The sequence below is a fragment of the Elephas maximus genome, chromosome 11 (genome assembly GCF_024166365.1).
Source record: "Elephas maximus indicus isolate mEleMax1 chromosome 11, mEleMax1 primary haplotype, whole genome shotgun sequence".
NCBI classification, from domain to species: Eukaryota; Metazoa; Chordata; class Mammalia; order Proboscidea; family Elephantidae; genus Elephas; species Elephas maximus.
Window position 1 is genome coordinate 105,772,595 of NC_064829.1, and position 72,089 is coordinate 105,844,683.

At 40.4% G+C, this 72,089-nt stretch overlaps 1 pseudogene; it reads left to right on the top strand.

Annotated features, from left to right (window-relative positions):
- Positions 1–43,780: 43,780 nt before the first annotated feature.
- On the top strand, positions 43,781–44,646 carry LOC126086273 (vomeronasal type-1 receptor 4-like; annotated as a pseudogene).
- Positions 44,647–72,089: the final 27,443 nt, after the last annotated feature.

The following is a 72,089-nucleotide window of genomic DNA, read 5'->3' on the forward strand; positions in this document are numbered from 1 at the left end:
TGGAGGGAGAAATAGTTCAGAAGCAGCCAGGAGTTGCCAGACCTGACCCAGAGGGAACCAGCACTCCACAGGCTGATTCTGCCACCTCCGTGAGCAGGGTGAGGCAAGCAGAGGCATTCGGGATGTGTTTTCCACATTGGGGGAGGCTGAATGGTGGACAGTCTGCTTAACCCTCCAGAACAAGCGAGAAGTGACCCACAATCACCAAATGATAAGTACTTACATTTATCCTACCGATATCCAAAAATACCCATTCGGGAGAAACCTCTCACCCACTTACCTGCTCCCTTCCCAGTCTGCACTGGGTCCCAGCTGGTTGCATTCCCTGGGCTGGTAGAAGGACCCTGCACTCACCTGAGCCATTCTCCTGTCCTTGGAGAGGGAACAAATTAACAAAAAGGGAAAAAATAATCTGCCAGCTCCCCTAAGCCTGAAACTCAGGGCAGGAACAGCTCCTCTGCCTAGGCACAGACATATGGGGTCCATGGATTCTGAGTCCCCTTCACCCCCGTATAGGCCTGTGTGGGCCCATTTCAACAGCTAAGGCCCTCATTATCACAGTACAAAAAATCAGCTACATGGTGGAGAGGTAAGTTCATGTCATTTGACACCACTTTGCCTATTAAGTAGGGCCCTTACCTAACCACTTCAAGGGCCTGAGGACTGGTGGCTCGACCCACATCATCTAGCCACCCACAACAGGGGTCCAAGAATAAGTGGTGCCTCCCACTCCTTACAGCCAACAGTATTGGGTGCCCATAGCCTGGAGGCAAAGCCCACCCACTTACACACTCTATGGGAACAGGGACATGCTTTCCTCACAGCAACTCAGGGGCAGTTGTCAGGCCCTGCCTTGCTAAGTGCATAAGCCCCTACTACACCCAGATACCTGTGCTTTTTCTAATCTCCCCCTGCTCATCTAGGACTGCAGGTGAGAGAATGCACCACACACTTGTTGACTGACTATGTGGACACCTGAGCTGAATCCATACAAGAAAAGTGAACTGAATCCTGAGCTCGCATACCTAGTAACACTCTAATCACTTGGTGACAGGGTGTTAGAGCGTCAAGGCGCCATTAATCAAACTAGCTCAATTGAGCAGCCTATTTGGGCATATCAAAACAAAACAAGAAGCTGAGACACAGTAAGCAAACATAAAAAAATACAATAACTTATTGATGGTTGAGAGACAACAGTCAATCAATATCAAATCACATAAAAAGAGAGAACATGATGGCTTCAACAAGCTCCCAAAACAAAGAATCAAGAAATCTTCCTGATGAAGATAACTCTTTGGAATTACCAGAGGTAGAATACAAAAAATTAGCATAGAGAACTCTTCAAAAGATCAGGAAGGAGATCAGGCAAAACGAAGGACAAGCCAAGGAACACACAGACAAAGCATTAGAGGAACTGAAGCAGATTAGACAAGAGCATAATGACAACTTTAATAGGCAGCAAGAATCCATAGAGAGAAAGCAAAGAGAAATTCAGAAGATTAACAATAAAATTTCAGCATTAGACAATTCATTCGGAAGTCAAAGAGCAGAACTGAGGCAATGGAAGTCAGAATTAGTGAGACTGAAAATAAAGCACTGGGCACCAACATATTAGAGGAAAAATCAGAGAAAAGAATTTTAAAAAATGAAGACACCCTAAGAATTAACCTATGAGTGTTTGAAGTACCAGAAAGGTGGGGATAGCAGAAAATACAAAGAGAATTGTTGAAGATTTGCTGCCAGAAAACTTCCCAGATACTGTGAAATATGAGAAGATAGCTTCCCAGGATGCTCATCAAACCCTACACAAGGTAGATCCCAAAAGAAAAAGTCACCAAGACATATTATAATCAAACTTGCAAAAACCAAAGATAAAGAAAGAATTTTAAGAGTGGCTAGAGATTTTCCTAAAAAAAAAAAATATATATATATATATTTTTTTAGGGATAAACAAAAAGTCACCTACAAAGGAGAGCCAATAAGACTAAGCTCAGATTATTCAGCAGACACCACACTGGCAAGAAATCAATGGGATGACACATGCAGAGCCTTGGAGGAAAAAAAATTGTCAGCTAAGAATTATATATCCAGCAAAACTGTCTCACAAATATGATGGTGTAATTAGGACATTTCCAGACAAACAGAAGTTTAGGAAATTTGCAAAAACAAAACCAAAATTACAAGAAATACTAAAGGGAGCCCTCCAGCAAGACTTTAAAATTAAATCCACCACAAAGGATAAGGAAGAACAATATATAATGATTAAAGGATCAATACACCAGGAGGACGTAACCATAACAAATATTTATCCACCCAACAACAGAGCTTCAAGATATATAAAACAAGCTCTAACAGCATTGAAAAGAGAGATAGACAACTCCACAATAACAGTAGGAGTCTTCAACATAGCACTTTGGGTAAAGAACAGAACATTCAGGAAGAAGCTCAATAAAACATGGAAGATCTAAATGCCACAATCAACCAACATGTCCTCATAGACGTAGACAGAACACTCCACCCAACAGCAGCCAAGGACACTTTCTTTGCCAACACACATGGAACACTCTACAGAATAGACCACTTATTAAGCCATAAAGCAAGCCTTAACAGCATCCAAAACATCGAAATATTAGAAAGCATCTTTTCTGACCATAATGCCATAAAAGTAGAAATCAATAACAGAAAAAGCAGGGCAAAAAAATCAAACACCTGGAAACTAAATGCCCTGCTCAAAAACAACTGGGTTACAGAAGACATTAAGGGTGGAACAAAGAAACTTGTAGAATCCAGTGAGAACGATAACACCTACTATCAGAACCTTTGGGACACAGCTAAAGCAGTGCTCAGAGGTCAGTTTATATCAAAAAAAATGCACACGTCCAAAAAACAAGACAGGGTCAAAATCAAAGAATTATCCCCACATCTTGAAAAAATAAAAAGACAGCAACAAAAGAAACCATCAGGCACCAGAAGAAAGCAAATAATAAAAATTAGAGCAAAATTACATGAAATAGAGAACAGAAAAACAATTGAAAGAGTTAACAAGACCAAAAGCTGGTTCTTTGAAAAATTAACATAACTGACAAACCATTGGACAAACCGAAAAAAGGAGAATACGAGAGGAAGCAAATAACCTGAATAAGAAATGAGATGGGCAATATCACAACAGACCCAAGTGAAATTAAAAGAATCATATCAGATTACTATGAAAAATTGTACTGTAACAAATTTGAAAACCTAGAAGAAATGGATGAATTTCTAGAAACACACTACCTACCTAAACTAACACAAACAGAGGTAGAACAAGTAAATAAATCCATAACAAAAGAAGAGATTGAAAAGGTAATTTTAAAACTCCCAACAACAAAAAGCTTGGCCCTGATGACTTCCCTGGAGAGTTCTACCAAACTTTCAGAGATGAGTTAACACCACTACTACTAAAGGTATTTCAGAGCATAGAAAAGGATGGAATACTTCCAAACTCACCTAGGAAGCCAGCATACCCCTAATACCAAAACCAGGTAAAGATACCACAAAAAAAAAAAAGAAAGAAAATTATAGACCTATATCCCTCATGAACTTCGATACGAATATCCTCAACAAAACTCTAGCCAAGAGAATTCAACAACATATCAAAAAAATAATTCACCATGGCCAAGTGAGATTCAAACCATATCATGCAGGGATGCTCCAACATTAGAAAAACAATGTCACCTACCACATAAATAAAACAAAAGACAAGAACCACACGATCTTATCGATTGATGCAGAAAAGCCATTTGACAAAGTCCAACACTCATTCATGAAAAAAACTCTCAGCAAAATAGGAATAGAAGGGAAATTCCTCAGGGTAATAAAAGGCATTTATACAAAGCCAACAGCCAACATCTTCCTAAATGGAGAGAGTCTGAAAGCATTCCCCTTGAAAATGGGAACCAGAAAAGGTGCCCTTTATCACCACTGTTATTTAACATTGTGCTGGAGGTCCTAGCCAGAGTAATTAGGCTAGGAAAAAAAAAGGGAGGGTTATCCAAATTGGTAAGGAAGAAGTAAAAGTATCTCTATTTGCAGATGACATGATCTTATACACAGAAACCCCTAAAGAGTTCACAAGAAAACTATCAGAACTAATAGAAGAGTTCAGAAAAGTTTCAGGATACTAGACAAAAATCAGTTGAATTCCTTTACACGAACAAAAAGAACATTGAACAGGAAATCACCAAATCAATACCATTTACAATAGAACCCAAGAAGATAAAATACATAGGAATAAATCTAACCAGAGACGTAAAAGACCTATACAAAGAAAACTACAAGACACTACTGCAAGAAACCAAAAGAGACCTACATACGTGGAAAAACATACCTTGCTCATGGATAGGAAGACTCAACATTGTAAAAATGTCTATTCTGTGAAAAGCGATCTACATATACAATGCAATCTCGGTCCAAATTCTAATGATACTTTTTCATGAGATGGAGAAAAAAATTACCATCTTCACGTGGAAAAGGAAGAGCTCCCTGGATAAGTAAAGCATTACCGAAAAAGAATAAAGTGGGAGGCCTCACACTACCTGATTTTAGAACCTATTATACCACCACAGTAATCGAAACAGCCTGGCACTGGTAGAACAACAGACACATAGACTAATGGAACAGAATTGAGAATCTGGACATAAATCCATCCACATACGAGCAGCTGATATTTGACATATGCCTAAAGTCTGTTAAATGGGGGAAAGACAGTCCCTTTAACAAATGGTGCTGGCATAACTGGATATCTATCTGCAAAAAAATGAAACAAGATTCATACCTCACACCATGCACAAAAACTAACTCAAAATGAGTCACAGGCTGAAATATAAAATCTAAAACAATAAAGATCATGGAAGAAAAAGTAGGGACAATGCCAGCAGCCCTAATACAGGGCATAAACAGTATACGAAGCATTACTATCAATGCACAAACACCAGAAGAGAAAATAGATAACTGGGAGCTCCTAAAAATCAAACACCTATGCTCATCCAAAGACTTCACCAAAAGAGTAAAAAGACAACCTACAGACTGGGAAAAAAAATTTAGCTATGACAAATCTGATCAGCATCTAATCTCTAAAATCTAAAAGATACTGGAAAACCTCAACAACTAAAAGACAAATAACGCCATTAAAAAATGGGCAAAGAATATGGACAGGCACTTCACCAAAGAAGACATTCAGACAGCTAACACATAAATGAGGAAACGTTCATGATCACTAGCCATTAACCAGTTGCTGTCAAATCGATTCCAACTTATAGCGACCCTGTAAGAGAGAGCAGAACTGCCCCATGGAGTTTCCAAGGAGTGCCCGGTAGACTCAAACCGCTGACCTTTTGGTTAGCAGCTGTAACTTTTAACCACTGTGCCACCAGCGTTTCCCATTAGCCATTAACCCAAAGAACCAAACCCAGTGCCGTCGAGTCCATTCCGACTCATAGCAACCCTATAGGACAAAGTAGAACTGCCTCATAGAGTTTCCAAGGAGCGCCTGGAGGTTTCGAACTGCCAACCCTTTGGTTAGCAGCCGTAGCACTTAACCACTACGACACCAGGGTTTTTAGAGAAATGTAAATCAAAACTACAATGAGATACCATCTTACCACAACAAGGCTGACATTAATCCAAAAAACACAAAATAATAAATGCTGGAGAAGTTGTAGAGAGTCTGAAACACTGATACACTACTGGTGGGCATGTAAAATGGTACAACCTTTTTGAAAATCAATTTGGCACTTCCTTAGAAAGCTAGAAATAGAACTATGATCCAGCAATACCACTCCTTGGAATATATCCTAGACAAAGAAGAGCCTCCACACGAATAGATACTTTCACACCCATGTTCATTGCAGCATTGTTTACAATAGCAAAAAGATGGAAGCAGCCAAGGTGCCCATCAAAGAATCACTGGATAAAAAAACTATGGTATATTCACACAATGGAATGCTATACCACCAATGTCCCTTGGAACCATTAAACCCAAAGAACCATTATTAGCTCCATTTTATAGATGAGGAAACTGAGACCCAGAAAGAATAAGGGTACCACAAAGTCACGTAAGTAGTCAATGGTAGGCAAGAATCCTACCACTGAAGCTATCAGCTATTATAGTAAACCTACAAAAGCCAGAGCCTGTGTAAGGCAGAAACCTATCAGAGGAGGAAAACTGGAATATTTTCCACTAACAGAAGGCAATAGAAAACTGTTAAGACTATAACCTGACGATGTGGAAATATCGTGAGACCCAGAAAAACAAGGCGATCCTATCAAGTTCCGGCTCACAATTTTCACTGTTAATATCTCCCATTTTACTCCACAGGAAACTGAGATCTAGAAAGAAGAAATAATTTGTTCAAGTTCACAGAGCCAGGAGGTAAAGAGGCCATAGTTTGAGCCCACGTCTTTCTGATTGCACGGCCTGCTCCATTCCCTTTACCCTGGGTCAGCCCCTTAAGCCTCTGACTTGCTACTCTCTCATCTATTCCATGGGGGACAGGAGACCACAGTAGATCCTCCATTCAGGAGAGGTGCAAGATTAACCTTAGAGCTCAACCATTTGCGCCACCCAGGGACTCCTAGAACTACTATGCTGTTGTAGTTGTTGGGTGCCGTTGAATCATTTTCAACTCATGGTGATCCCATGTGACAGAGTAGAACTGCCCCATAGGGCTAATAGGCTGTAATATTTACAGAAGCAGATTGCCAGGTTTTTCACTTGAGGAGCCTCTGGGTGTGTTTGAACTGCCAACTTTTAGGTTAGCAGCCAAATGCTTAACGTTTGTGCCACTCCTTAGAACTACCATATGACTCAGCAGTTCTACTCCTAGGTATATAACCTAAAGTATTAAGAAGCAGTGACTGAGACAGACACATGGTCACCCCTGTTCACTGCAGCACTTTACACAATAGCCAAAAGGTGTAAACAACTGAAGTGTCCATCACTGGACAAACGGATAAACACAATGTGGTCTATCCATACAGTGGAATATTATTCAGCTGTAAAGAGAAATGAAGTCCTGATACACGCTACCACATGGAGGAACTTTGAAAACATCATGCAGAGCGAAATAAGCCAGACACAAAAGGACAATATTGTATGATTCCACTTATATGAAATATCTAGAATAGGTAAATGCCTAAAGACAATAGATTAGTGCTTATGAGGGCTTAGGGGAAGGGAGAAAGGGGGGAAATGATCATAGCATCCACTTCAAATTGGTGAGTTGTATTTTATGTGAATTAGTCCTCAATGACTTTATTCAATTTATTATTTTTTAAGTACTCATCTCTACACAGTGAGATTATGGGTGACTTACATAGTCTTCAATATCCTGTAATCTTTTTATGTATTTTCCAATTTTATTATATATATTTATAATAATAAAATAATATTTATTACATATCATAATATATAATTAAGTCAAATATTATATATAATAATATGTATAAACATGTTGTGGTCCAGGAGATTCTGACTCATGGTGACCCCACGTGACAGTTTAGAAATGCCCTATAGTGTTACCTAGGATATTACCTTTACAGAAGCAGCTCACCAGCTCTTTCTCCTGTCAAGCTGCTGGGTGGTTTCGAACCGCAGACCTTTTGGTTAGCAGCTGAGCGTTCAACCACTATGCCACCAGAACACTTTATATGTACAATCGTGTGCTCAAAATGGCTGTTCAGGCAATGTCCTATGGCATGTAAGTCTGTGGTCCCATAAATTCAGAAATCCAGGTCAGAGAATGGAAGTTTCAGAGGTAATGGGGGAAGGGAATACAAGAGCTCCCCGCACACTACAAGGCATTCTCATGTCTCTTGTATATAAAGCAGTTGCACTCCCGTGTGCCCATTCCTCATTATGAACCACTGTATACACCTCATCTTTTTAATATAATAGGCTTTACAGGGCTTAGTCGGTAACTACGGATTGTACTTAAGTTGAGCAACCTGTGGACTGAGTGTACATAATATGGTGTGCCCAGAACGTCCAAATCACAGAATATCCTATTTCACAGAATGTACAATGAATGTTAAGGGATGCATGACTGCGATATAAAATTTTAATATATTAATAATAGAATATAATAGTATAATATATAATTATAAATATTATCTATAACATTATAAGTAATTTATTATATATATTTAAAATATTAATACTATATGTGTAATATATAATATATGTGAAGTAATATACAATATATTACATATATTAATAATAAACCAAAAAAAACAAACCCAGTGCTGTCGAGTCGATTCTGACCCATAGCGACCCTAGAGGACAGAGTAGAACTACCCCATAGAGTTTCCAAGGAGCGCCTGGCAGATTTGAACTGCTGACCCTTTGGATAGCAGCCGTAGCACTTAACTGCTACACCACCAGGGTTTCCATATTAATAATATATAATATTATATTAATTACATACATGAAATCTTACATATACATATATAGGGTCGCTATGAGTCAGAATTAAATCAAGAGCAATGGGTTTGGTTTGTTTTTTTAATACATATATAATATATATACCTGTACATATTATATAAATATAAAATAACATATATTACATATGTAATAATTGTAACATATTATTACATAATATATTACAAAATATTATTACATTATATATAATACATAACATCATTATATATATATATACATATATAATATTTTCATGATCCGAAACAGGCAGTAAAACTGTTTATAAATGAGCACTGAAACCAAGTCAGCCACCCTGGAGGCAGGGAAATGACGAATCACGTTTGCAGACGCTCACAGGTAACTTTCTGATTCCAGTTTAGCGTCTCCCTGGCAGAAACTGAGCCACGAGCTCTGGGGCTCATTAAAACCCGCTGGAAGAGCCCTCTGCCAGACTCTGATAGCAGATGGCACCTGCATGCTCATCTCCCCTAGCACCTCTGTAATTAGCACCAATTACTCCACCATCTCGGGGCAGTCCAGAAGATCAGCTTCTCCTCTGGGGAAATGACACCAGAGAGAAAAAGTACATCAGGCCATGGGGGAGAGAAGTCTGAGGAATCATGAATTTTGAATATATTAGAGGGAATTAAAACTTCGCCACGGCAAGAGAGAGTTAGAATGGGGCTGCGATGAGGCAGCCCTCACCTGTGAATGACGGGTTGCTTTGTTTTGTTTGAGGAAGTAATGGCAGGAGTTGTTGGAGTGGTTTCTTATTCTTAGTAGCCCTGGGAAACCTCTCACCTTGCCCAGGCTGCCCTTCTACCCCTGTCAATTCATCATTTCCCTTATCCCCTCCCCTTGTTCTCATCTCTCTTGTCCACACTCAAGGTCAGTATGTACAATCTTTCAGTTGTAGATCAGATACAAATTTGTGTATTTTTCACTCTCTAAATATTGACTAAAAAGTTCTTTCTCAGTTTGATAGGAAATTTACGGGACAGTGAGCTTTTGTTACTGGGGGAGGGAAACCTCAGAAAACGGGAATGAGTAGGTTGCACAACTTGAAGAATGTAACCGATGTCACCGACTTGTCCTTGTAGAAACTATTGGATAGGTTATGTTTTGCTGTATATATTCTCAACAACAACAATAAAATTAACAATAATACAAAGCCCTGGGGATCAACAGAACAACCAGAACAGAAATATTGAGAATATTCATGCACTGTAGAGAACGTCACCAATGTCACTGAAAAATTTGTTTAGAAATCGTAAAATGGGAACCTGAAGTGCTGTGTAAACATTCACCAAAAACACAATGAAATAAAATTAAAAAAAAAAAAAAAGCTCTTTCTCAGCATAGCACTCTTGTAAAGAAACATCTATGTGAGCTTAAACCGACAAGAGCTAATCTAAAGCACAAATGAGAACTTTAAGGGGCAGAGAGCCTCAATTAATGGTGGTGAAACAGTATGGGTGGAGACAGTGAGAATGGGGACGCAATGTGAAGACTGTAACCAGTGTTATTGAACTGTTGTGTAGAAATCGTGGATGGGTGTATGTTTCATTGTATATATTGCCACCAAAACTAAGTAATTAAAAAAAACCTCTAAGGCCTCTTGGATCATTTTTGTGCTTTCAGATTTTTGCTCTTGTTTGACTATTTCAAAAGAAAACTCTTCATACATACTAATGGTTGGATTTGTCTGAAAACCTTGTTAGGACAGAAGTTCCCCAGGCCCCTTCCCTGGAGGTTGTGTATGGCATCAGCATGAGTCGGGGCCCCGGTCCACAGCAGCTCACAACAACTGTGAGTCGAGCACTGTTATGAGTGCTTTTAATCTATTAACTCAGTGATTCCTTACCATGAAGTTGGAAGTAAGCATTGTTATCATGTTGTATATGAAGACACGGAGGCACAGAGAGGGGAATTAACTGCAGAGGGTCACACAGCAAATGAAGTAAAAAGCTGGTAGTTCTAATCCAGGTGATTAGCCCTGGGTTCCCCTCCCTTCGCCACTATTCTACACTGCCTCCCACAACAGGGCACGGAGGATGTGTTATGTTTAGTCTCCCAGCTATTCCTGCTGAGCATCAACTAGATACGTATAGATCCGGAAAAAAAAAAAAACCATCGCCATCCAGTGGATTCTGACTCAGCAATCGTGTAAAACAGAGTAGAACGGCCCCACAGGGTTGTGGTTGTTTTTTCTTTTTAGCTGTAATCTTTATGGAAGCGGATCAGCAGATCTGTCTTCTGCAGGGTCGCTGAGTGGGTTCAGACTGCCGACATTTTGTTTAGCCGCCAGTTGCTTAACCATTGAGCAACCAGGGGTCCTTACCCGACACTGAAAGCACTTGTAGAATCTACCTGTTTAACCACCTGATCCTGGGGCTATTATCTGAGGGCTCATAAACACTGTTTTGTTGGTTACTGTTCTCTGTAGACCTCCTAACACTGCTGGAGGAGTCAATAGTGGTAAAACACATTTTCTTACAAAATGTCCATTTCACCGGCATTGACTTCTATGAGTGAGTACAGTGATTTCTCCTGTAAATTATCGGCATCGTGTTCTTCTTTTGGCTGTCTTTAAATATACTTAAGTGTTGTGTCTGATTTTATTTTCCTTTCATAATTTACATGATGGTGCAGCTCATGGGTTGAAAATGAGAAAAGATTTGGGGTAGGTGAACTTCTCAGGGGAGCAGAGAATCCAGAGAGGCTCATGTCCCCGACGTGTCAGCCTTCAGCATTTCCTGCTCCCTCCGTGGGAGACCCTGTCTGTCTCCGGGATCCAGGACAAGAAGGAGCCTCTCACAAACATTTCTGTGGTCTCTCTGGAAATACTTACCAGAAACTTTGAATTGGTTTTGGTAATTAACACCTGGGGAAACATTTTTCAGAGATGTTGTCAGCTCCCCAAGCCTGCGTTGTCATTGTCACTGGAGGTGAAATGACAATTTTAGTTTTACTGGGAGGAGAGGACACAGAATCAAATACCAGGACCTCAGAGTCTGGCTGCCCTCCTCGGAAACTTGCCCTGGATGTCATGACTGTCGCACTGAGCCCACTGTTAGGGCTGCAGGAAGGAGCCAGGTGAGTATTTTCTGTTTCAGTTTGAGAGGCAGAGTCTGTAAAGGAAGGAGCTGTATCAGGGTGTGGGTAAGCGATCATATTGCAATAAGGAATTTCTCTGTGTTCAAAACTGGTCCAGTGTCACAGAGGGAGCAGGACTAAGTCTGGCCTTGATCTGAATGAGAACAGAGAGATGGGGCCATGGACCTTACCTCAATACCTGATGGCTCCTAGTGTCATCTCAAGAAAAGTGATTTTTGGTGTTTAATTCTAGTCTTCATGAAACCTGATTTTGAAGGTGCTTAAAGGCTGTGGGTCGGAATCAATCTGTTGTTCCGTCTGTTGTACAGGAACCATAAGTCGATTCTGACTCACGTGACCCTGTAGGACGAGCAGAGCTGCTCCATAGGGCTTCCAGGGAGCGACTGGTGGATTCAAACTGCCAGCCTTTTGGTTAGCACCCGTACTCTTTACCACTGCGCCACCAGGCCCCGGGAAAGCGTAAATAAACTCTGCTTATTTAGCTGAGAAGACATAATGCCTAGGAGCTTTCTGGGGAACTTCTTAAGGTTGTTAAAACAACACATTTATCTATGGGCTCTAATTTATTTTAACAACTCAGTGAAGCTTTTTCTAATGCCAGTTGCGGGAACACTCTTAACATAAATACAACTGAGCTTTGTTCTTCAAACAGAGACTTTAACAGAAGCCTGATGGTTATCATGAGTGTAGAAGTAAAATCCTCAGTTTAATTTCTGAATGGAGTGCTTAATTTTAGTTCTGAAATCTCCCCAGCTAGACCTTCCGGAAAATTAAAATTTAAAAGTTCTCCGCACAGTTGATTATGCTGTTGTTGTTGTTGTTTTTGTAACGTGCCGTCGAGTCGGTTCCAACTCATACCGACCCTATGCACAACAGAACGAAACACTGCCTGGTCCTGTGCCATCCTTACAATCGTTGTTAAGCTTGAGTTCACTGTTGCAGCCACTGTGTCAATCCACCTTGCTGACGGTCTTCCTCTTTTCCGCTGACCCTGTACTCTGCCAAGCGTGATGTCCTTCTCCAGGGACTGATCCCCCCTGACAACATCTCCAAAGTATGTAAGACGCAGTCTCACCATCCTTCCTTCTAAGGAGCATTCTCGTTGTACTTCTTCTAAGACTGATTTGTTCATTCTTTTGGCAGTCCGTGGTATAGTCAATATTCTTCGCCAACACCACAATTCAAAGGCGTCAACTCTTCTTCGGTCTTCCTTATTCATTGTCCAGCTTTCACATGCATATGATGCGATTGAAAATACCATGGCTTGGGTCAGGTGCACCTTAGTCTTCAGGGTGACATCTTTGCTCTTCAACACTTTGAAGAGGTCCTTTGCAGCACATTTACCCAATGCAATGTGTCTTTTGATTTCTTGACTGCTGCTTCCATGGCTGTTGATTGTGGATCCAAGTCAAATGAAATCCTTGACAACTTCAATCTTTTCTCCATTTATCATGATGTTGCTCATTGGTCCAGTTGTGAGGATTTATGTTTTCTTTATGTTGAGGTATAATCCAAACTGAAGGCTTGGTCTTTGATCTTCATTAATAAGTGCTTCAAGTCCTCTTCACTTTCAGCAAGCAAGGTTGTGTCATCTGCATAACACAGGTTTTTAATGAGTCTTCCTCCATTCCTGATCCCCCATTCTGCTTCATATAGTACAGCTCCTCAGATTATTTGCTCAGTATACAGATTGAACAGGTATGGTGAAAGAATACAACTCTGACGCACAACTTCCCTGACTTTAAACCAATCTGTATCCCCTTGTTCTGTCCGAACAACCACCTCTTGATCTATGTAAAGGTTCCTCATGAGAACAATTTAGTGTTCTGGAATTCCCATTCTCCTCAATGCTATCCATAATTTGTTATGATCCACACAGTCGAATGCCTTTGCATAGCAGTAAATCACAGGTAAACATCCTTCTGGTATTCTGTGCTTTCAGCCAGGATCCATCTGACATCAGCAATGATATCCCTGGTTCCACATCCTCTTCTGAAACCGGCCTGAATTTCTGGCAGTTCCCTGTCGAAATACTGCTGCAGCCGTTTTTGAATGATCTTCACCAAATTTGCTTGCGTATGATATTGTTCTATAATTTCCACATTCAGTTGGATCACCTTTCTTGGGAATAGGCATAAATATGGATCTCTTCCAGTCAGTTGGCCAGGAAGCTGTCTTCCATATATCTTGGCATAGATGAGTGAGCACTCCAGCGCTGCATTTGTTTGTTGAAACATCTCAATTGATATTCCATCACTTCCTGGAGCCTTGTTTTTCTCCAGTGCCTTCAGAGCAGCTTGGACTTCTTCCTTTAGTGCCATCAGTTCCTGATCATATGCCACCTCTTGAAATGGTTCAACATCATCTAACTCTTTTTGGTATAATGACTCTGTATATTCCTTCCATCTTCTTTTGATGCTTCCTGTGTCGTTTAATATTTTCCCCATAGAATCCTTCACTCTTGCAACTCGATGTTTGAATTTTTTCTTCAGTTCTTTCAGCTTGAAAAACGTCGAGCATTTTCTACCCTTTTGGTTTTCCATCTCCAGCTCTTTGTACGTGTCATTATAATACTTTACTTTGTCTTCTCGAGGCGCCCTTTGAAATCTTCTGTTCAGTTTTTTTTTACTTCATCAATTCTTCCTTTTGCTTTAGCTACTCGATGTTCGAGAGCAAGTTTCAGAGTCTCCTCTGACATCTATCCTGGTCTTTTCTTTCTTTTCAGTGACCTCTTGCTTTCTTCATATATGATGTCATTGATGTCATTCCACAGCTTATCTGGCCTTGGGTCACTATTGTTCAATTCGTCAAATCTATTCTTCAGATGGTCTCTAAATTCAGGTGGGATATACTCAAGGTCATATTTTGTCTCTCGTGGACTTGCTCTGATTTTCTTCAGTTACATCTTCAACTTGCTTATGAGCAGTTGATGGTCTGTTCCATAGTCAGCCCCTAGTCTTGTTTCGACTGATGATATTGAGCTTTTCCATCATCTCTTTCCACAGATGTGGTCAATTTGATTTCTGTGTATTCCATCTGGCGAGGTCCATGTGTACAGTCGCCACTGATGTTGGTGAAAGAAAGCATTTGCAATGAAGAAGTCATTGGTCTTGCAAAACTCTGTCATTGGATCTCCGGGGTTGTTTCTATCACCAAGGCCATATTTTCCAACTGCTGATCCTTGTTCTTTGTTTCCAACTTTTGCATTCTAATCGCTAGTAATTACCAATGCATCCTGATTGCATGTTCAATCAATTTCAGACTGCAGCAGCTGATAAAATTCTTTTATTTCTTCATCTTTGGCCCTAGTGGTTGGTGCGTAAATTTGAATAATAGCCGTATTAACTGGTCTTCCTTGTAGGCATATGGATATTATCCTATCACTGACAGCATTGTACTTCAGGATAGATCTTGAAATGTTCTTTTTGACGATGAATGCGACACCATTCCTCTTCAAGTTGTCATTCCCAGCATAGTAGACTATATGATTGTCTGATTCAAAATGGCCAATACCAGTCCATTTCAGCTCACTAATGCCTAGGATATTGATGTTTATGCATTCCATTTCATTTTTGACGATTTCCAATTTTCCTAGATTCATACTTCATATATTCCAGGTTCCAATTATTAATGGAAGTTTGCAGCTATTTCTTCTCATTTTGAGTCATGCCACATCAGCAGATGAAGGTCCCAAAAGCTTTACTCCATCCATGTCATTAAGGTTGACTCTACTTTGAGGAGGCAGCTCTTCCCCAGTCATCTATTGAGTGTCTTCCAACCTGGGGGGCTCATCTTCCAGCACTATATCAGACAGTGTTCTGCTGCTATTCATAAGGTTTTCACTGGCTAATGCTTTTCAGGAGTAGACTGCTGGGTCCTTGTTCCTAGTCTGTCTTGGTCTGGAAGCTCAGCTGAAACCTGTCCTCCATAGGTGACCCTGCTAGTATCTGAATACCAGTGGCATAGCTTCCAGCATCACAGCAACATGCAAGCCCCCACAGTACGACAAACTGACAGACACGTGGGGGATATATTGGATAGAAATATATATAGCATATAAAGCCAAACAAAAGCAAACCCATTGTCATCAAATTGATTCCGACTCATAGAGACACGATAGGACAGAGAAGAACTGCCTCATAGGGTTTCCAAGGCTGTAAATCTTTAGAGAAGCCGACTACCACATCTTTCTCCTGAGGAACAGCTGGTGGGTTCAAACTATTGACCTTTCATTTAGAAGCTGAGAACTTTAACCACTGTGTCACCACAGCTCCCTATCTATCTGTCTGTCTGCCTATCTATCTATCTATCTATCTATCTATCTATCTATCTATCTATCTATCTATCTATCTATCTATCTATCTATCTATCTATCTATCTATCTATCTATCTATCTATCTATCTATCTATCTATCTATCTATCCCAAGAGGGTGCAAACAGTTACCTTCAACTATTAACCTAAAGGTTGGCTATTCAAACCCACCCAGTGGCATCTCAGAAGAAAGACCTGGTGGTCTGTTTCTGAATATATCACAGCTAAGAAACTTCCATGAGTTTACCATGTGTCACAATCAACTAGACAGTAACAGGTTGATTTTTTTTTTTTTTTGGAGGAGAGACACATAATTAGATATATATATATTTGCCTTTGAGTCAGTTCCAAATCACAGTGACCCTACACACAATAGAACGAAACACTGCCAGTCCTACGTCATTCTCACAATTGTTGCTATGCTTGAGCCCATTGTTGCAGCCACCGTGTCATTCCATCTCGTTGAGGGTCTTCCTCTTTTTTGCTGATCCTCCACTTTACCAAACACAATGTGCTTCTCCAGGGACTGATCCCTCCTGATAACATGTCCAAACTATGTAAGACATAGTCTCGTCATCCTTGTTTCTACGGAGCATTCTGCTTGTACCTCTTCCAAGACAGGTTTGTTTGTTCTTCTAGCAGTCCATGGTATATTCAATATTCCTCGCCAACACCACAATTCAAAGGCATCAATTCTTCTTTGGTCTTCCTTGTTCATTGTCCATCTTTTGCATGCATACGAGGCTATTGAAAATACCATGGCTTGGGTCAGGCCCACCTTAGTCCTCAAGGTGATGTCTTTGCTTTTCAACAATTCAAAGAGGTCTTTTGCAGGCAATTTGCCAATGCAATCCGTCCTTTGAATTCCTGACTGCTGCTTCCATGGCTGTTGATTGTGGATCCAAGAAAAATAAAATCCTTGACAACCTCTATCTTTTCTCAATTTATCATGCTGTGGCTTATTGTTCAGTTGTGAGGATTTTTGTTTTCTTCATGTTGAGGTGTAATCCATACTGAAGGCTGTGGTCTTTGATTTTCATCAATAAATGCTTCAATTCTTCTTCACTTTCAGCAAGCAAGTTTGTGTCATCTGCATAACACAGGTTGTTAATGAGTCTTCTTCCAATCCTGATGCCCTGTTCTTCTTCATATAGTCCAGCTTCTCATTGCTGAGCATAGAGATTGAATAGGTATGGTGAAAGGATACAACAATGACGCACATCTTTCCTGATTTTAACCATGAAATCTCCCCCTTGTTCTTTTTGAATGACTGCCTCTTAATCCACGTACAGATACCTCATGAGCACAATTACGTTTTCCAGAATTCCCGTTGTCTGCAATATTATCCACAGCTTGTTATGATACACACAAACGCCTTTGCAGAGTCAGTAAAACACAGATAAACATCTTTCTGGTATTCACTGCTTTCAGTCAGGATTCACCTGACATCAGCAATGATGTCCCTGGTTCCAGGTCCTCTTCTAAATCTGAATTGAATTTCGGGCAGTTTCCTGCCCCTATACTGCTGCAGCCGCTTTTGAATGATCTTCAGCAAAATTTTGCTTGCTTGTGATGTTAATGATATTGTTCAATAATTTCTGCATTTGGTTATATCACATTTCTTGGGAATAGGCATAAATAAGGACCTCTTCTAGTCGGTTGGCCAGGTCGCTGTCTTCCAAATTTCCTGGCATAGAGGAACAAGCACTTCAAGTGCTGCATCCGTTTGTTGAAACATTTCAATTGGTATTCTGTCAATTCCTGGAGCCTTGTTTTCCACCAATGCCTTCAGTGCAGCTTAGACTTCTTCCTTAAGTGCCATCAGTTTCTGATCATATGTTACCTCTTAAAATGGTTAAACATTGACCAATTCTTATTGGTATAGTGACTCCATGTATTCCTTCTGTCTTCTTTTGATGCTTCTTCAATTATTTAATATGTTTCCTGACGAATCTTTCAGTCTTGCAACACAAGGCTTAATTTTTTTCTTCAGTTCTTTCAGCTTGAGAAATGCTGGCCTGTTCTTCCCTTCTAGTTTTCTACACCCAGGTCTTTGCACATGTCATCATACTACTTTGTCTTCTCGAATCATCCTTTGAAATCTTCTGTTCAGCTCTTTTGCTTCATCATTTTTTCCTTTTGCTTTACCTAGTCAACGTTCAAGAGCAAGTTTCAGAATCTCTTCTGACATCCACTTAGGTCTTTTCTTTCTCTCCTGTCTTTTTAATGACCTCTTGCTTTCTTCATGTGTGATGTACTTGATGTCATTTCATAACTCGCCTGTTTTCTGGTCATTAGTATTCAACAGGTGTAATCTATTCTTGAGATGGTCACTAAATTCAGGTGGGATATGCCCAAGGTCATACTTTGGCTCTTGTGGATTTGTTCTAATTTTCTTCAGTTTCAACTTGGACTTGCGTATGAGTAATTGATGGTCTGATCCACAGTGGGCCCCAGACCTTGTTCTGACTGATGATATTGAGCTTTTCTATCATCTCTTTCCACAGATTATGGATTTGATACCTGTATATTCCATCTGGAGAGGTCCACGTGTATAGTCACCATTCATGTTGGTGAAAAAAGATATTTGCAGTAAAGATGTCCTTGGCCTTTCAAAATTCTATCATGGGATTGCTGGCATCATTTCCATCATCAGGGCCATCTTTTCCAACTACCTATCCTTCTTGTTTCCAACTTTCTCATTCCAATCACCTGTAATTATCAGGGCATCCTGATTGCATGTTTGATCAGTTTCAGACTGCAGAAGTTGGTAAAAATGTTCAAATTCTTCATACTTGGCCTTAGTGGTTGGTGTGTAAATATGAATAATAGTTGTATTAACCGGTCTTCCTTGTAAGGGTGTGGATATTATCCTGTCACTGACAATGTTATTCTTCAAGATAGACCTTGAAATGCTCTTTTTGACCATGAATGCAACACCATTCCTCTACAAGTTGTCATTCCAGGCACAGTAGACCATATGATTGTCTGATTCAAAATGCCAGTACCAGTCCATTTCAGCTCACTAATGCCTTGGATATCAATGTTTATGTGTTCCATTTCATTTTTGATGATTTCTAATTTTCCCAGATTCATACTTCATACATGCCATGTTCTGATTATTAATGGGTGTTTGCAGGTGTTTCTTCTCATTTTGAGTCAAGCCACATCAGCAAATGAAGGTCCCAAAGGCTTGGCTCCAACCAAGTCATTAAGGCCGACTCAACTTTGAGGAGGCAGCCCTTCCCCATATTTCTTTTCAGTGTCTTCTAACCAGAGGGGCTCATCTTCCAGCACTATATCAGACAATGTTCCGCTGCTATTCATAAGGTTTTCACTGGCCAATTCTTTTCAGAAGTAGACTGCCAGGTCCTTCCTCCTAGTCTGTCTTAGTCTAGAAGTTCACCTGAAACCTGTCTGCCATGGATGATCCTGCTGGTATTTGAATACTGGTGGCACAGCTTCTAGCAACACACAAACACCCACAGTGTAACAAACTGACAGACAAGTGGGTGATATAAATGTATATATATATATTTTTCTTGTTCAGATTATGCTAAAGGAAGGCCCACCGACTTTCCAAATCAGGGGGGGTTTAGATGTGCAGGCGAGGCATAAACTTGGAGAGCAAATCGAACAGCATAAAAATGGGAAAGAATGTGTAATGTTGTAGCAGGGAGGGGACCTGGGAGAGAGCAGAGAGTGACAGGTTGGGGGGAACTGCCTGCATCAGAGAAGGGGGAAGAGCTGACACCCCTTGTGGACAGAGCAGCCTAGAAGGGGCTTTGGGAGAAGAACATTACCGTATAAGCTTATTATTTTTTGTGGGTATCCTACCATCTCTCTCCTGTGTCATCTTATGGTGTCTGTAACAAAGGCTACATTTGTTTTTTATTTCTTAAACTGGATTCTTTGGGAGATAAGGAAGGGAAGACTGAGCGCTGTGATTGGGTTGGTATTGGGCAGAGCCAGATTTTTCAGGGAAGTCAAAATTGAGTAAAATGGAGTCCTGAGAGTGTCAATCCCTGGGAATTAGAAGAAAACCCTGGGAAAATTCAAACTTCCAAGGCCTTGGAAATTATGAGGTCAGAACCGAGGTTCCTAAGGAGGTAAAGATGGAAACAGCTGATATTTGGGTTTTGTGTGGAATAACACACCAGGAAAAACTAGTATGTTTAAGATGGAATGAGAGGATGGCATCATGTTCTCCCTTTACTTGTGTCTCTTTAAGAATCCTTAGGTATTTTGTCTCATTCGATTTTTCCATTCACAACTTAAATGATGGTGCAGCTCATGGGCTGAAGATGGAAAAGATGTGGGGTAGAGAACTTCTCAGGGGAGCAGAGAATCCAGACAAACACATGTCTCCACCCATGATACTTCAGCATATCTTCCTGCCTCCATGGGAGACCCTATCTGTCTCCAGATCCTGGAGAAGAAAGAACCTCTAACAAACACTTCCATGGTATCTTTGGAGATACTTACTAGAAACTTGTAATTGGTTTTGGGAATTAACAACTGGGGAAACATTTTTCAGAGATGTTGTCAGCTCTCCGAGCCTGCTCTGCCAATGCCACTGGAGGCGAAATGATACTTTCAGATCTACGGGGAGGAGAGGACACAGAATCAAATACCAGGACCTCAGGGTCAGGCTGCCTCCCTCAGACACATGCCCTGGATGTCATGACCGTCATGTTGAGCCCACTGTCCTGGCAGCGGGAAGGAGCTGGGTATTTTCTATTTCAGTCTCAGAGGCAGAATCTGTAAGGGAAGGAGGTGTGTCTAGGTGTAGGTAAGCAATCATATCGGAATAAGGAAATCCTCTGAGTTCAAAATTGGCCCAGCGTCATAGAGAAAGCAGGACTAAGCTCTGACATTGATCTGAATGAGAACAGAGAAATGGGGCCATGGGCCCTACCCCAATCCCTGATGGCTCCTAGTGTCATTTAGCGTTGTCCTCAAGAATAGTGATTTTTGGTGCTTAATCCTAGTGATCATGAAACCTGATTCTGAAGGTGCTTGAATGCTGTAGTTCTGAGTCAATCTGCTGTTCAGCCTACTATACAGGAGCCATAAGCATTGTCAGGATTACTAGAGGTGTGTCTGTAACACCTTCAAACTTGTAATACAGATCAGGGTGAATCATCGAATCCTGTGTAGAAATAGTGTATTTGAACAGTTGTTGCTGGCATAGAAATGCGTTCTCTGATTCTGGCGTATGATGCATTAATGGGGACAGTAATTGGGTCTCTCCTGGAAGCATCCACGGTCTGTTGATTATGGGGAGAGTATTTTCCCTCTAGAAGTTAAGCAAGCAGCATTTTAGGAAAACATAACTTGGAAATAATGTGTTTCTCACAGCAGCTGTCAAGTTCAAATGTATCTCGTGCTATTTTCTCTAGTTGAAAGGTATTCTAATCTCAAAAAAAAAAAAAAACAACCATTTCAATTTATAAAATGCACAAGGTATCTTGCCTTACCGATTTCATGTCCCTCATGTGTCTAATATGTCAGTATCTTTCACAAATCTAACCTCTCTGGTAATACTTTTACTTCACTTACATATTTATTAACTGATGAGGTCATGAAGTGAAAGTAGCAAGAGTTTAGTTTCTATTCTCCACTATTTTATCACTTATTAGTGTTTCATGCCCCATAGTTTTGGGCATGATATGAGATTGTTCATTAACCCTGTGCTAGGTGCCTATGTAATTTGTTACTGGCATAAAAGCTAAAGTGTTATTCTGTTACTATTTTAATATTGAGCCAATCTTGAATTCATTAAACCCAACCTGTTCATGAGGCGGGTTCCTGTGTAATTCTACTGCAATCAGTGAGTCTATATTTCATTAAAATTTTTAAAGTTTTATTCATAATCAATTTTGGCCTATGGAATAAATTATTAAACATCAGGGTAAACTTGTTACAGCCAACATTATAAAATAAAATACCACCAATGTAAATTAAAATGACAAAGTGTCAAAACAAAACTAAACAGCGAACTGGGTTATTGAAAGAACACAATAACTAGCTTGGTGCTGTGTGATAAAACAATTATATATGGCATTTCTCACCATGGTCTTGTAACTCCTAAGATGATTGTGTGGTACTATGCAGATAAGGTACTTGTGGCCCACCAAGGGGATTGGACAGCCTACTGCTAATGCAAATAGTGTGCTTGGAACCCTTGTAGGGGATTGGTCAATTTTCCCATCCTGCTAGGCTTAATGGGAGCCAATTCCAGTGACTGTGGAGAAAGTCAATACCATTGAATAAGAAGCAGGAGAAGAGCGTGTCTTTTGGACCCATGGTCCCTGCGCTGAGAACCTCCTAGACCCAGGAGACAGAGCTGTAACACTGGATACGGTGAGAAGCAGCAGCAAACATGGCAAAATCCAGTGGCAGAAAAACATCAGCAACAGAAGGAGGGGACCAACATGAGATGGCTGTAGTGGGCTTCCTGGCCCACTAAGCAAGTTAGCTAAAGTTGGCATGTGGACCCACAGAGAGAAAGAGCTGAGGGTCCTCAGGCAGAAGGCTTGCTGGCGGAGTGGGGTACCTCTGGGTACTATCACAGAGCTAAAAGATCTTTGAAACACTTGCCCAAGCTGGGCAGAGGCCAGGCCTAGGTCTGATGGCTGAGGACTGAGTACCAAGAGGAGCCTGTCCTGAGGTGGCTGCATGGAGCCTCAAATGCCCGAGTGGAGTTGAGAGAACTGTACTGCACTGAAGAAGGGGAGAATGCCTACATACTTCCTGATCCTGAACTTGAGTTGTAGCCTGTTACTTCCCTAACAAATCCCGTATCTGTGACTATGGTCTGTGAGTTCTGTGTGGCCATTACAACAAATTACACAACACACCAGAGAAACAGAGAGTGCTGTGGGAGGGATGGCTGGTGTCAGAATTAGTAAAAAATTTGGAGAGAGGAGGTATGTCTGACCAACACTTCTTAGTGATCAGCTTTGGGCTGATGCTGATGGTAATTCTGCCTCCTCATGAAGTTAGAGGAGGTCAGAGACCTGCATTGCCACATTTTTCATACTTGGTTAGTAGAGCATAGTGGTTAAATCCTCTGTATTTGCAACCAGCTCAGCCAGGTTCAAGTCCCCACTCTTCCCCAAACTAGCATGTAAATTCAGACAAATTCCTTAACCCCTCTGTGCCTATGTTCTCCTTTTCTTTATAATAAAAGTAGTAGTAGTGCCTGGCTCATAGGTTGGTGAAGAATAAAGAAGTTACCACATGTATGGTCTTCATTTATGGTCTTCATAGCTTACATCCTAAGTGTTCTTTAAAAGTTGTATATCCAACTCCTTGAAATTTTTTAATGAAAGAAAAACTCTAAGTCAATGTTTGTGCGTCAGAATTAATTGTAGGTGGAAAATAGTGGATTTCAGTTGACATGACACGTGTGGTCCATGTTTCATTTTCCATGCAGGACCCCCTGGCTCTAAAGACAAACACCAGTCACTGGGAAATGACAGGATGGCCTCCAGGGATTTGACAAAACCAATGATCCTCTTAGTACAGACTACAGTTGGTATCCTGGGAAATTTTTCTCTTCTTTGCCATTATAACTCCCTCTACTTAACTGGGTACAGGTTAAGGTCCACAGACTTGATTCTCAGGCACCTGACTGTAGCCAACTCCATGGTCATTCTGTCTAGAGGAATTCCAGGGGCCATGGCAGCTTTGGGGGGGAAAGATTTCCTCAGTGATTTTGGCTGCAAATTTCTCTTCTATGTTCACAGAGTAGGCAGGGGTGTGTCCATTGGCAGCACCTGTCTCTTGAGCATCTTCCAGGCCATCACCATCAGCCCCAGAAACTCCAGGTGGGCACAGTTTAAGGTGAAACTCCCAAGTACATGGGCTTCTCCATTTTCCTGTGCTGGATCCTGCTCATGCTGGTAAATATCGTTATTCTTATGTATGTGACTAGCAATTGTAGCAATGAAACCATCACTAACAAAAGACTATGGATACTGCTCTTCTGTCCATCATGTCAAAACCACATCCTCACTATTTACAGCATTGTTAGCATTCCCTGACGTAGTGTCTTTGGGACTTATGCTCTGGGCCAGCAGCTCCATGGTTTTCATCCTGTACAGACACAAGCAGGGGGTCCAACACATTCATAGGAACAATGTCTCCCCTAGAGACTCCTCTGAGACCAGAGCTACCCAAACCATCACAGTCCTGGTGAGCACCTTTGCATCCTTTTACACACTCTCCTGCATCTTTCAAGTTTGTATGGTTGTTTATCATCATTCCAGTCGGTGGATGGTGAACACAACTGCACTAACTGCTGCGTGTTTCCCAACTGTCAGCCCCTTTGTCCTCATGAGCCATGACTCCAGTGTCTCCAGGTTCTGTTTTGCCTGGATAAGGAAGACAAAGTCCTCTCATCTCATCAGAAATACCTAATTGTATGTTTTTGCACAAGGTTCTGTTGTTTGTTTATTCATGACACAGAAATCCAAGCACAAATAAAGCAATCATATTACAAGAGAACCCTGGTACACACACACATACACACATTGGTATATACATAAATATGTGTATATGTGGGTGTGTATGCATATTGACCAGATTGTTCTAATTCATCCAGTAATAATACGAGAAAATTGCCGTGTAAGAAATGTAAAAGCGATACTAATTACAACAATAATAAACTGCTTTAACCCTTAAGTTGGTTTTATCTGACATTCATATTGCCATGCTAACTTACCAATTGGTTAAAACTACACAGGATGATTTTTTGTTTTTCTCCTTTTACCTTTTGGTTTTATCTGTATTGTATTGCTTGAAAAATATATCCAGTTGAATGTGTTGTTGTTGTTAGGTGCCATCAAGTCAGTTCCAATTTATAGTGACCCTACGTACAACAGAACAAAATACTGCCAAGTCCTGCATCATCCTCACAATCGTTGTCGTGTTTGAGCCTATTGCTGTAGCCACTGTGTCAATCCATCTTGTTGAGGGTCTTCCTCTTTGTTGCTGACCCTCTATTTCACCAAGCATGATGTCCTTCTCCAGGGACTGGTCCCTCCTGGTAACATGTTCAAATTATGTAAGCCGAAGTCTCACCATCCTTGCTTCTAAGGAGAATACTGGCTATACTTCTTCAGTATTGTAAAGCAATATTTGCCTTTGATGGGATCAACTAGTATTTATGTTAAATATTATAATGAATATATTCCAGGGTTGGATTTATCAATTTATTTTTGTGCAGATTGAGTATTAATATTCTCTTAGCTTTCTTAAAATTTTTAACATTTTATTTTGAGATAAATTCAGATTAACATGCAGTTTTATTCCTATTTTTTCTCCTTTTTAAAATTTCATTGTGTTTTAGGTGAAAGTTTACAGCACAAATTAGTTTTTCTTTCAAAAAATTTATACACAAATGGTTTTGTGACATTAGTTACACTCTCCACAATGTGTCAGCAGTCTTGCCTTTGTCTTTTCCACTCTGGGTTCTCAGTGTCCTTTCATGCAGTTTTCTGTCCCTTCCCGCCTTCTCATCTTTGCTTTTGGGCAGGTATTGCCCATTTGGTACCATATACTTGTATGGACCCCCACTTGTCTATCAGTTTGTAGTACTGTAGGGGATCGTGTGTTGCTGTGATGTTGGAAGCTATGCCACTGGTATTCAGATACCAGTCACCCATGGAGGAGAGGTTTCAGCTGAGCTTTCAGACTAAGACAGGCTAGGAAGAAGGACCCAGCAGTCTACTTCTGAAAAGCATTAGCCAGTGAAAACCTTATGAATAGCAGCAGAAAATTGTCTGATATAGTACTGGAAGATGAGCCCTCCGGGTTGGAAGGCACTCAAAAGATGACTGGGGAAGAGCTGCGTCCTCAAAGTAGAGTCGACCTTAATGATGTGGATGGAGTAAAGCTTTCAGGACCTTCATTTGCTGATGTGGCATGACTCAAAATGAGGAGAAACAGCTGCAAACATCCATTAATAATCAGAACCTGGAATATATGAAGTATGAATCCAGGAAAATTGGAAATCGTCAAAAATGAAATGGAATGCATAAACATCGATATTCTAGGCATTAGTGAGCTGAAATGGACTGCTATTGGCCATTTTCAATTGGACAATCATGTAGTCTACTATGCTGGGAATGACAACTTGAAGAGGAATGGTGTTGCATTCATCGCCAAAAAGAACGTTTCAAAATGTATCCTGAAGTACAATGCTGTCAGTGATAGGATAATATCCATACGCCTACAAGGAAAACCAGTTAATATGACCATTATTCAAATTTACGCACCAACCACTAGGGCCAAGGATGAAGAAATAGAAGCTTTTTATCAGCTGCTTCAGCCTGAAATTGATGGAACATGCAATCAAGATGCACTCATAATTACTGGTGATTGGAATGCGAAAGTTGGAAACAAACAAAAAGGATTAGTAGTTGGAAAATATGGCCTTGGTGATAGAAACAATACCGGAGATCCAATGACAGAATTTTGCAAGACCACCGACTTCTTCATTGCAAATGCCTTCTTTCACCAACATCAACGGCGACTGTACACATGGACCTCGCCAGATGGAACACACAGAAATCAAATTGACTCCATCTGTGGAAAGAGACGATGGAAAAGCTCAATATCATCAGTCAGAACAAGGCCAGGGGCCGACTGTGGAACAGACCATCAATTGCTCATATGCAAGTTCAAGCTGAAACTGAAGAAAATCACAGCAAGTCCACAAGAGCCAAAAAACAACCTTGAGTGTATCCCACCTGAATTTAGAGACCATCTCAAGAATAGATTTGACGCATTGAACACTAGTGACCGAAGACCAGACGAGTTGTGGAATGACATCAAGGACATCATTCATGAAGAAAGTAAGAGGTCATTGAAAAGACAGGAAAGAAAGAAAAGACCAAGGTGGATGTCAGAGGAGACTCTGAAACTTGCTCTTGAGCATCGAGCAGCTAAAGCAAAAGGAAGAATTCATGAAGTAAAAGAACTGAACAAAAGATTTCAAAGGGCCTCTCAAGAAGACAAAATAAAGTATTATAATGACATGTGCAAAGAGCTGGAGATGGAAAACCAAAAGGGAAGAACACGCTCAGTGTTTCTCAAGCTGAAAGAACTGAAGAAAAAATTCAAGCCTTGAGTTGCAATAGTGAAGGGTTCCATGGGGAAAATATTAAATGATGCAGGAAGCATCAAAAGAAGATGGAGGGAATACACAGAGTCATTATACCAAAAAGAATTAGTCGATATTCAGCCATTTCAAGAGGTGGCATATGTTCAGGACCCGATGGTACTGAAGGAAGAAGTCCAAGCTGCTCTGAAGGCATTGGCGAAAAACAAGGCTCCAGAAATTGATGGAATATCAGTTGAGATGTTTCAACAAACAAATGCAGCGCTAGAGGTGCTCACTCGTCTATGCCAAGAAATATGGAAGACAGCTTCCTGGCCAACTGATTGGAAGAGATCCATAGTTATGCTTATTCCCAAGAAAGGTGATCCAACCGAATGTGGAAATTATAGAACAATATCATTAATATCACACGCCAGCAAAATTCTGCTGAAGATCATTCAAAAACGGCTGCAGCAGTATATCGACAGGGAACTGCCAGAAATTCAGGCCAGTTTCAGAAGAGGACATGAAACCAGGGATCTCATTGCTGATGTCAGATGGATCCTGGCTGAAAGCAGAGAATACCAGAAGGATGTTTACCTGTGTTTTATTGATTATGCAAAGGCATTTGACTGTGTGGATCATAGCAAACCATGGATAACACTCCAAAGAATGGGAATTCCAGAACACTTAATTGTGCTCATGAGGAACCTTTACATAGATCAAGAGGCAGTTGTTCGGACAGAACAAGGGGATACTGATTGGTTTAAAGTCAGGAAAGGTGTGCATCAGGGCTGTATTCTTTCACCATACCTATTTAATCTGTATGCTGAACAAATAATATGACAAGCTGGACTATATGAAGAAGAACGGGGCATCAGGATTGGAGGAAGACTCATTAACAACCTGCGTTATGCAGATGACACAACCTTGCTTGCTGAAAGTGAAGAGGACTTGAAGCACTTACTAATGAAGATCGAAGACCACAGCCTTCAGTATGGATTACACCTGAACATAAAGAAAACAAAAATCCTCACAACTGGACCAATGAGCAACATCATAATAAATGGAGAAAAGACTGAAGTTGTCAAGGATTTCATTTTACTTGGATCCACAATCAACAGCCATGGAAGCAGCAGTCAAGAAATCAAAAGATGCATTGCATTGGGTAAATCTGCTGCAAAGGATCTCTTCAAAGTGTTGAAGAGCAAAGATGTCACCCTGAAGACTAAGGTACGCCTGACCCGAGCCATGGTATTTTCAATCACATCATATGCATGTGAAAGCTGAACAATGAATAAGGAAGACCGAAGAAGAGTTGACGCCTTTGAATTGTGGTGTTGGTAAAGAATATTGAATATTCCATGGACTCCCAAAAGAATGAACAAATCTGTCTTAGAACAAGTACAACAAGAATGCTCCTTAAAAGCAAGGATGGCGGGACTGCGTCTTACATATTTTGGACGTGTTGTCAGGAGGGATCAGTCCCTGGAGAAGGACATCACGTTTGGCAGAGTACAGGGTCAGCGGAAAGGAGGAAGACCCTCAACGAGGTGGATTGACACAGTGGCTGCAACAATGAGGTCAAGCATAACAACGATTGTAAGGATGGCACAGGACTGGGCGGTGTTTCGTTCTGTTGTGCATAGGGTCGCTATGAGTCAGAAATGACTCGACAGCACCTAACAACAACAACAACACTTGTATGGAGTAAGAAGCATATTCCCCACGTGTGTAATTGCTTGTTTTCTAGGCCTGTCTAAACTTTGGCTGAAAGGTGGACTTCAGGAGTGATATCATCTCTGAGTTGGTAGAGTGTCTTGGGGCCATAATCTCGGGGGTCCCTCCAGTCACCACCAGACCAGTCAGTCTGGTCTTTTTTTGTGAATTTGAATTTTGTTCTACATTTTTCTCCTCCTCTGCCTCTGACCCTCTGTTGTGATTCCTGTCAGAGCAGTCAGTGGTCGTACCCGGGCACCATCTAGCTCTAGGCTTAGGCTGGCGGAGGCTGTGGTTCACGTGGTCCATTAGTCCTTTGGGCTAATATTTTCCTTGTGTCTTTGGTTTTCTTCCTTCTTCTTTGCTCTGAATGTGCTGGGACCAATAGATATATCTTAGTTGACCACTCACAAGCTTTTAGGACCCAAAACACTACTCACAAAAGTAAGAAGGAGAACATTTTCTTTATGAACATAGACGTTCCCTGAGACCATGGTCCTCAGCCCTCAGCCCCAGTAACTCAGTCCCTCAAGGTGTTTGGATATGTCTAAGAAGCTTCTATGACTTTTGCCTTGGTCAAATTGTGTTAACTTTCCCCATATTCTGTGTTGTCTTTCCCTTCACCGAAGTTAACACTTCATTACTAGCTCATTAGTGATTTCTGCTCGCCACCCCTCCCATTCTTTGTAACCATTAAAGACTGTTTTTGTTTTTTTTTTTCTGTGTGTAAACCTTTTCTTGGGTTTTCGTAATAGTGGTCTCATACAATGCTTGTCCCTTTGTGATGGACTTATTTCACTTACATGATGCCCTCCAGATTCATCCACATTGTGAGATGTTTTGTGGATTCATCATTGTTTTTATCTCATCATTGTGTGTATGTATGTTAATTTGTTTACCCATTCATCTGTTGATGGGCTCTTAGGTTGTTTCTTCTCTTAGACTTTAACCTATAAATTACAGCATACTTTTAGAAACTAGTCACAGTGTCAAGGTATTTAATACCTTTAAATTCCACCTTGAAAATGTAAGGACACTATTATGACACTAATCTATTCACCTTCTCTCAAGCTAAAACTAAATTCTGGTATGTACTTAAAACATTCAAATATATATTAAATATTAAAGCTACATTAATAAAGAATTAAAGATACATTACATTTGTCTCCGCGTACCTCATCACTGTCACTACTCTTAAGGGTAGCCACTTTTCTGATACCTAACAACACAGATTATTTTCAATTCTTATGTATTTTATATAAATGAAATTATATAATATGAACTCTTTTCTTTAATTCCATGTATTGTTTTGACTTTATCTGTATTTTTAAATTTTTTTTCTTTTTTCCTTTAGTTGTGGTGAACATATGGGTAACAAAACATTAGCCATTTCAACCATCTTCACATGTACAATTAAGTGATATTAAATGTGTTCATCATGTTGCTCAGCCATCACCATGAATCATTCCGCATTTTTTCCACCTGCCTTAACAGAAACTCAGTGTCACCTAAGTGTTCCGTCTTTCTTTCCCCCTCCCTTCCACCCAGCCCTGGTAACTGCTAATACACTTGGGTCTCTAAAGTCTTAACTATTCCAGGTAGTTCATATAACTGGGATCATACCATATTTGTCCATTTGTGATTGACTTTTTTTATTAATAGTTTATTTTGATAATGATATCTTTTTGCTGAGGATCTACTGTCAGCAAAGTTGTGTTCCTTTGTAAACTGTGGGGAAGTAGAATTCAAGTGGGTGGTACAAATGGTTTCAGCTAGACTGCTAACCTAAAGGTTGGTGGTACAAGCTGACCCAGTGGTGCCATGGAAGATAGCTTTCTCTATCTGTTTCCATAAAATTACTGCCAAGAAAAGGTGGAAGAGGTGGGGGTAGCACGTTGAAAAAGATCAAATATATTTACATTTACCCAAAGTCAATAAGATTTTAGCAGAAATACTTCCAGGGTGTGAGTAGGGATGAGGCACGATACTCGTCTTCAAGTTCATTCCAACTCACAGAGACCCTATAGGACAGAGTAGAACTGCCACATAGACTTTAGAAGGTTGTAATCTTTACAGAAGCAGACTGACACATGTTTCTCCTGCAGAATGGCTAGTGATTTCAATTACCTGCTTTACAGTTAGCAGTCTAGCACTTAACCACTGTGTCACCAGGGTTCCTTAAACATTCCCTAGGCACCTTCTATATGCCTGACATTGTGATAGGCTCTGGTCTCTGGGTGGTGAAAATGATTTGTGCTCAGCTACTACCTGAAGGATTAGTGGTTCAAACCTACCCAGCGGCACCATGGAAGAAAGCCCTGGAAATCTGCTTCCGTGAAAAGTACAGCCAAGAAAACACTATGGAACTCAGTTCTATGACACATGTGGTCACCATGAGTTGGAACTGACTCAGCTACAACAGGTTTATTTTTGGTTTGGTGATAGTCATTGGACTGATAGAGATAAAACACTTAAGAGATAATACACATCCTGAGCTAAGAGACAAGAAGACCTAGGTGGTGCCAGGCTACCATTACTAAGCATTTTGATGAAGTAATGAATACCTGAATCCTGAACTCTAAGAGCAAAATGTGGAACAGAAGTTTAAATTCATAGAGAATCCAGATTTACTGGACCTATTGAGACTAGAGGAACTCCCAAATCTATTGCTCTGAGAAAATCTTCAAAGCACAAACCAAAAATATCCCCTGAAGTCATCTTTAAAATTAACTACAGTTTAGCTAAATTAGTAAAGAATGTTCACAATAAGCATTGCACTCTTTTAAAGAACTATCTTTTTGAACTATATGAGATCAAATTGTCAACAGGAACCCTAAAGCATAGATGAGAAGTTCACAGAATAGTGAGTCTAAGCCAATGGTGATAAAACAATATGTGTAGAGATAGCAAGAACACAATGTGAAGAGTGTAACCAATGTCATTGAACTGTACCTGTAGAAACTGATGAATGGATGTATGTTATGCTGTATATATTGTCACCAAAACTAAAACAAAGAGAGAGAAGACACATAAGAGTTGCTGCCCCGTGAATTCATGTTAAGCTGAGGAAGAACAACTAGGAAAAAGGACGGAGAGAATATAATCAATGTCACTGAACTGTGCATGTAGAAATTGTTGAATTGGGGCATGTACTGCTGTGTATATTCTCAACCACGAAAACAAAAATAAAATATAAAATGAATTACATTAAATAAAGAGTTGCTTCCATAATAAGTCAGCCTTGCATGTAGACACCGAATCTGTCTCCACTCTGCAATCAATGACATTTCATCAACCTTCTCATCAGTCTGTCCAATCCACCCAAACCTCTCGCTCTAATAGAGAGCTTTGAAGAGGTCACCAGGGATATTTCAAAGACCATGACAATGTTGGGAAGCAACACACAGTAAGAGGCAACCGACCTCATGGTCACCACCCATGGCCACTCCATCATCCTGCTCATTACTTTACCCATGTCACCAGGGTCAAAACAGCCAGTGGCAGTCATGGTCATAAATGCCAGTGGTGGCATACCAGAATTTGTGCTGCAGCTCATTCATGATAATGCAACCACTGTACAGGACTGCCCGGTATAGGAACAGGAACACACAAGGAGAACTCCCCTCTGAGACCCCAAGGGATAGAAAACATTATCTCAGTTTTTTTATTGGAAGTAAATATGAATCAAAGGCTAGATTCTCAGTGAAAAGCTGGTTGTCCAAAATAATCTGTTATTTGAGGGTCCAATTTCCCTCTATAATGGCCCTTTCAAGGGGCCATCTAGGTTCTGCTTGAACTTCTCCAAAATTGAAACACTCAGTACCCACCAGGAAAGCCACTTCCTGCTGAAAATCACTCAGAATGTTAAATGTTTAGTATCATTTTGTGCCTTTCTCCTTTAAAAACAAAAAAACTTGTTGCCATTGAGTGGACTCTGAATCATGGTGACTTAATGTGTGTCAGAGTAGAATTATGCTCAATAGGGTCTTCGATGGCTGTTATCTTAATGGAGAAGGAGCACTTATGCCACAGTGGTTAAAGAAGCGGGCTGCTAATCAAAAGGTTGGTGGTTTGGACCCACTTGTTACTCTGTGAGAGTAAGATTGGCAATCCGCTTCCATAAAGATACAGCCTTGGAAACCCTATCGGGCATTGCTGTTGCCTCTGTAGGCTGAGAAAGAAGCATAGAGTAAGGATTGGCGTTTGGAGATAAGAAACTTAGGTAAGAAGAGCGAGCTTTGGGAGATATTCATTCATCTTCTAAGTAGTTATTGAGGCAAGCCCCTGTGTGATGTAAGTGGCATATGTGCTTGGCTACTAACCAAAAGATAGGTGATTTGAGTCCACCCGTAGGTGCCTCAAAAGAAAGGCCTGATGATGTATTTCTGAAAAATCAGCCATTGAAAACCCTGTGAAGGGCAGCTCTGCTCTGACACACATGGGGTCACCAGGAGACGGAGTTGGTTCCACAGCAACTGTTACTTTTTTTTTTTATTATCTGAGTGCCTGTTCAGGGTAAGATCCTCAACCTCATGGGACTCGAAATTTACATTTTCTTCTACAATATATGTTAAAAAAAAAAAAAAAAAACTGTCCTAAGAAAGGACAGTGAGTGTCATGGATTGAACTGGGTACATCAAGAAGATATGCTGACATTCTATCCCTTGTACCTATGAGTGTGACTTTGTTTGAAAATGATTTCCTTGTCAGCTAAGCTAAAGAGATCTTACTGGAGTAGGTTAAGTCCTAATCCAATCTGAGCGTTGTCCTTAGAAAAGAGGAGAACAGACATATATAGAGACACATGCAGGAGGACAGCCACATGAAACTGTGTCTATACACCGGGGAAGGCCAAGAAACACCTGGGACTACCAGGTGCTGGGAGAGACGGGGAACGGTTTTCCTCTAGAGCAGACAGACAGTACATGGCCCTTTAAACATCCTGAATTCAAACTTCCATCCTCCAGAACTACGAAAAAAAATGAATTTGTGTTCTTTAAAGGCCCCACTTTATGGAACTTTGCTATGGCATTCCTAGAAATCTGAAACACTGAGCAAGGAGCCCTGGCAGCACAGTGGTTAAGCCCTCAGGTGCTAACTGAAAGGTTGGTGGTTCAAACCCACTCAGCATCTCCTAGAGAGAAAGACCTGCTAATCTACCCCTATGGGACAGTTCTACTCTGTCATATGGGGTCGCCTACAGTCAAAAATTGACTCTATGACTCTGAATGACAACAAGAAGACAATAAGCATGAGTCAAAATATTTTTAACTCATTGACGTGGGAACCAGAAGAAAGATGATTCATTGAGTGTTGCAGAAATACATACACTCACGTTCATACACACAGTCCCACATGCATATAGTAAAAAAAGACATACTGCTGGATTAGATACAAAACTATTGGGAAATAAAATCATACCATCTTTGGTACTAACTTTCATATCAGGCTGATGAAAAAAAAATTTTTTTTTTTTTTTTAAAGGGTCTCTATACTTGATCTGAACTTTCAATGTTAGGCCCGGGTTGCAAGATGCTGGCTTAAATGCAGGATAGGATACTGGTTAAGAGCCTGCACTTGGGAGACAGACTTCATGGGTTCAAATCCCAACTCTGCTACTTACTGGTTGGGTAACCTGGGACAAGTTGTATCTTCATGTCTGATTGTTTCTCATCTGTAAAATAACCCTCATCATCATCACCTTTTACCTCACGACAGTTATTAATTGTATTCCAAAAAACCAAACCAGTTTGACTGGACTTACTGGCAACCCCATGCGTGTCAGAGTAGTACTGGTCCACAGGGTTTTCAGTGGCTGATTTTTGGAAGGAGGTTGCCAGGCCTTTTTTCCCAGATGTCTCTAGGTGGACTTGAACCTTCAAACTCTTTGTTAGCAAACAAAAGTAGTTGTTTGAACCTAGGGCATGGGCCTAAAATCTGGGTCTACTAGTCAAACACCAGTGCTGCAGTGCCTTCTTGCCTGCTTGGTTTCTGCCAAGCAATCAGAGCTTAGTCTTATTGTTAACCCTCTGTGTGTGAGTTTTCATTTTTCTGAAGCTGCTCTCAGGATTCTTTCTTTGTCTTTGGTTTTAGTGAGTGTGGTTATGATATGCCTTGGTAATTTTCTTTTGGGATCTATCCTATATGGTGCTGGTTGAGCTTCTCGGATGGTCAGCTTTTCATCTTTCATGATATTGCGGAAGTTTTCTGACCAGCAATTCTTCAATGATACTCTCTGTATTTTTGGCTTTCTCCCCAGCTTTCTCCCCTTGTTCTGGAACTGCAATCACTCACACATTTTTGCTTTTGGTTGTATCCTACATAATTCTCAGGGTTTCTTCATTGTTCTTTGTTCTATTTTCTGATTTTTCCTCAAAGTTGTCACCAAGTGTTTGTCTTCAATTTTGCTGATCCTGGCTTCCATTATTTCAAACTTGTTTGTCAGCCCTTCTATGACATTGTCCATTTCTGAAATCTTGTTATCTTTTGGATTTCTAATTCTTATTTTTGTATGATTTCTAGTTGTGAATTTATTTTGGCATTTTCTTCCGGTATTGTTTTCCTGAATTCTTCCATTTTTGTGTGTGTATTTTTCATGAATTTGCCTGCCTTTCCCATGAATTTGTCTATTTTTTCCTCATTTTTGTCTGCATTTTGCTTCAACTCTTGGATTGCTCTGAATATTAGAGATTTGAATCCCCTATCAGGTAGTTTTAGTGCCTTTTCTTCTACTGGAAATTGATCCAGTGTTTTATTTTGGACACTGACTGGAACAATCTTGTCCTTTTTTATATATGTTTTGGTATTGTCTGCTGTTTTCAGGACATTTGGCAGTTATTTTCTGCATTTATTGATTGTAAATCTGTTTGTTTTGTCTTGCTTCTTTGTTTTATTTGGTTATACCTGAGCATGTGGGTTGTGTATTCTATCTTGTTTGCTAGTCTGTGGACATGGTATTTTTCACTTCCTTGTCCAATGGTCATGGCCAGTCAGTCAGCTGTGGTGCAGCAGGTCAGGTACAGCTGAAGGGGGGAGCTGGGATGTGTTGTTAGAGGATGTACTGGGGCCGACAAGGTGAGCCAGGGGTCAGTGCTCTGCAGGTTATGGTAGGCCATCCCTGTGCTGCTCGGGAGTGCAATGTTTCCCACATGGTGCAGATAGATAGGAGGGAGGGGACAGGGGAGGCAGTGGTGTGTGGAGCTGGGTTGGGTATGGAAAAGAAGAGAGAGAGGAGAAACAGGATTTTAAAAAAGTACTGAGGGAGTCTGCCTTTGGAGTGGAGAGAAAAGAAACAAGAAGTGAAGAAAAGCAAAAAGGAAAAAAAGCCCCCCAGGGATCCCACTCACGTGGTTGCACAGACTGGGGCAGCGGCTCCTGAGCTGCACTGTACAGCCTGGCTAGAGGGGGTGGAGATGATACACAGCCCCAGGTATTCAGGACACATGAAAAGAAGGTAAGTAGAAAGAAATGAGAAACTGAGAAATGAAGAAAAATGGAAAGGAAAAAAAGAAAGGGAAAACAGCAACAACAAAAAGTCACCAGGGATCCCATCAGCATGGTAGCTGTGACCAGGGAAGTTGCTCCCCAGTTGAGCGGTGCTTTACAGCCTGTCAAGAAGAAACAAAGATGGCACACAGAGTCAGGTGTTTGAGAGTCATGGAAGAAACCAAAAGAGGCTGAAGAAAGCAACACCAGCACAAAGAAACGGCAGTGAAGAAGAGGGCTGGTGTGGGTGGGGCGAATCCACAGGGCAAGAAACTGGGACCTGCCATACCATGGTTTTGGCCAGCTGAGAAGCAGGAGAACGGTCCACCGGGAAGCCCCAGCGAATCGACCCTCTGGGAAGCTGGGAATCGGCCCGCTGAAAAGCAGTGAATTGGCCCTCCCGGAATCCAGGAATCGGCCTGCTAGGAGGCAGGGAATTGGTCCTCTAGAAAACTTGGAACTGGCCTACGAGGAAGCCTGGGATCGGCCACCTGGGAAACAACAAAGGCTGAGCAGGGAGGTGCAGGGTGTGGGTTGGGAAAGCGTGTTTCGCTGATTAGCGGGTGCTCTGTCTCCTGCTGGGAACTCCGGAAATCTGCTTTCCCTTACTCCCTGTCTGCGGATCTCCAACAGGAGTTCGAGCTGGTGGATCCGTGCTGCGTTACCTGATAGGGTACCTCCACTCGCAACTCTCTTTGCTCTCTGATCTCTGTTAGTGTCTTATTCCATTTGGTGCTTCTTGGAGTTTGTCATCTCTTCATTTGATGCTTAGGGTTCCAGGACTCACATTTATCTCTGTTTTACTTAATTTTGGGGGGTCTTCGCTGTGGAGGGACAATGTGGTTCTCCTGTTTATACTGCCCTTTTGAATGCAAAATGATACAACCATTTTGGAAAATGATATGTTACTTCCTTAAGTAAATTTTTTTTTTTTTTTTTTCCTTTTTAAAGCTCTTTCTAAGGCCTTTTGAATCATTTTTGTGCTTGGGATTTTTTGCTTTCTTTTGATTATTTCAAAAGAACATTCCCCATACTTAACTAATAATTGGATTTGTGTAGAAAACTTGTTAGAATCGAAGATTCCCAGGCCCCTTCCCTGGAGATTATGCATGGTGTCACCATGAATCGGGGCTCCACTCAGCAGAAGCTCACAACTGTGAGTCAAGCTGTGTTCCAAGCGCTTCTGATCTATTAACTCATTGATTCCTTATCACGACCACTGGAGGCACGCAGTATTATCATGTTACTTATGAGGACACAGAGGCATAGAGAGGGCAAGTAAATGCACAGGGCCACACAGTGAGGGAGGTAAAGCCAATAATTCTAATCCAGTGTTCACGCACTTAACCACTATTCTACATATTCTTGCAGAGTAGGGCACAGGGTATGTGGCGTGATTAGTCTCTTGGCTGTTCCTGCTGCCACATCCAACTACACCACTACATGTATATAGGTGATATATATATACATAATCTCAAAATAAAACTCACTGCCTTCTGTTGATTCTGACTCATAGACTTATAAGTCAGAGTACAACTGCCCCATAGTCTTTCCAAGGCTGTAATCTTACAGGAGCAGACTGCCACATCTTCTTGTGGAGCAGCTTGTGAGTTATGTGTGTGTGTGTATATATATATATATATTTTTTTTTTTTTTAAGTGTATGTGTAAAAACCCTTTGCCGTTGATTTGATTCCAACTCACAGTGGCTCTATAGGACAGAGTAGAACTTCCCCATGGGGATTCCAAGGAACAGCTGGTGGGTTCGAGCTGCCTACCTTTTGGTTAGCAGCCAAGCTTTTATCTACTGCACAACTGGGGCATACATATATATATATACACACACACGTAGAAAATACATAGGTACAAATATACATAGGTATGTATGCCTATACATGCATATGTTTCTGTTATTAGGTTCCTTCAGGTCGGTTCCTGTTCATAGTGACCCTACATACAACAGAATGAAACACCGCCCAGTCCTGTGCCATCCTCATAATCATCGCAATGTTTGAGCTCCTCATCGCAGTCACCATGTCGATACATCTTGTTGAGGGTCTTCCTCCCCACACCACTGTCAGTTTGTCCTACTGTGGTGGCTTGCGTGTTACTGTGATGGCGGAAGCGCTATGCCACTAGTATTTCAAATACCAGCAGTGTCACCCATGGTGGACAGGTGTCAGCTGAGTTTCCAGGCTAAGACTGACTAGGAAGAAGGACCTAGCCATCTACTTCTGAAAAATTAGCCAGAGAAAACCTTATTTATGTACATGTGTATATATACATATGTATATATATATATGCATGTGTATGTATCTATGTTGTCAGTTGACATTCAGTGGTTTCCAAACCCACAGCGTTTTAAACACTGTGACCTTTCAGAAGCACATCACCAGGTCTGTCTTCTGAGGTACCTCTGAGTGGGTTCAAACCAACAAACTTTTGGCTAGTAGTTGAGCACTTAACATATTGCACCACAAAGGGACACCTCTATGTATGCATGTATGTATAAACAAATATTGTTGTTGCTGTTGTGCTGGCAAGTCATTTCCAACTCGTGGCCTCTCTCCAGGATGTAGCAGAACTGTGCCATAGGTCTATCTAGGCCGTAATCTTTACTGGAAAGGCACCTGAGTGGCACAGTGATTCAAGCGCCTGGCTGCTAACCGAAAGGTGGATAGTTCCAACCCACGAAGAGGCACCTGCAAAGAAGTGCCTGCTGATCTACTTCTGAGACATCACAGCCTTGAAAACTCTTTGGAGTGAAGTTCTGCTCTGCACAGGGGGGACCGCCATGAGTCAGAATTGACTAGACAGCAACAGATTTGGTTTTGGGGAGGAAGGGATATAAATATACATACATAAATATATACATTATCTTACTTGTTTGCATTATGCTAAAGAGAAGGCTCAGAAGACTCACCCTCCAAATCAGGACGGGTTTAGATGTGCAGGTGAGGCATAAACTTGGAAAGCAAATTGATCAGTATAAAAATGGAAAAGATTATGAAATGCTGGAACAGAGAGGAAAACAGAGAGGGTAGAGAATGACTGGGTGGGCTGGGACACTGCCTGAATGGGGGGAGGGGAGAGAGCTGAGAATCCTCATGGGCAGAACAGCCTAGAAGGGCCTTTGGGAGAAGGACCATTGCTCTAAAAGTTTATTATTTTCTATGGTGTCCTGCCATCTCTCCCCTGTGTCATCTTACATTGTCTTTAACAAAGGCCACGCGGTTTACTGAGGGTTTTTTATTTTTTAAACTAGATTTTTTGGGAGATAATGAAGGAGGGGCTGAGTTCTATGATTGGGTGGATGTGAGGCAGAGGCAGATTTAACAGGGAAGCTTAAATTGAGTAAAATGGTGTCCTTCCCTGGAAATTAGAAGAAAATCCTGGGAAAACTTCAAACTTTCAAGGCCTTGGATTTTATCATGGTCAGACTTAAGTTTCCTAGAGAGGTGAATATAGACAGTTGATATTTGAGTTATTTGTGGAATGACATACCTGGAATAACGAGTTATTCCAAAGTATGTTTAAGATGGGACTACAGGATGGAGGTGGAATAGGCCCAGAGAAGAGTGGAGGACCAAGGTGGATTAGGACAGGTGGTACAGGAGGTCAGAAGGTACAGGAGGGGCTATGGTTTCATCTCCTTTTTGTTTTCCCTCCCAGCCTTAAGAAGGCTTTATGTCCTTCAGTACGTGAACGGATAAACAAAATGTGGTACATCCACACAATGGAATACCACTTAGCTGTAAAGAAATGAAGTCCTGATGTATGCCCCAACATGGATGAAATTTGAAAGCATTATGCTGAGTGAAATAAGTCAATCACAAAGACAAATACTGTTTGATCTCATTTGTATGAAATAAGCAAATATCCACAAACCAAAGATTATTTGTGGTTACTAGGGGTGAAACAAACAAACAAAAAACACCATTGCTGCCAAATAGCTTTTGACTCATAGCGACCCTATAGGACAGAGTAAAATTGCCCCGTAGGGTTTCCAAGGAGGGCCTGGTGTATTTGAACTGCCGACCTTTTTGTTAGCAGCCGTAACTCAAAAAGGGGAGTTTTTGTTTAGGGGGTATTGAGTTTATGTTAATGGTGGTAGAATAATATGGAAGAGAATAGAGAAAATGATTGCACAAGATGAAGAATGTAATCAATGTTACTGAATTGCACAGGTGGAAACTGTTGAGATGGCATGTTTTGTTACCTATATCACAATAAAAAAAAAAAAAAGTCAGTGTTCATTATTGGCAATTCAGCAAAAAAAAACATTTGGAAACCCTGGTGACGTAGTGGTTTAGTGCTATGGCTGCTAACCAAAAGGTCAGCAGTTCTAGTCCACCGGGCACTCCTTGGAAACTCTATGGGGCAGTTCTATTCTGTCCTATAGGGTCACCATGAGTCAAAATTGACTCGACAGCAATGGGTTTTTCGTTTTAACACTGCTGGAGGAGTCAGTAATGATAAAGCATATTATCTTTAAAAATGTCCGTTTTCATTGGCATTGACCTGTGTGAGTGACTCCAGTGATTTCTCTTGTAAATTACTGCCACCGTGTTCTTTTTTGACTTGTATCTCCTTAAAAATCCTTAAGTATTTTGCCTGATTCCATTTTCCCTTCATAGCTTACATGATGGTGCAGCTCATGGGCTGAAGACAGGAAAAGATTTGGGGTAGGAGAACTTCTCAGGGGAGCAGAGAATCCACAAAGACTCATGTCCCCCACGTGTCAGACTTCAGCATTTCTTGCTCCTCCATGGGAGACCTTGTCTCTCTCCAGAATCCTGGACAAGAAACAGCCTCTCACAAACACTTCCATGGTCTCTTTGGAGATATTTACTAGAAACTTTTAGTTGGTTTTGGTAATTGGCAACTGGGGAAACATTTTGCAGGGATGTTGTCAGCTCCCCAAGCCTGCCCTGTCAATGTCACTGGAGGTAAAATGATAATTTCAGTTCTACAGGGAGGAGAGGACACAGAATCAAATACCAGGACCTCAGGGTCTGGCTGCCCCCTTCAGAAACCTGCCCTGGATGTCATGACTGTCGCACTGAGCCCACTGTTAGGGCTGAGGGAAGGAGTCAGGTGAGTATTTTCTATTTCAGTCTCAGAGGCAGAGTGTGTAAGGGAAGGAGGTATATCAGGGGGTAGGTAAGCGATCATATTGCAATAAGGAAATCTGTGTTCAAACTGGCCCAGTGTGACAGAGGAAGCAGGATTAAGTCCTGACCTTGAGCTGAATGAGAACAGAGAGATAGGGCCACAAACTCTAACCCAATCCCTCAAGGCTTCTACTGTCATTTATTTTTGGTGTTTAATCCTAGTGATCATGAAACTTGATTTTCAAGATGCTTATAGTCTGTAGTTCTGAACCAATCTACTGTTCAGCCTACTGTAGAGGAATCATAAGAATTGTCAGGTTTACAAGAAGTGTGCCTGTAACACCTGCATACTATAATAAAGAGCAGGATGAATCTAAGTGAATCATCAAATCTCGTGCAGAAATAGTGTATCTGAATGGTTGTTGCTAGAATAGAAATGTTTTCTCTAATTCTGATGTATGATACATTGATGAAGACAGTAACTGTTTGTCTCCTGGAAACACCCATGGTCTGTTGATATTGTGTTCTTTTCTCTGGTTGAGGATCACTCTAACACTTTCAATAAAAAATCAGCCATTTCAGGTTATAAAATGCACAGGATGTCATGCCTTACAGATTTCATTTTCCACGTGTGTCTTATATGTCACTGTCTTTCAAAAATCTCAACTCATTGCTAATACTTTTACTTCACTTTATGTGTTCCTTATTTAAGGAGTGTATGATGTGAAAGTAACAATGGTTTAGTTTCTACTTTCCACTATTTTTTCACTTATTAGTGTTTGGTGTCCCATAGTTTAGGGCACGATATGAAATTGTGCAATAATTCCTGTGATACGTGCCATTGTATTTTGTTCCTGGCCTAGAAACAAATGTGCCATCCTGTTGCCATCCTAAATACTGAGTCAGTCTTGGATTCATTTAATCCAACCTGCTCATAAGGTAGATTCCTATAGTATTCTACTACAATGAGTGTATCTATATTTCATTAAAATCTTTCAAGCTTTATTCATAATTTATATTGGCCTATGAAATAAATTTTTATGCATCAATGGAAACTTTTACAATGACCATTATAAAATAAAATATCACCAGTGTAAATTGAAATGACAAGGTGCCAAGGTAAAACTAAACACAGAACTGGATTATTGGAAGAACTCAGCTAAAAAGCTTGGTGCAGAAAGATGAATCACTTTTACATGGTATTTCTCGCCATGGTCTTGTAACTCCCAAAACGATTGAGTGGGACTATGAAAATAAGGTGCTCCCTAAGAGGATTTGGGGCCTGCTACTAAAGTAAATAAGGTACATGGAATGCTTGTGTGGGTGTCTGATACAAATAAAGAGTATGGGACACTTGTAGGGGATTGGTCTGTTTGTCATTTCCCCTAGGTTTAAAAGGAGCCAATTCCAGGGTTGTGGGTAACCTCAATATCATTCAAAAAAAAAAAAAAAAGTGCATGTTATTTGGACCAGGGTCCCTTAACTAGACCCAGAACAGAGAGAACTGTAACACTAGAGACGGCAAAGCACAGAGGTAAGCACAGCAAAATCCACTGGCAGAGAAACATCAGCAGAACAAGGAGACCGACATGAGACACTGTAGTTGACTTAGTAGCCCACTGAGAGAGATGGCTGCAGAAGACATGCCAACTCATGGAACAGAAGAGCTGAGCACCTTCGGGTAGGAAGCCTGCTGGTGGAGTTGGGTGCCTCTGGGCACTTAGCAGCAGAGCTGAAAGTGCTTTGTAACATTTGTCTGAGCAAGGCAGAGCCCAGGCCGAGAACCTAGGGCCAAGAGGAGCTTGCGCGTATGGTCTGTGGTTCTGTGTGGCCATTGCAACAGATTATCAAACCCAGCACAGAAGAAGAGAGTGGGAGGAACGGCTGGTGTCAGAATCAGTAAAAAAAAAAAAGTTTGGAGAGAGGAGGTATGTCTCACCTACACTCGTAGGAATCAGCCTTGGGCTGATGCTGATGGTGATTCTCCCCTCCTCAGTCAGAGGAGCTCAGACACTTTGAGTGCCATGCCATTTTTCACACTTGGTTAGTAGAGCACAGTATTAAACATTCTATCTTTGCAAGCAGCTCAAACAGGTTCAAGTCCCCAATCTGCCCCTAAACAGCATGTGAATTTAGTCAAATCACTTAACCTCTCTGTGCTAAAGTTCTCCTTCCTTTATAATGAATGTAAGAGTAGTGGCTGCGTCATTGATTGGTGAATAATAAAGAGGTTACCAAATGTACAGTCTTCATAGCATACATTCCAAATGCTTTTTAAAGGTCATACACCCAACACTTGGAAACACCCTAATGAAAGAAAAACTTTAAGTCAACATTCCCAAGTGGGAATTAATGGTAGGTGGAGAATAGGGGGTTTCAGCTGACATGACACATGCGGCCCATGTCTCATCTTCCCGTGCAGGACTCTCTGGCTCGAAGATAAATATCAGTCACTGGGAACTGGGAGAATGTCCTCCAAGGATTTGGCATTGGGAGTGATGTTCTTATTACAGACTACAGTTGGTATCTTGGGGAACTTTTCTCTTCTTTTCCAGTATACCTTCCTTTACTTCACTAAACGCAGCTTACGGTCCACAGATTTGATTCTCAAGCACCTGACTGTAGCCAACTCCTTGGCCATTCTCTGTAAAGGAATCCCAGAGACCATGACAGGTTTTGGGTGGAAAGATTTCCTCAATGACGTTGGATGCAAAGTTGTTTTCTATGTTCACAGAGTGGGCAGGGGAGTGTCCTTTGACAGCATCTGTCTCTTGAGTATCTTCCAGGCCATCACCATCAGCCCCAGGAACTCCAGGTGGGCAGAGCTTCAAGTGAAAGCTCCCAAATACATGGGCTTCTCCATTGTCCTGTGTTGGATCCTCCACATGCTGGTAAATATCATTCATATTACAAATGTGACTAGCAATTGGGGCAATAAAACCATCTCAAACAAAAAAGACTATGGATGTTGTTCTTCTGTGCGTCATGGCCAAACTGCAGACTTCCTATATTCATTATGGATAGCATTGCCTGATACTGTGTGTTTGGGACTCATGCTCTGGTTCAGCAGCTTCATGGTTTTCATCCTGTACAGACACAAGCAGTGGGTCCGACACATTCGTAGGAACAATGTCTACCCCAGATCTTCCCCTGAGACCAGAGCCACCCAAACCATCCTTATACTGGTGAGCACCTTTGTGTTTTTTTTACCCTCTCCTCCACCTTCCAAGTTTTTATAGGTGTTTTTTATACTCTCATTTGGAGGATGTTGAACATGGATGCACTAATTTCTATGTTTCCCAACTGTCAGCCCCTTAGTTCTCATGAGCTGTGACTCCAGTGTCTCCATGCTCTGCTTTGCCTTGATAAGGAAGACAAAACCCCCTCATCCTATCCGAAATACCTAATTGTGTGTTTTTGCACAAGGCTCAGTTGTTAATTTATTCGTCTTACAGAATTCAAGCACATATGAAATAGTACAGTGTGATCTCTTTTTTATTTTACATGAATTTCATTATTGTTTTGACTTTATCCGTGCTTTTTGAGAAATTTTTTTAATGTGATAAATATGTGGTTAACAATGCATTGGCCATTCCAACCATCTTCACATGTACAGTTTAGAGACAGTAAACATGTTCATCATGTTGCTCAGCCATCACCATGAACTATTGTCATATTTTTCCATCTCCCTTAACAGAAGCTCAGTGTCCCTTAAGCGTTGTGACTTCCTTTCCCCCTCCCACCCAGCCACCCCTGGTAACCACCTAGAAACTTTGGTCTCTATACTCTTATCCATTCTACCCTTTGCCTTCAAGTCAATTCCAACAAATAGCAATCCTATTGATAAGAGTAGAACTGCCCCATAGGGTTTCCAAAGAGTGGCTGGGGGATTCAAACTGCTGATCTTTAGGTTAGCAGACGAGTTCTTAACCACGGTGCCACCAAGGCTTTTACCTATTCTAGATAGTTCATGTAAGTGGGATCACAACATACGTGTCCTTTTGTGGCTGGCTTGTTTCATTCAGATTTATGCGCATCTGTTTTCGTCTTTTCTTTCTTTTTTTTAATTAATAGTTTATTTTGGTAATAATATGTTTTTGCTGAAGATCTACCATCAGCAAATTTGTGTTCCTTTTGTACACTGTGGGGAAGTAGAATTCAAGTGGGTCGTGTAAATAGTTTGAGATTGACTGCTAACCTAAATGTTTGCGGTTTGAACCCACACAGCGGCACCACAGAAGAAAAGGCTGTGGATATGCTTCCATAAAGATTATTGCCAAGAAGGCATGGAAGAGGAGGGGTAGCAAGGTGAGGAAGGCCAAACATGTTGAAGTTTACCGAAAGGCAAGAAAATTTTAGCAGAAGTACTTACAGGATTTGGGTAGGGGTGAGGCAAGACTCCTGTTTCCATCAAGACAATTTCAAATCACAGCAACCCCATAGGACAGAGTAGAACTGCCCCAAAGGTTTTCCAGGTTTCATTATGGAAGCAAATTGCCACATCATTCTCCCATGGAGCGACTGATGGGTTTGAACCACCAACCTTCCTGTTAGCAGCCTAGTGCTTAACCACTGCACCACCAGGGCTCCTTTGAGGCGTGATAGGAAAGGTAGGGAAAGGTTAGATCATGAAAGAGTTTACCTACTGGGCAACTGGTTTTTAAAAGAAGATGCATTAGTAAAAATGAGGAAAAGGGTTAGGATAGGAAAGAGGCAAATTATGTCCAAATTGCAAAATCATCTTTTTTTTTGTAAAATTAATTAAATTTATTTACTTTACTTTTATTGCGCTTTAAGTGAAAATTTACAATTCATGTCATTTTCTCATACAAAAACTTATACACACATGGTTGTGTGAACCTAGTTGCTCTCCCTATAATGTGACACCACACTCCTCCTCCCCACCGTGTTTTTCCCGTGTCCGTTCAACCAGTTCCTGTCCACTTCTGCCTTCTCACCTCTCCTTAGCTTAGTCTAACGTGTCTACTTGAGCTAAGAAGCACACTCCTTACCAATATGATTTTATGTCTTATAGTCCAGTCTAATCTTTTCCTGAAGAGTTGGCTTTGGGAATGGTTTTAGTTTGGGGCTAACAGAGAGTCTAGGGACCATGTGCTCTGGGGTTCCTCCAGTCTCAGTCAGACTATTAAGTCTGGTCTTTTTACTAGAATTTGAGTTCTGCACCCCACTTCTCTCTTGCTCCATCAGGAACTCTCTGTTATGTTCCTTGTCAGGGCAGTCATTGGTGGTAGCCAGGCACCATCTAGTACTTCCAGTCTCAGGCTGATGGAGTCTTTGGTTTATGTGGCCCTTTCTGTTGGGCTCATATTTTCCTTGTGTCTTTAGTGTTCTTCATTCTCCTTTGCTCCAGGTGCATTGAGACCAACTGATGCATATTAGATGGACTCTTGCTAGCTTTTAAGACCTCAGATGCTGCTCACTAAAGTGTGATGCGGAACATTTTCTTAATAAACTTTGTTACATCGATTGACATAGAAGTCCCCAGAAACCATGGTCTCCAGACCCCAGCCCCTGCTACTGTGTCCCTTGAAGTGTTTGGTTGTATTCAGGAAACTTCTTAGCTTTTGGATTAGTCCAGTTGTGCTGACTTCCCCTGTATTGCATGCTGTCCTTCCCTTCACCTAAAATAATTCTTGTCTACTATCTAATTAGTGAATACCCCTCTCCCTCCCACCCTCCCCACCCTCGTAACCATCAAAGAATGTTTTATTCTGTGTTTCAACCTTTTCTTGAACTCTTATATATTTGTCCTTTTGTGACTAATTTCACTTAGCACAAGGCCTTTCAGATTCATCCATGTTATGAGATGTTTCACATTGTGTAGTATTCCATTGTGTGAATATACCATAATTTGTTTATCCATTCATCCATTGATAGGTACCTAGGTTGTTTCCATCTTTTTGCTATTGTGAACAGTGCTGCAATGAACGTGGGTGCTCATATATCTGTTCTTGTAAAGGCTGTTATTTCTCTAGGATATATTCCAAGGAGTGGGATTGCTAGGTCACATGGTACTTCTATTTCTAGCTTTTTAAGGAAGCGCCAAATTGATTTCCTAAGTGGTTGTACTGTTTTACATTCCCACCAGCAGTGTATAAGTGTTCCAGTCTCTCCAAACCTTTCCAACATTTATAATTTTGTGTTTTTCGGATTAATGCTGGATTTGTTGGGGTAAGATGGTATCTCATTGTAGTTTTGATTTTTTCAATGCCTAATGATCGTGAGCATATCCTCATGTATCTGTTAGCCACCCAAATGTCTTCTTTGTCGAAGTTCCTGTTCATATCCTTTGCCCATTTTTTAATTGAGTTGTCTTTTTGTTGTTGAGGTTTTTCAGTACCTTGTAGATTTTAGAGATTAAAAGGTGGTCAGATTAGTTGTAGCCAATTTTTTTTGGCCAGTCTGTAGGTTGTCTTTCTACTCTTTTGGTGAAGTCTTTGGATGAGCGTAACTGTTTGATTTTTAGGAGCTCCCAGTTATCTAGTTTCTCTTCTGGTGTTTACGCATTGTCAGTAATGTTTCATATACAGTTTTTGCCATGTATTAGGGCTCCTAGTGTTTTCTCTATTTTTTTCTTCTATGATCTTTAACATTTCAGATTTTATATTTAGGTATTTGATCCATTTTGTGTCAGTTTTTGTGCATGGTCTGAGGTATGGGTCTTGTTTCATTTTTTTGCAAATGAATATCCAGTTATGCTAGCTCCATTCATTAACGAGACTGTCTTTTTCCCAGTTCACAGACTTTGGGCCTTTGTCAAATATCAGCTGCTCATAAGTGGATGAATTTATGTTTGGCTTCTCAATTCTGTTCCATTGGTCTATGTATATGTTATTGTACCAGTACCAGGCTGTTTTGACTACTGTGGTGGTCTAACATATTCTAAAATCAGGTAGTGTGAGGCCTCCCACTTTGTTCTTCTTTTTCAGTAATGCCTTTTTAATTCGGGCCCTCTTTCCCTTCCATATGAAGTTGGCGATTTGTTTCTCCATCTCATTAAAGAATGTCATTGGGATTTGGATCAGAATTGCATTAAATGTATAGATCACTTTTGGTAGAATAGACATTTTTATAGTGTTAAGTCTTCCTATCCACGAGCAAAGTATGTTTTTCCATTTATGTAAGTCTTTTGGTTTCTTGCAGAAGTATACTGTAGTTTTCTTTGTATAAGTCTTTTACATCTCTGGTAAGATTCATTCCTAAGTATTTTATCTTCATGGGGGCTACTGTAAATGGCATTGATTTGGTGATTTCCTCTTCCACGTTCTTTTTGTTGTTGTAAAGGAATCCAACTGATTTTTGTATGTTTATCTTGTATCCCGATACTCTGCTGAACTCTTCTATTAGTTTCAGTAGTTTTCTTGAGGATTCTTTAGGGTTTCCTGTGTATAAGATCATGTCATCTGCAAATAGAGATACTTTTACTTCTTCCTTGCCAATCTGGATGCTCTTTATTTCTTTATCTAGCCTAATTGCTCTGGCTAAGACCTCCAACACAATGTTGAATAAGAGCGGTGATAAAGGGCATCCTTGTCTGGTCCCCGATCTCAAAGGGAATGCTTTCAGGCTCTTTCCATTTAGGGTGATGTTGGCTGTTGGCTTTGTATAAATGCCCGTTATTATTTTGAGGAATTTTCCTTCTATTCCTATTTTGCTGAGAGTTTTCATCATGAATGAGTGTTGAACTTCGTCAAATGCCTTTTCTGCATCAGTTGATAAGATCGTGTGGTTCTTGTCTTTTGTTTTATTTATATGATGGATTACTTTGTTTTTCTAATGTTGAACCATTCCTGCATTCCTAGTATGAATCGCACTTGATCATGGTGAATTTTTTTTTTGATAAGTTGTTGAATTCTATTGGCTAGAATTTTGTTGAGTATTTTTGCGTCTAAGTCCATGAGGGATATTGGTCTGTAATTTTCTTTTTTTGTGACATCTTTACCTGGTTTTGGTATCAGAGATATGCTGGCTTCATAGAGTGAGTTTGGGAGTGTTCCATCCTTTTCTATGCTCTGAAATACCTTTAGTAGTAGTGGTGTTAACTCTTCTCTGAAAGTTTGGTAGAATTCTCCAGTGAAGCTGTCAAGGCCAGGGCTTTTTTCGGGGGGGGGGGGGGTTTAATTACCTTTTCAATCTTTTCTTTTTTTATGGGTTTATTTAGTTGTTCTACCTCTGGGTTAGTTTAGGAAGATTGTGTGTTTCTAGAAATTTGTTCATTTCCTCCAGGTTTTCAAATTTCTTAGAGTACAATTTTTCATAGTATTCTGTTATGATTCTTTTAATTTCAGTTGGGTATGTTGCTATATCACCTATCTCACTTCTAATTTGGGTTATTTGCTTCCTTTCCTGCTTTTCTTTTGTGAGTTTGGCCAATGGTTTTTTCAATTTTCTTGATCTTTTCAAAGAACCATCTTTTGTTCTAGTTAACTCTTTTAATTGTTTTTCTGTTCTGTATTCCATTTAATTCTACTCTAATTTTTATTATTTGCTTTCTTTTGCTGCCCAAGGGCTTCTTTTTCTGTTCTCTTTATATTTGTTTGAGTTGTACGGTTAATTTATTTTCGCCCTTTCTTCTTTTTAGACATGTGCGTTTATTGCTATAAATTGACCTCTGAGCACTGCTTTTGCTGTGTTCCAAAGGTTCTGGTAGGTTGTATTTTCATTCTCATTTAGTTCTATGAATTTCTCTATTCCGTCCTTAATTCTTCTATAATCCAATAGTTTTTGAGCAAGGTGTTTTTCAGTTTCCATTTTTTTCCTTGTTTTTTCTCATTGATTTTTACTTTTATGACTTTATGATCAGAAAAGATGCTTTGTAATATTTTAATGTTTTGAATTCTGTTAAGGCTTGCTTTATGGCCTAATATGTGCTCTATTCTGAGAATGTTTCATATGCATTGGAAAAGAAAGTATCCTTGGTGGCTGTTGGGTAGAGTGTTCTGTCTATGTCTTATGAGGTCAAGTTGGTTGATCGTGGCATGTAGATCTTCAGTGTCTTTATTGAGCTTCTTTCTGGGTGTTCTGTCCTCAATGAAAGTGGTGTGTTGAAGTTTTCTACTATTATGTGGAGCTGTCTATCTCACTTTTCAATGCTGTTAGAGCTTGTTTTATGCATTTTGGGGCCTTGTTGTTGGGTGTGTAAATCTTTACTATGGTTAAGTCCTCCTGGTATATTGCCCCTTTAGTCATTATGTAGTGCCCTTACTTATTCTTCATGGTGGATTTTGCTTTAAAGTCTATTTTTTTGGAAATTAATATTGCCACTCCTGCTCTTTTTTGGTTGTTGTTTGCTTGATATATATTTTTCCATTCTTTTAGTTTTAGTTTGTCTGTGTCTTTAAGTCTAAGTTGTGTCTCTTATAGGCAGTATGTAGACAGATCATTTTTTTTTATCCATTCAGCCACTCTCTGTTTCTTTATTGGTGCATTTAGTCCATTTACATTCACTGTAATTATTGACAGGTATGAATTTAGTGCTGTCATTTTTATGTAGTTTCTGTTTGTTCGTGTGTGTGTTGTTGACAGTTTCTTTGTTCCACTTAATTTTCTGTGCTGAGTCTCTTTTCTTTGTATGTTTTCTTTTCCTCTTCTTCATTGTTGTTGATTTTGTATTAGCTGGGTCTTTATGTTTTTCTTGTTTTTTATTTTGATGTGTAGGATTGTTAGTTTCCTTTGTGGTTACCTTAATAATTACCCCTATTTTTCTAAGTTTAAACCAATCTTTTATTTCTTTATATTGCCTTGACTTCCTCTCCATATGAATGATCTATGACTACATTTTTAGTCCCTCTTTTTTTGTTTTAATGTTGTCATCTTTTGCATAATGATGTCTGTTTCCCCGTTTTGAACATTTTAGTTTTAATTTATTTTTGTTATTTCCCTATCTGGGTTGATATCTGGTTGCTCTGTCCTGGGTTCTAGTCTTGAGTTATTATATGGTGTTATTGATTTTCTAACTGGAGGACTCCCTTTAGTATTTCTTATAATTTTGGTTTGGTTTTTGTAGATTCCCTAAACTTCTGTTTATCTGGAAATGTCCTAATTTCACCTTCATATTTGGGAGGCAGTTTTGCTGGATATATAGCTCTTGGCTGGCTTTTTTTTTTTTTCTTTCAAAGCTTTATATGTATCATCCCATTGCCTTCTTGCCTGCATGGTTTTTGCTGAGTAGTCTGAGTTTAGTCTTATTGACTCTCCTTTGTAGGTGACTTTTAGTTTATACTTAGCCACTCTTAAAATTCTCTCTTTATCTTTGGTTTCGGCAAGTTTGATTATAATATGTCTTGGTGAATTTCTTTTGGAATCTGCCTTGTGTGGGGTTTGATGAGCATCTTGGATAGATATCTTCTCACCTTTCATGGTATCAGGAAAGTTTTCTGCCAACAAATCTTCAACAATTCTTCCTGTATTTTCTGTTATCTCCCCACCCCCCCACCCCCCCACCCCCGTTCTGGCACTCCAATCACTTATATGTTATTCCACTTCATAGAGTCCCACATAATTCTTAGGGTTTCTTCATTTTTTGAAATTTTTTTGTCTGATTTTTCTTCAAATATGTTGTTCTCAAGTGCTTTATCTTCAGTCTCACTAATTCTGACTTCCATATTCTCAGTTCTGCTCCTATGACTTTCTATTGAGTTGTATAATTCTGAAATTTTATTGTTTATCTTCTGGATTTCTTTTTGCTGTCTCTGTATGGATTCTTGAAGCCTATTAAATTTGTTATTATGCCTTCTCTAATCCTCTTAAATTCCTCTATTGCTTTGTCTGAGTGCTGCTTTGCTTGTGCTAATTTTGCCTGTCTCCTTCCTGATCTCTTGAAGAGTTCTGTATATTAATCTTTTATATTCTACCTCTGGTCATTCTAGGATATTATCTTCCTCTGGAAGATTTCTTGATTCTTTGTTTTAGGAGCTTGCTGAAGTCATCATGTTCTGCCTTTTTAAGTGATTTCATATTGACTGTTGTCTCTGAGCCATCAATAAGTTATTGCATTTATTTATTTTATGTTTGCTTACCATGCCCTAGCTTCTCATTTTGTTTTGATATGCCCAAATATGCTGCTTCAGTGAACTAGTTTAATTATTGGCACCTTTGAAGCTCTGGTTTTTTTTTTTTTTTTTTTTTTTGAAGCTCTAAGGTCTTTTCACCAGGTGGTTAGAGCTATTGCTAGGTATATGAGCCCAGGAGTTTATTCACTTTTCTTGTATGGGTTCAGCTGAGGTGTTCAGGTAGTCAGTCACCAAGTGTGTGGTGTAGGCTCTCACCTACAGTCCTAGACAGGCAGGGGTGATTTTTGTAGGCACAGGTATCCAGCTGCAGTAGAGGTCATGCCCTGCGCAAGGCAGGGGGCAGACAACCACCCCTGAGTGTCTGTGAGGAAAGTGTGTCCCTGTTCTCTAGAGCATGTAAGTGGGTGCATTTCACAGCTGGACTATGGGCACCCAGTGCTGTTGATTGTAAGGACTGGGAGGCACCACCTGTTCTTGGATATGTGGCATGGGTGTAACCACCAGTCCTCAGGGCCCTGATGTGCGTAGGTGAGGACCCTGCTTAGTAAGCAGATCGGTATCAAATGTCACAAACTTGCCTTTCCACCATATAGCTGAAACAGGCAAAGTTAGACTTCAGGTATATACCCTGTTCTACTGTGCTAATGATGGCCTACCCTGTTGAAATGGGCCAAAACAGGGTCATGCAGGGGTGAAAGGCATTCAAATTCCATGGACCCCTTATCCCCATGCCTGGACAAAGGAGCTGTTTCTGCCCTGAGTTCTCAGATTAGGGGAGCCAGAAGGTTATTTTTTCCCTGTTTTTAATTTGCTCTCTCTCCAAGTCCAGGAGAATGGCTCAAGGTGCATGATGGGCCATACTTCTGGCCCAGGGGATGCAACTGGCTGGGACCCAGTGCAGAGTGGGAAGGGAGCAGGTAAACAGGAAAGAGGTTTTTCCCAAAGGGGTATTTTTTTTAATCCGCAAGGTAGATTAGACACACGTACTTATCTTTTGCCTATTGAGCACCACTTTTCACTGATTGTGGAGGTGAGTAGACTCTCCTGATGTGGAAAATGGATCCCAAACACCACTGCTTGCCTCACCACGCTTGCACCATCAGATTCAGCCTGCAGGGTGCTGGTTCTCACCAGATCAGGTCTGGCAACTCCTCGCTGCTTCTGGAACCATCTCTTCCTCCCCTTGCCACTCAGTCCAATTCCTCAACTTCGCCTTTGATGTTCAGGGCTCCTAGATTTTCATATGTAATTGATTAACTTATTTTGGGGGGTCACAGGAAGTGTCTTACTACTCTGCCATGTTGGCCCTGCCTCCCAAAGTAAACTTTTTTTGCTGAAATCTTCCTGGGTCTGGTTCTTCTTCATTATTATTGACTCTGCTCAATTTCAGGAAACTCCATGTGTTGGTGTCCATGTGGTAGAGACAATGGAGAGGAATAATTGTGAAAATGTAACCATATCACAGAATAATTTGTGCAGAAATTAACTGGCAACCAATTTTGCTGTCTGAACTTTCACTTTAAACACAATATAGTGTCATTTTAAAAAAAGAAACCAAGATCAAAGGGACAAACCAAGTTCTTTGTCCCAGACATTCTTTCACAGAGCTGAAGAGCTGTAGTAGCTCAGACAGTTTAGGGATCTAGTCCATGCCACAGGGCACACCTGTACTGGCAACTGGCTTTGATTAGTCTGGCTTATTGATCTAATTGCAACTAGTAGAGACAGAACAAAAGTGAGGTCAATCCCATTCATTCCATTCTGGTCATTCTATTTCCAGTACTCTGGTTTTCCTGCTTGCCTTACCTTCTCATCTTTGCTTTAGCGTAAATTTTGACCGTTTGGTCTCACATATAATTTTTTAAAAGAGATCAGTACCCATGGGTAGTATTTGTTATGTTATGAGCCAATCTGTTATTCAGCTAAAAGGTGGACTCAATGGATAATTCTGGTTTAAGATATAAAGAGTATTTCAGGGTGATAGTCTCAGGGGTCCTCTTGTTAACCAGTCTAGTAAATCTGGACGTTTTAAGAATTTGAGTTTCGTTCCACATTTTTCTCCCACTCTATCAAGATCCATCTATTGTGGCCCTGATCAGAATGGTCAGTAGCTGTAGTGGAGCACCATCTAGTTCTGCTGGACTCAGGGTAGATGAAGTCATGGTTTGTTTAGATTATTAGTCCTTTAGACTACTTTCTTCTCTGAGTATTTGGTTCTCTTGTCTCTCTTTTGCTCCAGATGAGTAGAGACCAAAAGATGTATCTTAAATGCCACATCTTTCTCTTCAGGACTGGCTGGTGGTTTCGAACTGCTGACCTTTTGATTAGCAGCCAAGCACTTAACAACTGCACCATCAAGGTTCCTTAATCTTTCCCTGTGCACCTTCTATATGCCTGGCTTGTTCTAGGCACTGGTCCCTGGGTGGCACAAATTACTCAGCTACTAGCTGAAGAGTTAGCAAATCAAACACACCCAGCTGCACTATGTAAGAAAGGCCCAGAAATCTGCTTCTGTAAAGATTATAGTCAAGAAAATACTATGGAACTCAGTTCTACTATGTAACATATGAAGTTGCCATGAGTCAGAGTCAACTCTTTGGCAACAGATTTGGTTTTGGTTTCATGCTAGGCACTGGAGAGATAGAGACAAGACATAAGAGATAAGGCACATTCTCAGCGATGAGACCAGAAGAATTGGATATTGCACAGCTGCAATTGCTGAGCATTTTGATGAACAAATCTATAGATAAATCTTAATCAAAGGGGAAAAAATATGAAACTGGACTTTTTAAAGAATCCAGACTTACTGGATGTATTGAGACAGGATGAACCCCAAATCTATCATTCTGAGAAACTCTTCAAAACATGAACTGAAAATATCCCCTCAAATCATTTTTAAACTAAACAACTGTTTAGCTAAATTGTTGAAGAAAATTCACCATGAAAATTAGGCTCTTTAAAGAATTACCTACATGAGATCAAATTGTCAACAGTAACTTTAAACCACAGATAAGAAATTTAGGGGATAGTCAGTCTAAGTCAAGGGTGGTAAAACAGTATGTGTAGAGATAGCAAGAATGATGACACAACATGAAGAATGTAACCAATGTCACTGAACTCTAGGTGTAGAAACTGATGAACGGGTGTATGATCTGCTGTGTGTATTTTCACCAAAATTAAAATAAAAATTAACAAAGAGAGAGATAAGACACATAAGAGCTGTTGCCTGGTGAATTAACATTAAAGGGGGAGAAACAACTTGGAAAAGGAGAGTGAGAATTGTTGTACAACAAGAAGAATGTAATCAATGTCACTGAATTGTGCAAGTAGAAATTTTTTGATTTGGAGTATGTACTACCGTGTACATTCTCAACAACAAAAACAAAAATAAAATAAATTCTCCAAAATTAAAGAAAAGTAGTTCTGCCCAATAATTCAACCTTTCATGTAGATACAAAATCCATCTCCACTCTGCAATTAATGGCATTTCATCAACCTTCTCATCACTTCATCCAATCACACAAACTCCGCACACTAACAGACATCTTTGTAGAGGTCACCAGAAATGACAAAAAGATGATGACAATGTTGGGGATCAACAGGTAATGAGAAGCATTAGACATGGGGATCACCATCCATGGCCACCCCATCAACCTGCCCGTTAATTTGCCCAAGTTATGAGGTACAAAACACCCAAAAGTGGTCCAGTCATAACTGCCAGTGGCAGCACACCAGAATTTGTGGTGCAGCTCATTCATGTTTGTACAACCACTGTACAGGACCCCCTAGTTCAGTAACAGGAACACACAAGTATAACTTTCTTCTAAGACCAAGGAGAGAAAACTTTTAATTCAGTGGCTGTTGGAGGTAAATATGCATCAAAGTCTAGATTCTCATGGAGAAGTGCATCATCCAAAATAATACCTTATTTGACAGTCCAATTTCCCTCTCTAACGGCCCTGTCAAGGGGCCGTCTAGCTTCTGCTTGAACTTCTCCAAAAACAAGGCACTCACTATCCAAGATAAAACCTCCTTCCTCTTAAGAATAGCACAGAATGTTAGAAGGGTCTTCCTCACTATAATCTTGGGCCTTTCTCTTTAAAAAAAAAAAAAAAACTTGCCATCAAGTCGACTCTGACTCGGGGTGACACAAGGTATGTCAGAGCAGAAGTGTGCTCCATAGGGTTTTCAATGGCTATTATCTTTATGGAGGAGGAGCCCTGATGGCACACTGGTTAAAGCTCTCAGCTGCTAACCAAAAGGTTGGCAGTTTGAACCCACCAGTTGGTTCTCAGGAGAAAAGTGTCAGTTGACTTCTATAAAGATTACAGCCTTGGAAACTCTATGCAACAGTTTTATACTGTCTCATGGAGTCATTACAAGTTGGAATCAACTCAGCAACAATGGGTTTTTGGCTAATCTTTACAGAAGCAGATTCCAAGGCCTTTCTTCTGAGGTGCCACTGGGTTGCCTTAGACCACCAAACTTTCCATTAGTGGCCAAGCCCAAATCATTTGTGCCACCCGGGATCTTTTCCATCAACAGACTTCCGTTATGTAGTTTCCCTTTCTTTCCCTCCATTTCCCTGTTGATTTCCTCTTATCAAGCCTTTCACAAATTTCCTCTCAGTGTAGGTTTTATCTTAAATCTATTCACTTTTGAGTTCGGTTAGGCGCAGAGAAACAAGCACAAACAGAAGGGAAGATGCGTGACACATGGAGATCACCAAGGAATCAAGAACACCAGGTCTATAGAAACTGAAATAGATCTTTCCCCAGACACAACAGAGAAAGAAACTTTCCTAGAGCCAGTGCCATTTGGACGTCTAGCTTCCTAAACTGTGAGAAAATAAATTTCTGTTCTTTAAAATCACTGACTTGTGGTACTTCTGTTATAGAACCACTAGCAAAATAACACAATAATAAACCAACCAACCATCTCTGAGCAACTGTAGAGAACAGAATAGAACTTCCTCTTAGGGATTCCTAGGCTGTGATGTTTATGGGAACAGATCACCAAGTCCTTCTCCATAGCAGCTGGGGGGTTGGAACCACCAACATTTTGGTTAGCAGCTGAGCACTTAACCACTGCACCACCTGGGCTCCTTTACCCATTGCCTTTGAGCCAATTCCAACTCATGGAGATGCTATGGGACAGAGTAGAACTGCCCTACAGGGTTTCCAAGGCTGTAATATTTACAGAAGCAGACTGCCACATCTTTCTCCCTTGGAGTGGCTGTCTGATTTGAACCACTGACCTTTTCATTAGCAGTCAAGTGCATAACCTCTGCGCCACCAGAGTTCCTTCAATAATAAACACTTGTTCATTTACCTGGCCAAAAACCTTTTCCCTACTTCTTCTAGGAAGAAAGATTAGGTACATGAACCAGGCTAAGCCAATCATATTACTCCATTCCCCTGTATGCTCTGATTGGTTCTATGATTGGCCAACCAGAGTTCTTCTCTGAGAGTTTTTATAGTTGGAGATGGGGGAAGGAATGAAAAGGACTTTTTTTTTATGGAGCTGTTAGGAAATAATTAGTTCTAGCAATTAAAATAGAAGGAATGAGGTAGATGGAGGTGACAAAAGAAGAATTAGCCATATCCCCAAGTGGTTCCTCCTTTTTTTTTTTTTTTTTTTGTTCCAGTTGTGGCTATTTTTAAGAATTGTGGTGAAAATGCACGCAACAAAACATGCACCCTCTCAACAAGTTCTACGTGTACAATTCAATGACATTGATTACATTCTTCAAGCTGTGCAACCATTCTCACTATACTTTTCCAAACCATACCAGCACAACTAACATAAACTCAATGAAAAAATGCCTTAAGAAAAAAATCCCTCTTTATCCCTCCCTATCACCCCTGATAAACGCTAATAATCTTTGCTTTCTCTATATTTGCTTATTTCATATGAGAGACATAATACAGTATTTGTCCTTTTGTGACTGACTTATTTCACTCAGTATGATGTTTTCAAGGTTCATCCATGTGCATCAGGACTTCATTTCTCTTTATGGCTGAGTAGCTTTCCTTTGTGTGTGTGTGTACCACATTTTCTTTATCCGTTCATCTGTTGATGGACATTTAGACTGCTTCTGCCCCTCTATTTATAACACATTACTTGTTTCTGAACCATAACTCCAAAGCTTGTCTTCATCATGACTTGTGGTAGTCCCACACAAGTGACTCCCTTTCTGTTCCCTATCGTCCAAGCAGTGGTAGGACTGGGTTTTCTTGTGAAGGAAAGGGAAGACAGTCTGCTGCACTGCTGTTGCCACTAGTCTGAGAAATATAATGTGAGGATTGGGGTTTGGAGAGCAAACCATGGGTAAAGGGTGTAGACTTCAGGGTTTATTCATTCGCTTTTAAATATCTAATAAGGTGAGTCCCAGGGTGGTGCAAAAGGTTCATGTGCTTGTCTACTAACCAAAAGACTGGTGATTTGAGTCCACCCAGAGGTGTTTCAAAAGGAAGAACTGGTGATCTACTTCTGAACAAATCAGCTCCTCTGAAAAGCCTATAAACGTCAGTTCTGCTCTGGCACACATGGGGACACCATGACTCAAAGGCAACTGGTTTTGTTATCTGTTTGTTTGAGTGCCCGTTACAGGTAAGATCCTCCACCTCATGGGACTCAAAATTTTTGTTTTCTTCCAAAATGTGTGTTAAAGATAAATGATCCTAAGGATAGATAGTGGATGTTGTGAATTGAATTGAGTTCCCCAAGAAATGTTGACAGTCTAACCCTGGTGCCTGTGAGTGTGACTTTATTTGGAAATAGGTTCTTCCTTTGAAGGTGTTATCAGTTAAAGAGACCTTACTGGAATAGATTTGGTCCTAATCCATTCCAAGTGCTGTCCTTATAAGAGGAGAGCAGACATACGCAGAGACACACAGAAGACAGCCATGTGAAGATGTCTACATCCCAAAGAAGGCAAAGAAATACCTGGAGCTCCCAGGTGCTGGGAGGAACAAGAAAGAATCTTCCTTCCCCTACAGCAGACAGAGAGAACTTGGTCCTTTAAACACCCTGAATTCAAACGTCTAGCCTCCAGAACTATGAAAAAAAAAATGACTTTGTATTCTTTAAAGCTCCCACTTTGTATATTTTGCTATGGCATTCCTTGAAAATTAAGACAATGGTTAGGTGCTTGTGTGCTAACTGAAAGGTTGGCAGTTTGAAACCAACCAGCAGCTTCACATGAGAAAGATTTGGCAATCTGCTCCAGTAAAGATTACAGCCTAGAAAATCCTATGGGGCAGTTCTGGTTTGTTACATGGGGTTGCCTAGAGTTATAAATCAACTTGACAGCACCCAACAACAGAAAAGCATGAGTCAAAATATATTTAACTCAATGATGTGGGAGCCAGAGGAAAGACAAGAAAGATGACTTGTTGAGTTTTGCAGGAAATATGCACACTTAACCCACACACATTCACAGACTTACACTCACACACATTCACACTGTCACATACACTCACACATACATATAGTTAGTAAAGAAAAATACTGCTAAATTAGATAAAAATATCTTGGGAAATAAAATCATAACACCTTTGGGATTAATTTTTGTACCAGGTTGATCAACAGGGTCTCTATAAATGATCTGAAATTTCAATGATAAGCCAAAGAAGCAAGATGGCTGGTTTAAATGTAGGATAGGATAGTAGTTAAGGACCTGGACTTTCAACAAAATTCTAGCCGATAGAATTCAACAACATATAAAAAAAAAAAAATTCACCACGACCAAGTGGGATTCATACCAGGTATGCAAGGATGGTTCAATATTAGAAAAACAATCAATGTAATCCATCATATAAATTTAAAAAAGACAAGAACCACATGATCTTATCAATTGATGCAGAGAAGGCATTTGACAAAGTCTAACACCCATTCATGATGAAAACTCTCAGCAAAATAGGAATAGAAGGAAAATTCCTCAAAACAATAACGGGCATTTATACAAAGCCAGAAGCCAACATCATCCTAAATGGAGAGTCTGAAAGCATTTCCCCTGAGAACAGGAACCAGACAAGGATGCTCTTTATCACCACTCTCATTCAACATTGTGCTAGAGTTTCTAGCCAGAGCAATTAAGCTAGATAAAGAAATAAAGGGCATCCACATTGGCAAGGAAGAAGTAAAAGTATCTCTATTTGCAGATGACAGGATCTTGTACACAGAAAACCCTAAAGAATCCTCAAGAAAACTGCTGAAACTAATAGAAGAGTTCAGCAGAGTATCGGGATACAAAATAAACATACAAAAATCAGTTGGATTCCTTTACACCAACAAAAAGAACATGGAAGAGGAAATCACCAAATCAATGCCATTTACAGTAGCCCCCAAGAAGATATAAAATACTTAGGAATAAATCTTACCAGAGATGTAAAAGACTTATACAAAGAAAACTACAGTACACTTCTGCAAGAAACCAAAAGAGACTTACATAAGTGGAAGAACATACCTTGCTCGTGGATAGGAAGACTTAACATTATAAAAATGTCTATTCTACCAAAAGCGATCTATACATTTAATGCAATTCCAATCCAAATCTCAATGACATTCTTTAATGAGATGGAGAAACAAATCACCAACTTCATATGGAAGGGAAAGAAGCCCTGGATAAATAAGGCATTACTGAAAAAGAACAAAGTGGGAGGCCTCACACTACCTGATTTTAGAATATGTTATACCACCACAGTAGTCAAAACAGCCTGGTACTGGTACAACAACAAACACATAGACCAATGGAACAGAATTGAGAATCCAGACATAAATCCATCCACATATGAGCAGCTGGTATTTGACAAAGGCCCAAAGTAAGTTAAATGGGGAAATGACAATCTCTTTAACAAATGGTGCTGGCATAACTGGATATTCATCTGCAAAAAAAAATGAAACGAGGCCCATACTTCACACCATGCACAAAAACTAACTCGAAATGGATCAAAGACCTAAATATAAAATCTGAAACAATAAAGATCATGGAAGAAAAAATAGGCACAATGCTAGGAGCCCTAATACATGGCATAAACAGTATACAAAACGCTACTAACAATGCACAAACACCAGAAGAGAAACTAGATAACTGGGAGCTCCTAAAAATCAAACACCTATGCTCATCCAAAGACTTCACCAAAAGAGTAAAAAGACGACCTGAAGACTGGCAAAAAAAATTTGGCTGCAACAAATCTGGACACCATCTAATCTCTAAAATCTACAAGATACTGAAAAACTTCAACAACAAAAAGACAAAAAACTCAATTAAAAAATGGGCAAAGGGGCGGAGCCAAGATGGCGGACTAGGCAGACGCTACCTCGGATCCCTCTTACAACAAAGACACGGAAAAACAAGTGAATCGATCACATACATAACAATCTACGAACCCTGAACAACAAACACAGATTTAGAGACGGAGAACGAACTAATACGGGGAAGCAGCGATTGTTTCCAGAGCCTGGAGCCAGCGTACCAGTCAGGTACGGCACAAGCACAGAGAGCTGCTCCACCCCCCTGAACTAACCCTGGGAGGGAGACCAGCCGGTTCCGCAGGTGGCGTGGGACGCAGCCGGTAGGAGAAGTCCCCGGGAGGCAGTGACTGGTCTTGGAGCAGGAAGAGCAGCGTCCCAGCTGGGGAACCGTCTCGCCGGGATTTGGACTGGACGCAGGTACCGTATAAACACGGAGAGCTGCTCCACCCCCTGAACTAACCCCGGGAAGGGGCCCAGCTGGGTCTCGCGGGCGGCATGGGACGCAGCCGATAGGAGAAGTCCCCGGGAGGCAGCGACTGGTAATTGAGCGGGGAGAACAGCGTCCCAGCCGGGACACTCGGTCACGGCACAAGCACGGGGAGCTGCTCCACCCATCTGAACTAACCCCGGCAGGGGGCCCAGCTGGTTCGCGGAAGCGGCACGGCCATGAGGCTGGAGGGACAAGAAGTCCCCGGGAGGCAGTGACTGATTTTGGAGTCGAGAGTGCACCGTCCCAGTAGGGGAGCCTTGACGTTGGGCGTGGGGCTGGAAGCGGAGGATCTGACCGTGACTCCAGCGGGCCAGACCCCCCGGGGGCAATCTCCACACAGCCAGCACACATAGGCGACGCGCCCCGCGGGAATCTCAGATATAATAGTCATTCCAAGCAAGACAAGCAACTCTGGCTATATTCTGAGATGCTACTCTCCTATCTCTCTGTTCCCTCCCCCACCCTCCCCAGGTGGCTTCATTAACATCCGAATAGCCTGAGCCAGAGGGAGAACTCTGATAGGGATCTGACTGCATTTTTTTTTAGCGGATTTTCTGGAAAAACTAGTTTCCCAGTGATGGCTCGGAGACAACAATCCATATCAAACCACTTAAAGAAGCAGACCATGACAGCTTCTCCAACCCCCCAAACAAAAGAATCAAAATCTTTCCCAAATGAAGATACAATCCTGGAATTATCAGATACAGAATATAAAAAACTAATTTACAGAATGCTTAAAGATATCACAAATGAAATTAGGATAACTGCAGAAAAAGCCAAGGAACACACTGATAAAACTGTTGAAGAACTCAAAAAGATTATTCAAGAACATACTGGAAAAATTAATAAGTTGCAAGAATCCATAGAGAGACAACATGTAGAAATCCAAAAGATCAACAATAAAATTACAGAATTAGATAACGCAATAGGAAGTCAGAGGAGCAGACTCGAGCAATTAGAATGCAGACTGGGACATCTGGAGGACCAGGGAATCAACACCAACATAGCTGAAAAAAAATCAGATAAAAGAATTTAAAAAAATGAAGAAACCCTAAGAATTATGTGGGATTCTATCAAGAAGGATAACCTGCGGATGATTGGAGTCCCAGAACAGGGAGGGAGGACAGAAAACACAGAGAAAATAGTTGAAGAACTCCTGACAGAAAACTTCCCTGACATCATGAAAGACGAAAGGATATCTATCCAAGATGCTCATCGAACCCCATTTAAGATGGATCCAAAAAGAAAAACACCAAGACATATTATCATCAAACTCACCAAAACCAAAGATAAACAAAAAATTTTAAAAGCAGCCAGGGAGAAAAGAAAGGTTTCCTTCAAGGGAGAATCAATAAGAATAAGTTCAGACTACTCAGCAGAAACCATGCAGGCAAGAAGGGAATGGGACGACATATACAGAACACTGAAGGAGGAAAACTGCCAGCCAAGGATCATATATCCAGCAAAACTCTCTCTGAAATATGAAGGCGAAATTAAGATATTTACAGACAAACACAAGTTTAGAGAATTTGCAAAAACCAAACCAAAGCTACAAGAAATACTAAAGGATATTGTTTGGTCAGAGAACCAATAATATCAGATATCAGCACAACACAAGGTCACAAAACAGAACGTCCTGATATCAACTCAAATAGGGAAATCACAAAAACAAATTAAGATTAAATAAAAAAAAAAATACACATAACAGGGAATCATGGAAGTCAATAGGTAAAAGGTCACAATAATCAAAAAGAGGGACTAAATACAGGAGGCATTGAACTGCCAGATGGAGAGTGATACAAGGCGATATAGAACAAGTTAGGTTTTTACTTAGAAAAATAGTGGTAAATAATAAGGTAACCACAAAAAGGTATAACAACTCTATAACTCAAGATAAAAGCCAAGAAAAACGTAACGACTCAACTAACGTAAAGTCAAACACTATGAAAATGAGGATCTCACAATTTACGAAGAAAAACACCTCAGCACAAAAAAGTATGCGGAAAAATGAAATTGTCAACAACACACATAAAAAGGCATCAAAATGACAGCACTAAAAACTTACTTATCTATAATTACCCTGAATGTAAATGGACTAAATGCACCGATAAAGAGACAGAGAGTCACAGACTGGATAAAGAAACACGATCCATCTATATGCTGCCTACAAGAGACACACCTTAGACTTAGAGACACAAACAAACTAAAACTCAAAGGATGGAAAAAAGTATATCAAGCAAACAATAAGCAAAAAAGAAGAGGAGTAGCAATATTAATTTCTGACAAAATAGACTTTAGACTTAAATCCACCACAAAGGATAAAGAAGGACACTATATAATGATAAAAGGGACAATTGATCAGGAAGACATAACCATATTAAATATTTATGCACCCAATGACAGGGCTGCAAGATACATAAATCAAATTTTAACAGAATTGAAAAGTGAGATAGATACCTACACAATTATAGTAGGAGACTTCAACACACCACTTTCAGAGAAGGACAGGACATCTAATAAGAAGCTCAATAGAGACACGGAAGATCTAATTACAACAATCAACCAACTTGACCTCACTGACTTATACAGAAGTCTCCACCCAACTGTAGCAAAATATACTTTTTTTTCTAGTGCACATGGAACATTCTCTAGAATAGACCACATATTAGGTCATAAAACAAACCTTTGCAGAGTCCAAAACATCAAAATATTACAAAGCATATTCTCAGACCACAAGGCAATAAAACTAGAGATCAATAACAGAAAAACTAGGGAAAAGAAATCAAATACTTGGAAAATGAACAATACCCTCCTGAAAAAAGACTGGGTTATAGAAGACATCAAGGAGGGAATAAGGAAATTCATAGAAAGCAACGAGAATGAAAATACTTCCTATCAAAACCTCTGGGACACAGCAAAAGCAGTGCTCAGAGGCCAATTTATATCAATAAATGCACACATACAAAAAGAACAAAGAGCCAAAAGCAGAGAACTGTTCCTACAACTTGAACAAATAGAAAGTGAGCAACAAAAGAATCCATCAGGCACCAGAAGAAAACAAATAATAAAAATTAGAGCTGAACTAAATGAATTAGAGAACAGAAAAACAATTGAAAGAATTAACAAAGCCAAAAGCTGGTTCTTTGAAAAACTTAACAAAATTGATAAACCATTGGCTAGACTGACTAAAGAAATACAGGAAAGGAAACAAATAACCCGAATAAGAAACGAGAAGGACCACATCACAACAGAACCAAATGAAATTAAAAGAATCATTTCAGATTATTATGAAAAATTGTACTCTAACAAATTTGAAAACCTAGAAGAAATGGATGAATTCCTGGAAAAACACTACCTACCTAAACTAACACATTCAGAAGTAGAACAACTAAATAGACCCATAACAAAAAAAGAGATTGAAACAGTAATCAAAAAACTCCCAACAAAAAAAAAGCCCTGGCCCGGACGGCTTCACTGCAGAGTTCTACCAAACTTTCAGAGAAGAGTTAACACCACTACTTCTGAAGGTATTCCAAAGCATAGAAAATGACGGAATACTACCCAACTCATTCTATGAAGCCACCATCTCCCTGATACCAAAACCAGGTAAAGACATCACAAAAAAAGAAAATTATAGACCTATATCCCTCATGAACATTGATGCAAAAATCCTCAACAAAATTCTAGCCAATAGAATCCAACAACACATCAAAAAAATAATTCACCCTGATCAAGTGGGATTTATACCAGGTATGCAAGGCTGCTTTAATATCAGAAAAACCATTAATGTAATCCATCACATAAATAAAACAAAAGACAAAAACCACATGATCTTATCAATTGATGCAGAAAAGGCATTTGACAAAGTCCAACACCCATTTATGATAAAAACTCTTACCAAAATAGGAATTGGAGGAAAATTCCTCAACATAATAAAGGGCATCTATGCAAAGCCAACAGCCAATATCACTCTAAATGGAGAGAATCTGAAAGCATTTCCCTTGAGAACGGGAACCAGACAAGGATGCCCTTTATCACCGCTCTTATTCAACATCGTGCTAGAAGTCCTAGCCAGGGCAATTAGGCTAGACAAAGAAATAAAAGGTATCTGGATTGGCAAGGAAGAAGTAAAGCTATCACTATTTGCAGATGACATGATTATATACACAGAAAACCCTAAGGAATCCTCCAGAAAACTACTGAAACTAATAGAAGAGTTTGGCAGAGTCTCAGGTTATAAAATAAACACACAAAAATCACTTGGATTCCTCTACATCAACAAAAAGAACATCAAAGAGGAAATCACCAAATCAATACCATTCACAGTAGCCCCCAAGAAGATAAGATACTTAGGAATAAATCTTACCAAGGATGTAAAAGACCTATACAAAGAAAACTACAAAGCTCTACTACAAGAAATTCAAAAGGACATAAGTGGAAAAACATACCTTGCTCATGGATAGGAAGACTTAACATAGTAAAAATGTCTATTCTACCAAAAGCCATCTATACATTTAACGCACTTCCGACCCAAATTCCAATGTCATATTTTAAGGGGATAGAGAAACAAATCACCAATTTCATATGGAAGGGAAAGAAGCCCTGGATAAGCAAAGCACTACTGAAAAAGAAGAAGAAAGTGGGAGGCCTCACTTTACCTGACTTCAGAACCTATTATACAGTCACAGTAGTCAAAACAGCCTGGTACTGGTACAACAACAGGCACATAGACCAATGGAACAGAATTGAGAACCCAGACATAGATCCATCCACGTATGAGCAGCTGATATTTGACAAAGGCCCAGTGTCAGTTAATTGGGGAAAAGATAGTCTTTTTAACAAATGGTGCTGGCATAACTGGATATCCATTTGCAAAAAAATGAAACAGGACCCATACCTCACACCATGCACAAAAACTAACTCCAAGTGGATCAAAGACCTAAACATAAAGACTAAAACGATAAAGATCATGGAAGAAAAAATTGGGACAACCCCAGGAGCCCTAATACAAGGTATAAACAGAATACAAAACATTACCAAAAATGATGAAGAGAAACCCGATAACTGGGAGCTCCTAAAAATCAAACACCTATGCTCATCTAAAGACTTCACCAAAAGAGTAAAAAGACCACCTACAGATTGGGAAAGAATTTTCAGCTATGACATCTCCGACCAGCGCCTGATCTCTAAAATCTACATGATTCTTTCAAAACTCAACCACAAAAAGACAAACAACCCAATCAAGAAGTGGGCAAAGGATATGAACACACATTTCACTAAAGAAGATATTCAGGCAGCCAACAGATACATGAGAAAATGCTCTCGATCATTAGCCATTAGAGAAATGCAAATTAAAACTACGATGAGATTCCATCTCACACCAGCAAGGCTGGCATTAATCCAAAAAACAGAAAATAATAAATGTTGGAGAGGCTGCGGAGAGATTGGAACTCTCATACACTGCTGGTGGGAATGTAAAATGGTACAACCACTTTGGAAATCTATCTGGCGTTATCTTAAACAGTTAGAAATAGAACTACCATACAACCCAGAAATCCCACTCCTCGGAATATACCCTAGAGATACAAGAGCCTTCATACAAACAGATATATGCACACCCATGTTTATTGCAGCTCTGTTTACAATAACAAAAAGTTGGAAGCAACCAAGGTGTCCATCAACGGATGAATGGGTAAATAAATTGTGGTATATTCACACAATGGAATACTACGCATCGATAAAGAACAGTGACGAATCTGTGAAACATTTCATAACATGGAGGAACCTGGAAGGCATTATGCTGAGTGAAATCAGTCAGAGGCAAAAGGACAAATATAGTATAAGACCACTATTATAAGATCTTGAGAAATAGTAAACCTGAGAAGAACACATACTTTTGTGGTTACCAGGCGGGGAGGGAGGGAGGGTGGGAGAGGGTTTTTTTATTGATTAATCAGTAGATAAGAACTGCTTTAGGTGAAGGGAAAGACAACACTCAATACATGGAAGGTCAGCTCAATTGGACTGGACCAAAAGCAAAGAAGTTTCCGGGATAAAATGAATGCTTCAAAGGTCAGCGGAGCAAGCGCGGGGGTTTGGGGAACATGGTTTGCGGGGACTTCTAAGTCAATTGGCAAAATAATTCTATTATGAAATCATTCTGCATCCCACTTTGAAATGTGGCGTCTGGGGTCTTAAATGCTAATAAGCGGCCATCTAAGATGCATCAATTGGTCTCAGCCCACCTGGAGCAAAGGAAAATGAAGAACACCAAGGCCACACGACAACTAAGAGCCCAAGAGACAGAAAGGGCCACATGAACCAGAGACCTACATCATCCTGAGACCAGAAGAACTAGTTGGTGCCCGGCCACAATCTGTGACTGCCCTGACAGGGAGCACAGCAGAGGACCCCTGAGGGAGCAGGAGATCAGTGGGATACAGACCCCAAATTCTCATAAAAAGACCAAACTCAATGGTCTGACTGAGACTAGAGGAATCCCGGCGGCCATGGTCCCCAGACCTTCTGTTGGCACAGGACAGGAACCATCCCCGAAGACAACTCATCAGACATGAAAGGGACTGGTCAGCGGGTGGGAGAGAGATGCTGATGAAGAGTGAGCTAATTATATCAGGTGGACACTTGAGATTGTGTTGGCAACTCTTGTCTGGAGAAGGGATGGAAGGATAGAGAGAGAGGGAAGCCGGCAAAATTGTCAAGAAAGGAGAGACTGAAAGGGCTGACTCAAGAGGGGGAGAGCAAGTGGGAGTAGGGAGTGAGATGTATGTAAACTTGTATGTGACAGACTGATTGGGTTTGTAAACGTTCACTTGAAGCTTAATAAAACTTATTAAAAAAAAAATGGGCAAAGGTTATGAACAGACACTTCAGCAAAGAAGACATTCAGGTGCTAACAGATACATGAGAAAATGCTCATGATCATTAGCCATCAGACAAATGCAAATCAAAACTACAATGAAATTCCATCTCACTCCAACAAGCCTGGCATTAATCCAAAAAACACAAAATAGTAAATGTTGGAGAGTTTGTGGAGAGACTGGAACACTTAAACACTGCTTGTGGGAATGTAAAACAGTACAACCACTTTGGAAATCAATTTGGTGCTTCCTTAAAAAGCTAAAAATAGAGTTACCTAACGATCCCGGAATCCCACTCCTTGGAATATATCCTAAAGAAATAAGAGCCTTTACATGAACAGGTATATGCACACCCATGTTTATTGCAGCACTGTTTACAATTGCAAAAACATGGAAGCAACCAAGGTGCCCATCAACGGATGAATGGATGAATAAGTTATGCTATACTCACACAGTGGAATACTACCCACCAATAAAGAACAATGATGAATCAGAACATGGAGGAATCTGGAAGGCATTATGCTGAGTGAAATTAGTCAGGTGCAAAAGGACAAATATTGTATGAGACCACTATTATAAGAACTCAAAAATAGTTTAAACACAGAAGAAAATATTCTTTGGTCCATAGGGTTTTAATGGTTGATTTTTCCAAAGTAGATTGCCAGGCCTTTCTTCCCAGATGCCTGTGGATGCACTCCAACTTCCAGCTTTTCGGTTAGCAGACTAGCACATTAGCTGCTTGCCCCACCCGTGTACTAAATAATGAGGATCCATTATATGAATCCACTATAGAGCCCGTTAAGCTCCATTGAATGTGATACTTGTGATCTACTTCCAAAAATCTGCCGTCGAAAATCCTATGGAGCACAGTTCTACTCTGACACACATGGAATAGTTATGAGTCTCAATCAACCCAACGACAATAGGAACTGACAAAAGGTTGGCAGTTTGAACCCATCCATCAGCACTGCAAAAGAAAGCCCTGGTTTCTGCTTCTATAAAGATTACAGCCAAGAAAAGAATGAAACCAGGTTGATTCTACAGTATACATTTAAATTGTGTAACAATTCAATGGTAATTATCCACTGTCTACTTTTTGCCTGATGCTTTTCGTGTTTCATATCCAAAATCGAGGTCACAGTCCTAGCTCTCAACTAAGGTTGTCTCATTTAAAAAAAAAAAAAAAGTAAGACTACACACAGATCTAAATAAAAATAGTATTGGTTCTTTTAGAAGCGCTTACGAATTTTCCTAGGCGAACAATATAGAGAAATGTTTTGACTTGAGGCAAAAGGAAAGTTCCTCCAAGAAGGATCAATTGATCGGGGACTTGAGTTAGTGGATCCTCTCTGGGTCAATCAGGCTTAAAATTTTCAGCAGAAAGAAAGGTTGAACATTTACCTATGAGTTTTTTATTGTTGCTGTTGTTAGATGCCATAGAGTTGGTTCCGGCCCATAGTGACCCTATGTACACCAGAATGAAACACTGCCTGGTCCTGTGCCATCCCCACAATTGATGTTATGCTTAAGCCTATCGTTGCAACCACTGTGTCAAACCAACTTGTTAAGTGTCTTCCTCTTTTTCTCGGTCCTCTACTTTACCAAGCATGATGTCCTTCTCCAGGGAATTTGTCCCTCCTGATAACATGTCTAAAGTATGTGAGACAAGGTCTCGCCTTCTTCACTTCTAAGGAGCATTCTGGCTCTACTTCTTCCAAGACAAATGTATTCATTCTTTTGGCAGTCCATGGTATTTTCCATATTTTTTGCCAACACCACAACTCAAAGGCTCAATTCTTCTTTGGCCTTCCTTATTCATTGTCCATTTTTCCCATGCATATGATGTGATTGAAAATATCATGGCTTAGGTCAGGTGCACCTTAGTCTTCAAGGTGACATCTTTGCTTTTCAACACTTTAAAGAGGTCTTTTGCAGCAAATTTGCCCAGTGCAATGTGTATTTTGATTTCTTGACTGCTGCTTCCATGCATGTTGATTGTGAATCCAAGTAAAATGAAGTGCTTGACAACTTCAATCTTTTCTCCATTTATCAGGTATGAGTTTAGACTGTTATAATTTTTAATAATATGAGAGGAGCTGATAGTCAGATGTCCTTAGGGATCAGGAGACAGAAACATTTACTGAACTGAACAGGGACAGAATCAGGTCAGTCTAGACCTCTGGCAGGGAGGTTCAGAAAGAAAAAGTCAGGATCAGACATTTGTAAACATTGATATATCATTCCCTGGGGGATAACTGTGATATGACCAGAGACAGTTTTATAATTATTTCATGATTCAAATGTTAAATATGTCTAAAATAGCCACTTAAAAACTAAAACCAGTTCAGGATTTTATATGCGAAGAATAAAGGCCAGAAAAATCACAAATTTTGTCAAGGGTTCCATAATAGAGATATTTTATATATGTAGAATTTATGAACAGCTGTAATGACCTTCCCATTTTTTGTATTTCAGAAATATTCTGAGGTGGCATAGAGGGGGCTTCGACTCCAGACTCATTCTGGGAATAAAAAGACCTGTGGCCACAAGAGCAAGACTTGCGGATTTAAAGTCCTGGGAGAGATCAGACTCCAGATCAAATGGCGATGCTCGGTATGGACCAATCATCAGGTCAGGATGATTTTGGAAACGTGAAAAAGCAACTGGAACTAAAGGGAACCCTCAACCAACATTCAAGTTACCCTTCTTGCCTTGATGGAACTTTGATTCTGAACTTGGATTCTCCCACAGGGAACATAGAATACTTTCTGTCGCAGCTGTTGGGCTGCTCATTAGCATCTTCTAATTAATGGCCAAGAGTTGTCACTAATCACCAGTGGTGGCTCACGATGACTTAACTGGAGATAAAAATTGTTCCTCATTGGAGATGGGCCAGCCTCCCCATGCAGACACTGTCACTTGTCCTGCAGGTGACATGATAATGGTATCTCTGTGGAGAGACCAGGTCCAGGAACCTTGTCCCTATAACTATGACCTCAGATGTCCCAGGCTCATCTTGAATGACACTTCTCTGCATGGAGCTCTGGAGCAAAGAACAGCCAGGTGAGTGCTCCCTTAGGTTTAAGCTCAGGGCAAGAACAGGACAGATGGGTATCTA